The following is a 53,780-nucleotide window of genomic DNA, read 5'->3' on the forward strand; positions in this document are numbered from 1 at the left end:
CCACAATCCATAATTCATAATTCACATTAGATTACTAACATGCTAGAAATTAAATTAGCAACATTAATTACCAACATGTTAGAAATTAAAAACAATGGCTTAAATTAATATACAAAATAAGAGAAAATAAATGAAATGGATGTACACAGACCTTGTTGAAAGCTTGAAAATAAACAACAAATTCGCAAGCAATGAAGGGGGAAGGCGGCGGTGGATGATGGCGCAAAGGAGGAAGGAGAAGGCGGCGGGTGGCGGCGCGAAGGGGGAAGATTACCGGCGGTGACACGTCTGTGAAGGGGGGCAGCGCGAGTGAGGGAGCAACGAGGGCGTGAAGGGAAAAAGGAAAATGGGGCGACGGGCTGAATGGGGGCGGGGGCGACGAGTATGAGCGAGACGACGAGCGTGAAGGGGGACCGACAGGGGAGGGGGAGCAGTGGTGAAGAGGGAAAATGGGGGGTGGGGGGGTTAGGATTTTAATATAGAGAATAAGGGAAAAAATGAAGGAGAAGGGGATATGGTTTTTACCAGATCCCATCTCCTGATGCCACTCGACAGGCCTCCTGACAGTTAGCATAAGGCGTCAGGAGTTCCAAACTCCCGATGCCTATTTTAATCGTTGGAAGTTCCAAAGAAACTCATGACGGTGTTTTACGGTGTTGGGGAACTCATTTTTCTTGTAGTGAGAGACGGTGAAAGAGTCAATGAAAGGGTAATTAGGGAAAAAAGTGGCAATTAAAAATGAGTAATGCTTGATTGCATTTGTCTTAATGCATCATCTTTAATCACAAAAGAAAAATATAAAAAAAATTCTTTTCTTAAAAAAAACATTTATCATATGATAATTTGTGATTGGATTGCACAAGAATGAGCGCAATTTGAGATGCACTAAATTAATTTTTCAATAAAAATTATTAGTATGTGTGAAAGAAAAATATAAATGTATCTCAATGCATTCAAATTTGAGTTGGATAATGTAATGTTTGATTTTGGACCGAATAATATAATCGACATAAAATAAGAAGAGAACATTAAGACCAAGAAAATAAAAGGTTCATTTTGGGATTAGGAGAGAGGACTAGTTTGTGTCAAAGCCCAAATTAATTTATTAGGCTTCAACTTAACAAAATAATCAATGGATACGTCGTGCACATAAAGTTATCTCAACATGTTTTAAATTAGAGGTGGTTAGTAACTTAAAATATTAAAATTTGTGGGTAGGTAGCGAGTTTTCGCATTATTTAAAAAGAGTCGGATAATAATTATCGTAGAGAAGAATAATTTTAGGGGTTTATTTTGATATATGGGCAAAGAAGTATAGGGAGAGTGTAAACTAGTAGTAGAAAATTTGAATTGGGTACATAAAAAAAAGGGATCCGAGATATAGGTGCTTGTTGGAAATCCATGGGAATAGTTGCATTGCATTGCATTGCATGTGCCTCAATTTGAAATTTGGAATTTGAAGTATAAGCCGAGTGTCAGAGTTTTTATGGGTTATATATATGTATTTGTAATTTTGTCCTAACAAGTAAATTATTTAAATGTGTGATGTCACTCCACCCCAACTCCATCCCATCCCATAATTTATTTATTTATTTTTTTATTTCAATTCCATAACAGACAGCTGTACGTTTTAGTGCGACCCAACTTTTATAACTCTTTTAACATACCAAAATAACAACTCTACTCCCTACTTCCCACAACCAACAATCCCAAATTTTATTACAGAATTCATATAAATTAATAACGGAAGAAAATATCTAAACACCATTGTATACACCTCTCTTCAAATTTTATTCAAAAAATATAAAACTCGCTATTGTATAAGTTAAACTTTTAAGTTGTCATTCATAATTCTATTTAAATCATATATTAAAGATTATTGTTATAAACTGTTAAATATGTGTGATTTTTCGAATTAATGTACAGACATTTTCAAAATAAATCTCAAGTGAAATTAGTTTGGTAATGAAAATTTATGAATTTAATTAATTAACGAAAATGGTAAGTCTTCCCACAATACTCGTTAGAGAAATGGTAAAACTGTTGAAAATATTTATAAAAATATATCAAAATTTTAAAACTATCAATGATAAACGCTGATAGACACTTTTCTATATTTAAAAACAGTCGTATTAATTAATATATATGGTATAAATCGACATATTTACAAGTTTTATAATTTAAATTAATATAAATATGAGTATTTTTATCGATACAATTCTATAATTTAGAGATATAAGTTGATATTTTGATATTAAAATAAAAAAATTAGAATAGACCACAAAAGGACAAGATGAGCTTGAAAAATGACTTCAGTGTGGAAAGTGGCTACGGAACATGTACTTAACTCTACTTTCTATTTTATTTTCATTTTAAAGATCCACGCACTTAATTGCTAGGAAAAGTGCTTTATATTATTAAATTATCCTCTTGATTGATATTTATATGTCTAAGTGTATTTATTATGACATGATTAACCGTACTTTTTTGGCTAAATTATGAAAAGATGCCTCTCTAAACATTATCATTCGTTCCAAAAGTACTTAATCAATTTAAGTTGAATTTCGTCCAAAATTCTAAAGATTTTATAATTCAATAAGTACACGTAATTTAAAATCATCATATTTGAGAATAATTTAAAAGTATCTTAGTAAAATTGAAAAGTATTTTGTATCTTTATAAATATCTAGAGTAAATTGAACATTAAATTGATTTTTATTAAGTAAAATACTTATATATAAAGCAATTTTGTTTGAAATATATTTTTGAAGTACTCCAAAACACACATTCTAAACCTATTCTTAGGAGCTCAAATTATGTTTTATTTCTTAAAATTGATAGGTGACTTAGAATTGGAATCTACAATCTTGAATTGCACAACTTCTAATTTAACCATGGCAATATATATAGGTTCATTACCAACAAAGTAGCATTTTTTTTTTTCAAAATTAATAGTAAAAGGAAAAACATGTTTGGACAGTCATTTTAAACTTTTTCTCATGCGTCCTTTAAGAAAAATTGTCTTCTTTAAAAAACAAATATATAGTTGTTACATTTTTTTTTTGAGTCAAAGTTGTTACCTTCTTTAAAGTTAAGAAAATAAAGAGTATTTTAATATGTACAGAATCATCAAACTTTACAAATCATTTGTTGGAGACAAATTAAGTTGGGAGGGAATTGTTGAGTATATTTACCATACAACATTTTGTGGGCAGTACATTTTGGACACAATTTGATTATGGATCTATCAACAAATTTAGGGTGTCTTTAATTTAACTTTTCAAGTGTTTTATTTTTTAAATTAAAAAATTATTTTGAAAAAAGTTGGAATGTTTGGCTACGACTCAAAATAGCATTTGAAAAAAAGAGTTTACGAATAAATGATTTGAGAGAAACACTTGAAATCAACTTTTAGAAAAATCATTTTTGACTGTTTAATGGTTAATCTTCCCTTAATTTATATAATATAAAAAAGTATCAAAATACCCTTACTCACTAATCCTCTACCTAACTTTCATCATGGTTATCGTTGGCTACCCTTTGAAGACCCTCAACTCTTGTCACAACCACTGACAACCACCTCTAATAACCAACTTAAAAAACGACTATGATTAATGGCTAACTCCAGTTGACCAATTTCATTAGGCAATTACATTGGTTATCTCTATTGACTAACACTATTGACCATTTAGATTGATCATATGCTATAAAAAACATGGTCAATGAAACTATTTTAACACTCATCCTTTATAGTGTTTTGACATTAAACATATAGCAAACCAAACAAAATTCTATATAAAATCAATTTTTAGAAACTGTAACCCAACATATGAGCATTTTTATTTTAAATAGTTTTTATAAAAATTATTTAAATGAAATGACTCGTTAAAAAGTACTTTTTTCCTAACGAGTCGAAACAAACTTAATCTTGAATGAACATAATTTAATTGAAAATGAGTACTTGTACACACTAGTTAAGTTAGAAAGATGTTTGAGAAAATTTGCTAGATAGGTGGTCTATCATCCTTTGAAAAATTGAAGATTTGGATAATAATTTAAGAGAAATACTTGTACATAACGAGTGAGTACAAACTTAATAAAAACTTAAAAAAGTATAAAAAGAGCTGAGTGATTGGACGATGAGAGGAGAGTGAGTTATTATTGGAATGCTTTGAATTTGTTTGTTGGCGTTTCAAACAATTAAGTACGGGGGTCAGTGAGTCGGGATCTAAGGGTGACACGTCCTGGTGGGGTTTGGGAGCAATGTCCCTGAAACCTATTCAGAATTCGTATTTAGCATATTTATTTATTTGTAGTTACTTACGATTATGACCCTAGAGTTTAGAGTAGTGCACTATATAAACTCTCTAACCTTAGAGGTGGCGTTTGATGTAATTTTCTGAAAACATTCTCTTTAATAATACCGTTCTCCCTCTGCCTGTGGACGTAGCTAACACACCGTTAGTGAACCACGTATATCTGTGTGTCGATCTTCTCTATCTCTACTATTTAATTGTCGATTTCGTAACAGTTACATTAGCTTAAACTTGATTTGATGGGCCTTATTTAGAACGTTCGGGTGGCCACACTGGGGTTGGAGCAGTATATTTTTGAAGAACATCTCCAATCCAATCAGACTAAAACCAAAAAACCCAACTCCGAAGCCAAAGCCGAAGGCAACATCTGTTTTCCAAAACTTAGTGTTCCGCAATCCGAGTCAGGCCACTATTTTTGTATTATACTCAAACACCCCATTGGGCATGTTTATTGCGTCTTTTCAAGATTCTGATTTTGTGAATACCACTCCAAGCCTTTCATCCAGTATATTCGCTTCTCACCCAAAGCCAATTTTATGGTCAAATACGTTTCCGCCACTTTCATAACTAGTTATTCAATTAATTCCCCTTTTTCTTTTCTCAACCCCCCTCCCCCCATCCGTACTCCTCCTACTAATTAATAAAAATTTTGAAATTGGGGAGCGAATGATGTGGTTGCTCCATGAGAAAGTGGAATCTAGACCTTTTGAGGGCACTTTTTGATGTAAAGCACACCAGAAATGAGTTATTTTATGATGAAAGATTCGGAGGATTGCGTGGTTAAAAAGAAAAAGTGAAAAAGGGGATTTGGAATTAATTGAGAATTTTTGGGTTAATTAGGCTTTTGGTTAGGTTGGAGGGTCAAAGATTCCAAGAGAAACTAACGACATTGATCATGAAGCTAGGTTAGCCAAGGCAGAGGCAGCAGCGCAGGCAGGCTTATGTTGAGTGGACGGAAAGGAGGCTCATTAATTGGATTCCCTACTAAGCATTAGATTCACACACGCACTGCACTGCCGGCCGTCCGTTATTAACATTAACAAACAAATTAATCCTTGCACTGAGCTTGCACCTGGACCCAACAAAATGTGGAAATGCTTTCTTTTTAGCTTAAAGCTGCTGCCTTGACCTAAAATTGTTATCACCTGCCGTCAATTTGTCTAGTGCTTCCACCATGGGTTTCTAAGACCTTACAGACAAATGTCTCTCCTTTCCTTTCCACCTGTTTTGCTTTCGCTCACAGTTTTCACTTAATTCCGAGTTTATTTCTTTTTAATTTGCTTCCAATGCCCTAATCCATCCTTGTCTTTTCTTAGGGGAATACCTATAATCATTTCCCCTTTTCTTTTTTTTTTTAATTACTCGTTGTGTTAACATTAAACTAGTATTATTGCACAACCAAACCCCTTGTGTAGAAGTCTGCATACATAAATTCCTGCCTCTCATATCTAATATGTAATTGAGATCTAAATTTTTTTAGATAATATTCAAATTTCATCTATATTTTTTACCTTTCTTTCTTATAAAAAATTGAGGTCCATAGGTTTTTTTTTTTTAATGTGCCCATAAGATAGTGCCTCATCCAATTCACTGTTACTGAATCGGATCTCAATTTTTTTAGACCGAATGACTTCAGACGCTCTAATACCATCTAGATATAATATGACTTATGATGTTCCATCTCAAAATCAATTACCTCTAATGTTATCTATGGTATCATAGTCCATAAACTCGAATGAGCACCCAATTAAAAAATTAAAATTGGGACCTGATAATGGGAACCCAAAAAGGGCATCTTTTTAAAGCCATCATCTCACATTGGGAAAATCAATGAATCTCATACTCTTTATAAGATAAGTGAACTACTCTTCTTGCTACTGATTAATTTTGAGATTCGTTCATTTTTTTTCTACATATACACCCTTACAATATGATCTTTATATATATATATATATATATCAATTTTAATAAGTGACATTATTTTGATCTTTGTAACTTAGCACAATTTTAGCACACATTCAATATACACAAGCTTATATTAAAAAAAATTATTGAAATTGTACTGAAATTGTGATAGAAAATAAGAGATTAATTAATTGAAGGGACCATAAATGTAACTTTTTAAAATCAACCATAACAGGCCAAACCAATTTATCCCAAGCATCTTATTAATTAGGTTACTTCAGCCGAATTATTCAATAATCTATTTGTAAGAAAATTATTATCAATTCGTTTTTTCTGAAAAATTATTTCTTTGTCTTATAATCTTGATCCAAGTTTGTTTGTTTGTTTTTTTTTTTTTTTTAAAAAAAAGGTAAAAAATTAGGTCATAGCTAAATTACAGAAATAGCAAATAGTACTCAAAACCTTGTTTTAAACAGATTTATCGAGTAAAAATATATATTTTAAACCTAATCTATAATCATGGGACTATAGGGTGTGTGTATATGTGTGTGTATATATATATATATATATATATATATAGAATGTTGCGTTTTTTGGAATTTTGTTAGTTAATTCTTTTGAAAATAATGATTATTGAATACGAGACAATTATATCCAGCTCAAAGAAATATATTTGATTTATTTTTGGAATATGCGTCTAAATTAGAAGCAAGTAAACGTTAAGATTGTTTAGGAAAACCTAATGATTTTATTGGGACAAAATAGATTATCGTTGAAGCTCAGCAATATCTATATCTAGAAAACTAGAAATTACACACATTAGCTTTGTATATATGAGTTGGAAATTAATGTCCATTAATTATCAACCGGTTGGTGACATACAGCTGATCACTTATTAATGTATTATCTCATTGGCTCAAAGTTTAAAAGTTTGAATGTAATTCATTCGTACGTATTGTTAAATTTAAAAACAAAAAAAATTTGTCTATGATAATTTATAAAAAAGAATTTGAAAAAATAATATTTATTTCTCAAACTGGGTGATATATACGGCCTAAATATTTATGTTACCCGATTAGATATTTATGAAGAAGATGAAGGGAAGCCAATTGTGTAAACTATGTTACAAAAAAATATTGATAGATATTGATAGATTTCTATCGGTGTTTAACGATGATAGACTTTAATCAGTTTCTATCAGTGACAGACATTAATAGTTTTATTTAATTTTCTATTTTTGAAAATGATATATATAGATATATGAAAGGAAAAGTATGAGGTAATTGTGAAGTAGTAGGGTAGGGTTGAAACAATTTGCGTTTAGCGTAGGGTGCAAGGAAGATAGAAGATATATAAAAAGGCAATGAAAAGGAATGAAGGAAAAATATAGGGATCCAAAAAAGTGGAAGAATTAAACGTTAATTGATTAAGAAAACCCAAAGACCAACCAACGTAAAAAGTTAGAAATGATTACAAATACAATAATACAAACAGCAAACATAGAGATATGAAAGAGAGGCCCCACCGGACATGGGGATTGGGTTTAAGGCCTCTCTTTGTACATTTTGTGGGTTACGATACGACGTCGGAGGTGGAGGCTACAAACAAAACAAACACAATAATACTACTTACTATACTATATAGTCTATACTAATTACTAATTAGTAGTGAACCAACCATGAACCCAAATTAAAACTAAACTAAACTAAACTAAACTAAACTAAGAACAGCAATTAATTGATTTGACCGGTGACCGGTGCATTTGGCATTCAATTAGTTAGTTATGATGTCTTGATCTTTCTTCTTTTGAATATTGTCGATGACGGCTTCTACCACGACGTCGACCACGTCGACGTTTGGCTGAAGAACCGCGACAGGGTTTAGTTCTGTGCAAACCATGGTTCCAAGTTTGACGGCATCGATTATTTGTTCCGACAATTCGTGAAGCTGCGGCGGCTTTGCTACAGCGGCCGCCTGATCCTTGATTGGGATATTATTATTGCCTTTGTTTGCACCACAATTCTTGAATATTACGTAGAGGATCATCTGAATTATGCCAAACACGAAGCCAACCACGTTTGGTAGCGCAATGTAATAGTCTTTGAGAAGAAGGCCATAAAAGAACCACATGACTGCATTCAGTGTGAGAAAGAATGAGAGCGCAAAAGGCATGTACTCCACGCTCTTCGTCTTTATCACTTTTCCCTGCACGTGCATATCCATTTATTAATTATTCCCTTGATCTATATATAAGATTAATAATAATCAACAGAAGTTCAAGTATATATATATATATATACACACATTACCATGATGAAAAGGGGTGCAGCGAAGACACTGAGATTGAACACCAAGCATATCCACCCAAGAACTTTGAGACGCTTCTCTCCTTTGGCCAACACCATTGTCAAAGCCAGCATCAACCCGAACCCCAACACATTTAACAACAATATCACCTTAGCCGTTTGGAACTGCATGCACCAAACAAAGATCATCAATATTATATCATAATTCCAATAATGAAATTAAATTAAAATGACGATCAGTACTTACCCTTAACTTTGTTGGGGCGTAGAAAATAAAAAGAAGGATGTAAAGAGTCTCAATGACACAGCCAAAGGAGTTGATGGTAATGAGAAAGGTTGCGTTTGTTTTGAGAAGAGCATAGTAAATCCAAAGCATAGCACTAAAAAGCGCAACCACATAAGGTACAGACTGATACCCTTCCGCCGACTTCTTCTTGTATATCTTATAAAATGTTGGCCTGCATTAATAATCCAATTAGTAATCAAAATCATATAATGTAATTAAATTATGGTAGCAAGTTTAGCTTGTGCTTACAGTGGAGCTAGGAACACCATAAACGAGATAATGTTGCCTGCATATACACATAATAAACCCCAAAATTAATACAACATATATACATGATACGCATGCATGCAGAACACACTTAGCATTGCTGCTAAATGGTTTTACGTACAACACAATAATGCATACGAGGATATAATAGGAAGAGTTGGTATATACCTAAAAGGCCAAAGACAAAAGCCAGGGTTTGGGGACTGATGGCCATTGGCTAGCTAGTAGCTTTAGCTAGATCTCTCTCTGTGTTTCAAGTATTGAAGTAGAGTAGAGATGGAATCAAGGGTTGGCAGTGAAAATAAGAGTTGGGGAAGAGAGGGTTTTTATAGTGAGGAAAAGGGAATGGGCCGGGTTGAGTTCACCAAATGCCAAGTGGGTAACACCAACTTCCCCTAACACTTTTACTTAAATTTAATTAAGCCTATATCCCCTACCCCTTTTCCAGTTGTGTATGTGTTCAATACCGGAGTTGGTATTTACCATATTGGCTCTATGATATAATTATATACATTGGGCCTCTCATCTTTTTAATATAGATCCGGCCTACATATACATCTATTTATGTCCTCTTTTAGTTTACCTTAATTAATACCCTATATCATCCTATAATTATGTAAACTCTTGAGCAGCAATAATATGCTTATTTGTCAGTACCAATGGATGGTACATCCACACAAATAAGTCCATCCCCACCCATGTTTTCTTTCTGATGTGTCACCCACCAAATGGTTTTTAAGCCCTCCAACTCATATACACATATACATATACTTGGAATCTAAATTAAAATCAATACCATTATGTAATATATATCCCCCTTTCCCCCAAGTACTACCACCCCCCCCTCCCCCTTCTTATTACACAATACTATGCATTTGAATTGGCTTACAGCTAGCTCTAGCTACGACCCCATAGAAAAGGAAACTCTCCCATCATATTAATATGCCACACAACACACATTGTATCTTTTGTTTCTAAATTAGACACACAACTTGTGGTTATATTTGCATAAATATGAGAAAGGGTGGATTGAGCATGCATCTGCGTTTGACCAATGAAAAACCGGGTACTGTGATTGAGAGAGTTGTTTGGTTTTAATTTGCATTATGGAAAGATAAATTTGTTGATAACATAGAAACGAAAATGGGAAATATTGCTAATAATGTGTATGTGAAGCACTAGGGGGGAGATGAGAGTCCGTTACAAGCAAACCCCTTAATAAATTTTATGAGGAATGAGAGGCCTGTATTGCAGGATCGGAAATTAATTATATGCTACTCCATCGCCTTTTATTCATTTTTTTTCTTTTGATATATATGTGTATATATGTTGTGAATTGTGATTGGGAACACCACTTCAGTCCTACTCCTAGTAATTGGAATCATATTAATTCTTACTGAAGAATAATAAAAATTTGAGTGAGTAGATATTTTATAAGAGAAAGAGAGAGAGAGAGAGAGAGAGATATGGCCACTTGCTCAACTTGGGGGGGTGTTCGCATCTTGGATTGATCCAACAAGATTTACCCAGAGATTCTCTTGGAAGGCCTTTTTGATGTGTAATCGCACTTGATGGTGCTGATCCCCATCACATTTCTAACCTAATCAGACGGTGCAAAACCCACATCCCAACTCTCACCCATCATCATTATCATCATCTTTCCTTAGAATATTCTTATTATTCTACCTCTTGTACTCCTAGTTGACTTCCTAACATATATATATACTACCCCCTCCTATTTTTTTTTTTTTTTACATTCCTCATTATTTTATATTTTTCCATTCTCAAATGCCCCCTCTAATTCCCACATATTTACCTTATTAATTTACAAACAACTACTCAAATTAAATCCCCTCTTCTACACACTTCTCCCAGTCAACTTCCATTATTATTATTATTATTACCTAATTATTTCTCCATTTAAAGGTCAAAATTTGTAATTAACTAAACGTCTGATCAACAGGGTACTTATCAAATTCCTTATGGAAGGTACAATATTTCTGAACCACACAATTTTAACCTTTAGTGATGAATTATATATATCAAACATACATACATACATAATGAAAAAGTGAGGATTACAACAGATTAGGTGCTCAATTACGGCAAAATGAAGTTTGGCAAAATTTTAAATGGGGGTGTGGCAGTACAAATTCCAAAATAGACATTCTTGCCAAATTGTTTTAGTAGTAATGGAGTTTTGGAAGATTCAAGGGGAAATTCTATGGCATTAACTCGAACCAGGGATATAGTACAGCCAGCTACCAGTTTTGATATTCATTGGTTGGAGGAATAATTCTAATTAATGGATCGCTCACTAATTTCTCTTTCCTTCTACTAAAACAACAAAATTGACTTACATGGGTCCTTCCAAATTACTTATAACAAGCCTAGGTTTCGTTTCACTAATTAGTTATTTTTCAATAAAATTCTTTTCGCTTTGTTTGTTATAGTACCCAACTATTTAACTATATATTCTCCTTCTTCTTCCTCGGCCCAAAAGGATATAGTTGGTGGGATGGGAACTATAGCGATGTAAATGAATCATGATTTTTTTTTTTTTTTTTAAATAAAAATATATTTTTGTCCCTTAATTTTGTTTTTTGTTTTAATAATGATTCCTATGTTTTAAAATTTTACACTTAGTTCTTTAATTTTGAATTTCATTTCAATTTAGTCTATATTTCAAAAAGTTACAATTTCACTCTTTAAATTTGGGTTTTATTTCAATTTGGTCCATAGATTTAAAAATTTACACTTTTAACCTAAGTACTCACTTTACTTCTTTACCCTTTAGTGGTTAATGTCTATTAGTCAATTTAAAAGAATTGAAACATTACCACTAAAGAAGGAAAGTAAGTATTAAATGTAAATCTTAAAATCATAGGAACCAAATGGAAACAAAACTCAAATCTCATTGGTAAAATTGTAACATATGAAAATCCTAGGGACTAAATTGAAAGAAATCCAAATTAAGAACTAAAAATGTATCATTTTGAAATCTAGAGATCAAATAAAAACTAAACCTAAAATCTAGGAACAAAATCACAATAGTTAACCTAGAAAACAAACTTATTTTATCATTAAAAATAAACAAAAATCATTGGCTAGCTCACAATAATGTAATGGATTTTAATTATTTGAAAGAGATGGGTAAATAATATGGTAAGTATCTGACCTTACAAGATGACCTAATAGGTTATTTTAAAAGAAGTTGAGTTGTTTGGCATGGTGGTTAACCATAAGGGCTAAAGAGATCAACTGAATAATCAATCAATAAGCACCATATGGTGGGCCAATGCATAGGGGGTTGGTCATGGAGGTCTAGATAGTACTTGAAGATCGTCAACCATGCATGTCATGTGCCCCATGAAAGCTGGCCTTTGGAGTTGGCTACGACGGACAATATATGCTTTAAGTACTTAAACACAACTTTGTAGCTAATTTAATTTAGCGATTCATAATGATGTTAAGCTAAATTATCAATGGTCAAATTAACTATATGAGAGATCAATTAGTTAAGTGATCGTTACGAAATCATTTTTCTATATACATGGTCAAGTGGGTTCGAGATATTTAAGGTAGGTTGAAAACACTTTGAATTATCTACCTTCTAGCTTTCTCTCTAAGTTAATAGTGACTTGATTGTGGGAGTATTGGTGGCTAAACATCACACTAGTGCAGGATTTTGGTGTTTTGAGGGTGATCGTTCTATTCTTCAAATTTATTAAAAATTCATATCGTTGGTACCAAATTTTGGTATGACACCTAAGGCTCCATCGAGCTCAAAATAAACATTAAAATGATGATTTCTTATAAAAATTATTTTGGAGAGGGAAGGATTGTGTCCGTTTATGATTAAGGGAGAACTACGCAATTGATTACATGCATCGTCTCTTTTCGCCGAAGTTGTTATTAATTAGCCACCATGCAATGAAAATATTAACTCGTGAAAGAGATTTCATGTATCTTACTTTATTATTATCTATACACATAAATACGAAAGATTGCATCACGTACAAGATTAGTGGAACCTTAATTAAATCAAATATGATGATAATCCAATCATTAATATCACAGAATATTTAGTCTTCCTAATTAAGATACTTTGCAGCTATAGTAAATCAGCTAAGGATCACAAAGGACAAGACCGATGGGATCTTCAAGTTTAACTAATTTTTCTCCCTACCTACCTCAGTCCAATATGAAATTTTCAGCAAAATTTACCCAACTTAATCCATTTTCACTTACATGTATGTTTAATACCATCAAATTGCATTTTAAATCTACATATTTTTGTTTAATCAAAACAAATCTCTCAAAGATTCATTTAAATGAATTTTATCAAGTCCCATACAAATTTACGTTCGTCACAACACAATATGATAAAAAAAAAAATCGTGATTTTTTTAAAAAGAAAATTACACGTGTCATCTTGAAACCTTGTCAATATTTATATGGAGGGTCAGAGTCAATTTGTATATAGCTTACTAATTTTATGGAACAACTTGTATGTGATCTTACAATAATTAGATGCCAAAAAATTCATAATATATTAAATTTTAGGTAGGTAGAATGAATACCATTGATTGAACTCGTTTTCTCTAGTTTATTATTATTATTATTATTAATGGATATGAGTAGAAAATAAATTCGTTTGTTTAGTTTAGGATGCGGCTCAATATAAAATAATTTAATGCGATGGGAGGGCTGTGCAAAACAAAAAGAAGAGGAATTTTAATTAAGAATAGTAAGATATGGAAAAAGAATAGAAAGACAAGGGTTTAAGAAAGGGAAACTACTAAATGATTAAAGCATAGGAAACACACAAAGTTAGGTTTAGGTACATTTATATATATATAAATATATAAATTGTACATGGATATGGAACCTCTCTCCCGACGAACGAGTTTAGAAATACGTAAAAATTAAAGTTACTAACTAATAACAAGAAGAAGAAGACAACGACGACACTATATTATAATAATACAGATGGAGCACGGTTGAGAGGGAGGAGATTCTGTATGTTGCATGAAACAACATTCAAGCCTCACATTTGACCATGGGTGGGGCTTGGTTATTGTCCATGCAATATTTGTCATTGTTGCATATTAGTGTTGTTGGGGATAGCGATGCATGTCCACCGTTGGATTGAGGAACAACTTGATCTTGATTTTGCTGGTCCCCACTGTCGGGAGTAGTCGTCATCGTTGTCGTCGTCGTCATTACAATTTGAGTTTCGATATCGGCTTTGTGTTGTGGGAGCTTCTGCTCATCAGAAGCCACCGGCTTGGCGTTTCTGTAGATGGCGTAAAGAATCATCTGAGCCATCCCGAATGTGAATCCCAACGTGTTTGGAAGCTGTAAGTAATAATAATATAATTATTCATGAAATGATGATGATTAAACTAACTAGTAGCTAATTGATCAATTTAATTACCGCAACGTATAAATCCTTGAGGAACAAGCCATAGCAGAGCCACATGACGGCGCTGAGTGTGAGGAAAAAAGAGAGAGAAAAAGGCATGTACTCCACGCTCCTGGTACGGATAACCCTCCTCTACAATTTATAATTTAATTAAGTAACAAGAAGGAGTTAAATTAATTAAATGGGTTCGTAAATTAAATAATATACCATGATGCTGAGAGGGGCTGCAAAAACGCTGACGGAGAGACCTCCACAAATGAACCCAATCACGCGGGCTCTGTAAGCCCGCTTCACTAAAAATTGGGTCACTAACAGAATCGAACAAAACCCAAATACATCCAACAGCAGAACAAACCTCACGGTGAATATCTGCGTTTAATTAATTAATAACATTAATATATTATCAATTATATGGCATACTACATATAACTATCGAATTCGAGGAAACAAACCCGAGCCTTCTTGGGAGCATAGGCAATGTATAAAGCGATGTAAACGGTCTCGATGAAACAGCCCACTGAGTTAATAGTCATAAGAAAGAACTCGTCCGCATTCAGCGTGGAATAGTATATCAATAACAGAGCACTGAACAACGCAACCACGTACGGAATTGATTGAAATCCTTCCGTTGATTTCTTTCTACACACCCTTATAAATGTAGGCCTGCATTCAACCAATAATAATATTAATTATCTGACAAAAATAGTTCCTTCTTAAATCCTATATTCCTATAGCTATATAAATATGTTTACTTACACTGGGGCCAGAAATACGATGAACGAGAAAATGTTACCTACAAAGTTTCAACACAAATATACATCATTAGTTATATGTATATTTATCAGCTAATTAAATTGGAAGGCAGAAATGGGAATATGTGTACATACCTAGAAGACCAAACGCAAAAATCCAAGGGTTGTGATTCACAAAACTAAGAGCCATTATGTTAGTAATTTGAGGGAGCAAGATGATTGATAGAGGTCGAGGCAGAGGAGTTGAGTTATCTCTGTATGCAACCTCAAATCTCTTGCTGAAGATTAATATGAGGAGGAGGCTTATTTATAGTGTGGGTGAACTCATATTTCATGTCATGTGTGTTATTATGTGCTTTTGCATGAACAATATTATCAATAATTCAAACCATGATTACTTTATTGTATTTTAAAAGTGCCAAAACTCCACCTTTTCGATACTACATTTTTATGATATCCTTCACCTTAAAGCCTTCCTACCCAAAATCCACTTCACCTCGCCCCCCTCTCCCAACTTTTTATGTATACTTACATGATAATACATATGTATATATTTGTTTAGTTTGTCTTTTTTAATTATTCATTTTACGAAAGGAGCTCTTGAAAGGCCCAAAAGCCGGCCCAACTCGACCCCAAAATGTTACATGTGCCGTACAAATGGGGCCTTCAACTTTCACGCATATGCAGCCGTGAACAAATTTTAAAGATTAAAACGTACATGAAATGAAATCCACCAAGTTTTAGATATAATATTATTATTCAATGGAAAAAAGGGGGAGGTTTAATTGTTTTTTCATTGCAGTTATTGCGTTCTATCTTTGAAGCTTTTGGAACTCACGCGTGTGCTACAGAGAATTCAAAGTCTCCTCTGTGCAAGGTGTCACCATGTAAACTGATGAAAACTATATGCATCCAACCCCCACGAACATAAGAATATCAATAATGTCTCAAAAATGTTTCTTTACTTTCATTATTTAATAACTTTCATTAAAGGAAGAAAGCAAGAGATATTAATTATAAGTTCAGGAGGTTTTGATTGGTCTTGGTTAGCAGGTAAAGAGGGGCTTATTAGTTGGGTATGCCAGGTGTTCAGTTTGGGGACGATTACACCTTAAAAGATAAGATTTACAATTTGTTTTGTTTTGAGATTCGAACTTATAAACATTTATGCCAATATAATAATCACCACTAATCACTTAATGTTTATAATATGAATTACATCCAAAGATATTCATCAGGTGATTTCGTATGCAACTTTAGTGTGGGGTTTTCTTTTTTGTAGTAGTCCAAATACAGGTAGCTATTAGTATATGTGTGTGTGTGTTTTTTTTTTCTCATCCAGTAATGGAATTATTATTATGTTGAACGTCTACACAATAATACCCAACATATTCGCACAAGAACACAACTTGACTTGTTCCTTATTTTCTGTTATGATTCATTTTGATTTGATTTATTCGTATTACATCTAAAAGGTGAGATTCCACTCATAAGGTTTTCCCAAAAGAAATTAACCATAATAGACAGTATATATGACTTCCTACTTATACTTTGTATTAATAATTAATTGTTGGTTTATAAACACAAAAATGGCTATATTCTGTTTTCCGTGTGTGACTAGATAAGAGCCCAACATTTAGAATGGTAGACAGAAGAGACTCCAAATGGCGGATATGCTCTTGCAAGCAACTCCATACGCAATTCCTTTAAACTCTGAACATCTAAATGCTAATATCTCTTTATTACTTTATATTCATCACAGCTCTTTTCCAACTCCTTCCCCTTTTAGTTTGTATTATTAAAAACTCGTCGTGGGTTGGTCTGCTTCTACTAATCAAATTTCAGTCTGTCATTATCAGATTAATTGGAAGCTGATATAGTGGGAATTAGGGTAAATTGTAAACAAAGTGGAAAAACCAATGAAAGATAACTTTTACGGCAAAGAATATAATATAACGTTTTATCCTTTAATTTTGTTTTAGAAAATATTAATCAAACTACACAACGTAATGTTCTTAAATACAACAATAACTATGCTATTATGTTGAGATACCTTGAACAATTAAAAAAGAAGAAAAGAAAAAACCCATAATAAATTAGAAAAATATGCTCAAACAAATTCACAGCTCCTTAGTTTTATTGGTCTTAAACTATAGCCGCCTTTAAAGAGATAAAGATGGCTGAAAGTAGAGGATATTGCTTTTTTAGGTTGGAAGCAATGTCTAGGTGTTAAAATGATTCATATTGTGCAACTATGACATGTCATCTTATTAAGATGAAAAACTATTCCATGTTAGCCACTTACATGGAATGCCTACCGTTTAGCTTCATCCACACATAAGAGGCAGTGCTCCACGTTGAGCGACTTCCTCTTGCGATGTCAGAGAAGCATTCAGCAGGCTGCGGGAACGAAAGCACATTCCAATTTATAAACTCAACACATATATTGATATAACAAAAACTAAGACAGAAACCCCGTTTCAGTTTATTACTCTTCTCATCAAGATGTGTAAAATAATCTGATATAGGGAATGCATCAACTTCAAAAAAATGAACAATATTTCCAGAAATTCAGAACCTTTTTCCTATCGGTTTGAATTGAACAATAGATCCAAGAAAATACAGTCTTGTAACAAGAAAGCACGCCTCACATGTTGGATCCATTAACTGTTTTGGAATCGTTTCATAATGATGATGCTCATATCCATATAGCGTTGTGCACAGTTTGATAGACAGTTGGATTCACTAGAGCTGAACTTACTCCCTGGTGTACCAGTGATGCACTTGTCCCAACAGACACTGGTAAGCTTAGCCACCATCTCAGCAACCATAGCTCTTTGCTTCTCTTCCTGTTAACAAAATGACCAAATAATTTACCAATAGAATTAAATTTTGTCACACTGCGACAAATATAAGTCACACAACAAGGCATCCAGCCATCAAACTCGAGGGAGAAGAGGGGTCAAATCCAGATATGAAAAAAGTTGGAGGGTGTGTGGTTGAAGAGTAGGCAACACACAATTCAGTAGTCAACTAATTGCCACCTATGGTTGGTTGACAAATAAAACCGAACATCTTACATTAACTAAATCATACTTTAAAATGACATATAGCTGTAACCCCCAAGTTCAGACAAACTCCGATCTTTATAAGTGATATGAACCCATGGAATTCCAAAGAAGTACTATTACTTGCATGGCTGATAAACTCATCGAATATGTTTATCCGGAATAAATGTTTCTTTCTGTTTTCAAGAAAAAGAAATAGAAAAAACACAGAGCATTTATTGTTTCCAAATTTGTTTTTATATATAGATATTCCACACAGCAGTACAATCAAGAGGCATCTCTGAAGTCTTCGGACCAAATTTACACCTTCAAGGCTCGTCTAGGAGCAAAGTAAGAGAAGTTACTCCTCCAACCTACTGTTCAAATTCTTTGGTATAAAAATGCAACTAAATATATTTCTCCTATACTCATGTTGCAGAAAGATGGAGAACACATTTAATTCATTTCAGATTTACAGAGAAACTCAAATCTGTAGACATAATATGCACATTTCAACTTCAAGAATGTTAGCTCTGGTGAGTGATGAGTTGTGATGACATCAAAGCATTTCTTAAGACTTGTTTTTAGACTGGATCAATATAAACCTCTGTTTTACAAGGACTCTGCTCATTGCTTCTACAAAATAGTCTCTTGCAAACATATGAATACCTATTAGACATTGAGTTGACAAGAAATAAACATGACTGATATCAATTTCACCATCCTCGGATATTCTACGAACTAAGCAGGAGATGCATAAAGGCGATAAAAAGCAACCCAATAGCATATTCGTGGGAAGGAAAACTAGAAGTATGGATTTTTTTTTTTTTTTTTTAAGTTCAAATACAAGAAATGATTCAACATTTCCTTTTTAAGTTCGATCGCACGCGAATCAGAGCCTAGAAGTGGTAATTAAAAACCACGAAAATGAACTCACATTGATAAAATTCATCAGCTCCGGGGAGTTAAGGGACGAGGAATCCATGCAAACTCAGGAAGGTTGATGAGTGGCTAAAGCCCGTGAATCTGCCTGACCGTGAGTAGTGATCTGCAAAACCTGACAAACACTTAACGGATGAAGTTCCGTGAAGAGAGGGTGAAGAGATCAGAGAGGGGCAACAATGAAGAAACCTTCGAGAGGAACAGGGAGACAATGAGTCAAAAAAAGAAAGAAAAGAGGAAAACTCGAAATTCAGTGGGACGGATAAACCCTAACCCTAATTACGTGACATCAGAAGGTTTGGAAAGGGATGTGACGATGGGCTTCTTAAACATAGGCGCGTGAGTTATCATTTAATGGGCCGGTTTAAAATAACTTGGATGAAGCCCATTATTCTTCAAAGGCTGAAAAGGGGGCAGATTGGATTTGGGCTGGGCCGGGCCCATACTTTAAAGGCTGGAAGCAAGAAAAAAGGGACATGGGCTAGGTTTGTTTTGCGCTCTGCGGTTTCAACTTACAACTTACAACCTCACCAAGCGTGGCAATATGGGAAGACAATAAATCCTAGCTGCCCACGGTGAACTTCTGTCCATTTGCCCATACCGTCGGGCCATCACGAACGTCAGCCGTCAGCCGCCAGCCGCCGTCATCAGTGAGATATCACGCCATTCTCCACCTTTCCTGCCTTTGATTCCGGGGAGTTAAGAGACTAGAAATTCATCTGTTTGTTGTTTCTTTTGTTCAGAGATTCCATGGTAGCTCGGTTTCATTCTTTGGTTGAGTAGCTGGAGGTATGTAGATTCTTGCATTGTTTTTTTTTTAGCTTAAATTTTGATTTTGAGAATATTTGTGTCATATGATTTGAATGTTGTTTATGTCAATGAATTTTTTCTTTGTGACTTATTCTTTGATTAAAGTGTGATTAAATTATGATTTTAAGTTTATTGTGCGTTCAAAGTGTGATTTGTTGTTTATTTAAGTGATTAAATTTTACTTGGAGCTTATTGCATGATTTGACGTTTGTAATTAAACTAGAATTTGACTGTATTTTTCTTAGCTTATGGAAGATTTTAACTTCGTTATCGAGTCTTAAGTTAAAAATTTTCTTTGTTTATTATGTGTTCAAAATGTAACTTCAATTGTGATTTAGAGCCTACTATGTGTTTGAAGTTTGATTTCGAGGTTACTTTGTGTGTTTTAAGTGCAAATTGGAAGTCAGTATGTGATTAAAGTTCCTTTTAGATGATTTTTGTGATTAAATTATGATATTTGTGCTAATGAGCCTGTTGAACATTAAAATCTGATTAAAATATTGCTTTTTAGACTTTGATCTTGTTCTCTTAGTTGGAGTTTATTATTCTCTTAGTTGGAGTGTGTGATTACTCATATGTTTATTGATGATTCTAGTGTTTATCGAATGTTGGAAGTTAGTTATATATATTAGGAGTATATTTTTGTTTAAGTTAATGGTATTAAATAAATTCATGATAAGTTGCCATTTGATATTTTCTTATAGGATAAGATATGAATTAAAGTTCGATAAAATTTGAAAATAGAATATACTGATTGAATAAGATCATTTATTAGTTTGACAAAGAAACATGCTGATATATATTTTTAAAATTTTTATTATTATTTTTCTTGATGAGAAACATATGAATAATTTCATTGATGGGATGAAATTACAAAAAGGCACATAAGCCGTGAAAGAGATTACATAATACTGTGCCATTGTGTAGCAAGAGAAGTAAGATTGTAATCACAAAAATGTTGAGTGAATTTACACCAAGCGAATGATATATACAATAGATGATCAAAGAAGTGGGTGAAATCATATTCCTTATCTTCAAAAGTACGATGATTTCACTCGCTCCATATGAGCCAAAAGAAGGCTTTGATGATGAAGCACCAGAATATCTCTTTTTTGTTTTTGAATGGGTGGCCAATAAGGAGCATGCTCAGAAGAGTGAAAGGATCGCTTGGAAAGATCATGTGGTAGTTGAAGCATGTGAGAATCTTTTTCCAAAAGGCTCGGGCATATTCACAGAAAACGAGACGGTGCATAATAGTCTCCCCACTATTATGGTATAAGACGCACCAACTAGGAGTCGAAATCAGCCAAGGGGCCTGTTTAATAAGAACATCTGCGATATCGATGCCTCTATGACTTTCTTCCCAAAGGAAGAATTGAACTTTCTTAGGAATGGGGCCTTTCCAAATATGCTTGTAGGGCAACATTATTGTCGCTATCACTTCGAGCGAGATGAAGGATCATCGATTTCAATGTAAATTTACCAGATTTTTTCAATTTCCATCTCCGTGTGTCATTATCCGCGGGGTTGCCGGGGGCAAGCAGAATGGAGGACATCGTAGTCCATTCATCTTTTTGACCTCATTAAGATGCCTTCTTAGATCAAGATCCCATGCTTGATAGGTTGAGTTCCAACATTGACAACAGATGCCTCTTGTTCCTAGATAAAGCATATAACCTAGGAAAAGTGGTCTTTAGAGGGATAGATCCAAACCAATTGTCGTTCCAGAATGATGTTTTCTCACCATTTCCAATCACCTTCTCAATGTTATCACGAATCAAATCAGCCATTATTTCCATGGGCCTTTGAAAAGATTGATGGATCTACTATGGGATGGAGAGGTGAGCCATATTTAGCATCAATAAGGTGCCTCCACAAAGCATCTGTCTCGATTTGGTATCTCCAAATCCATTTTGCCAATAGGCCTTTGTTTCTTTATTTCTAGTCAGTTAAGCCAAGGCCTCCCTTGGTAATTGGAAGCTGAACTTGTTGCCAATTGATAGAGTTTATACCTCTTTTGTCATTGTGCCCATTCCAAAGGAATTTTCTATGAAGTTTCTCAATCCTATCACTTTCTGTGGATGAAATCTTAAAAAGAGATAGGAAGCATGTTGATAAAAAAGGGATTGCATGTTGCCCGTGCAATAATTGTCATAATGTCATAGTGAAACGACGTTGAAAATGATCTTTTCACGTATATAATGGTTGCCAGTTGCCACCTACAATAGATGGATATTATCATGGAGAAACTCCAAATTTGTCTTTTTTGAGAAACCTACGGAAATTGATAAAACACAAAAGGAACTAGTGCTTGAATTGTCGAATGATTTGACCAATGGGGGAGGCACTGAACATCGTGGTGACAAGAATTTCATCGGGGTTGAAACAAGTGATAGACTGATAGTATTTGAGGTTGAAGCAATAAGTTTAAATCAATATTTGATGAGGTTAATGAAAAATTATATCTTGAATGTATGACAAATTCTACTTTACACTTTTTTGGTGAAATTAATGCACATCAATAGACTTAATCATTGGAGCCTGTCATTTGATATGTCATTGGAAGTACTCAAAGAAGCTTTACTTGATGGTACCAAAATTCCAAAATCATATTATGATCAAAAAAGGCATCACAGGACTTAAGTTTAGGTTATAAGTGCATACATGTTTGTGAGAATGATTTTATGCTATTTTGGAAAGAAAATGAGCAAGAAGAAATTTGTCCACTTGCAATTAAACTTTTTACAAAACAGGTAACAAGAAAGGGAAAAAGGTTCCACAAAGAACCCTATATTTTTGTTGCCGCTCCTGCTAAGAAGCCATCATCGTCGTTTCACCACTTTCTTCATCATCGTCATCACACCACTTTGCCTAGACTCATTGTTTTTTCCCCTTCATTTCCCTTGCCTTCTGTTTTCTTCAATGCAGACCTATATCTTTATTGCTACCGTTCAGGTATGTTCAACATCATCATCAAACCATTTGGTCCACTTCTTTTCCCTCCCCTCCCTCTTTTGCAACCATTGACATTGTTGGTTGTCCACATTTTAAACTTTTTCGTCTCCAAATCACCTTGTTTCAAGTCCACTGTTGTCATTACATAGATGACACCTGGTTGGCTTGTGGTTCCCGTCATCACTGCACTTGGTTTGTTGGTCCACCACTTCTCCTTGTCTTCCCTTTTTTTTTTTATAGAAATGACTTTCATTGAGAAAAAATGAAAGAATACATGGGCATACAAAAGTGAACAAAACAATGAATTTCATATGATGATGTTAGAATATTGATGACCATTGTTTATTTTTTATCACGTGCCATATGTTTGCAAATATTTCATTATAGTACGTTGATTTTGGTAATGAGCATCCATGTTCTAACCTAGAAATTATCTAAATGCAGATATGAGAGGTCTACAGATTTCTTTGAATCATACCCAGAATATTCGGCTCCAGAAAGCCCGAGAAACGCTCGAATCTCTCTCTTCAAAGGCCAATTCTGATGCTTCGGTTATAGTTGCTGATACTATTCCTCTCAATTACGAGGATGGTGTCCTCAAGTATATTATTCCTCACCATCCTTATATAATAGAAGCTCGGATTGTTTGCTTGCTAGGGGATTATATGCATTAAGATATAATTGAAATTTGTATACAGGGGACATGGGACCCTTGACTTGAATGGAGAAGTAGTTGCCACTATTTGTGGAGTGGTTGAGCGAGTCAATAAGCTTATCTATGTACGTGCCTTACGTGCCAGGTTGTCCATGTAACTTTGTAATTTGGTTTATCTGGACGATAGTTTAATGATTCCCTTTCTGTAATTTATTGTTATTATCTCTTTTCTGATGTAATAATAATTGTCTGTACTGGTTACTAGATATAAACCGGAGGTTGGTGATATCGTGGTGGGACGTGTTACAGAGGTAAAACCAAATGCTTTTTGTTAGTTCTTTTGGGTTTTTAGAAAATGTAACATAGAAACATTGGTGAGTAAAATAAACAAGAAAAATTTATTTGGGAGTCATGCTTTTGATGTTGTAAATAGGAAAATGTGTTACAAAGCCTCACCCACCTCGTCTTTTTTTCTTATTGTTTGATGCGATCTTATTCAGGTTGCTCCAAAACGTTGGAGATTGGATATAAATTATAGTCAATATGCTGTTTTGATGCTTTCTTCGATGAACTTGCCCGATGGTATTCAGGTATTGGAGAATTCCCTTTTGTTATGGAAATTATGGTCCATACTGTTGCACTAGAGGGTAAATTAGTTATGTCCAAGGTTATTAAAACCGTACGATACACGATTCATATCGTACGATTCGAAACGAAACTAAGGAAAAACGATTCAACTCGTGGATTTGAATTGAAAATGAGATGTATCGTACGATTCAAGATCTTGAATAGCACGGATCATCATGAATTGCAACATTGTGATTCAAGAATCAATAAATCAAAAACTTAAAAGAATGAAAAAACCATGGTAACACTATGTTAGGTGTTGCTGGCTGTTAGTGAACAGGTCGACAACAATGCAAAAGAATATCCCTTGTTAGCTAGAGGAGGAGAAGAACGAAAAGGAAGTGGGCTGTCAGAAAGGATGTATTTAAATGCTTGAATTATAGGTCTGTTCTGTATTCTTCTTGACATTAGGAGTCTTTCAGAAAGGAAGTGGGGAAGATGGAGAGGGTTTTTTTCTTTTTTTCTTTTTCTTTTTCTTTTTAAAAGAAGTTGAAGAGGGTTGAAGAAGAAAGAGATTAAAAAAAGAAAAATAATAAGAAAATTGAGAAGACTCTCATTGGGAATGAATAAACATTTAAAATACCAATTAAACAAGGTCTCATTCTCTAAACACATGTTCGTGATAAGGTGACTATTCTGTTTTTTTTTATTTAATGTTGGCCAGCTGTTTTTTTTTCTCCTTAAGAAGTATAAATAACTTCATTAATTTGGACCCTTTAAAAGTTATCCTATAATAAGGAAGGCAATCGGCTATCAAGCACAATATTTTGAAGTTTTTTAATATTGAACTATTTATTTTTCTATTTTTTGCTTTATTATTTATATTTATATTTTAATATAATGTATCAAATTGAAACTTACGATACACGATACGTTCTAATACACAATTCACTATAATATCATTTCGATTCACGTTTCGTTTCACTATTTAACAACCTTGGTTATGTCTTCTGTTGAACTTTATAGAAAATTTTACTGCAAAATTGCTGCAACTGATCTTCCTCCTCCTCTTTTTCTTCCTTTTTTCCTTCCAAAGAGTGGTTGCATTTGTTGTAACTCTGGGTTAATTGTATTATTTTTATTTCTAGAGGAGGCGAACTGCAGTTGATGAACTCAACATGCGGAGCATTTTTGAAGAAAATGATGTTATTTGTGTAAGTTTTATAGCTTTTACTTTCACTTATCTCCATCAGAATAAGTATATGGTTTCTCAAGTGCCATACATATAATATAAGGTTTTCTCCTATACTTTTTTACATTTTTGAAGAATTAAACTTTTGATGTTTTTTCTTGGGGGAAGGGGCAGACGGAGTAGGGGGTTGACAATTCTTAGTTAGCCTGAAGATTTGCTTGACAAAATATTTCTTATTAATCTCTGTACGGTGGTTACAGCCTAAATTTAAAGAGAGGGGGAAATGAATAAGGCAATGTATCAACAGCAACAATGAGAGTGTGTTTCTTATCCAATAAACAATGAGGGTAAGGAAACAAATAAAAAAGAAAGGAAATTACAGTGAAGGAAATATCTTTAGAGTAAAAGGAAAGAAAGTTTCCTATTTTCAAGCTAGCCTGTGAGAATAGATGAAGTGTATCCAAGCTAGCCTGAGCACTAATTAATAGATATAAAAGAAAAAAATTTGCTCTTACATAGGATGTGGTTGGTGGGTACCACGGAGTTAGAACCGAAATCTTAAGTTTTTCCCACTTGACCATTAAGCCAAAGAAGGGTGGTTATGGACTTGTAAAAAGTATAGTGCATAGGCTCCGGCATGTTAGATAGATAGATGCATCTTTGGCACCTTGCCTGGTTCTGGCCAGGTGTCTTAGGCTTAGCTTTAGTGCCTTTTTCTTTCGTGCTTTGTTGCTCTTCACCAAGGTCCCAAAATTTTCGTGACATTCTAATGCTGCTGTAGGTGCCTTAACTCAAGTGTCTGTTTGTGCATCTTGAAGTGCCATTTTGAAAGATTTTTCTTCTACTTTTCTCTCCTTTTACTTTATGCAAGTGATGCAATATATATCCATTATTGCTTCTTTTCTCACCTCCCTGAGAATCATGTCAAGCCTTGTGCCTTCGCAAAGGCTTGAAGAGATGTACTTTGGCACTTCAGTTAACCATGCACCATAATTGATAACAACCACTCTGATCAGTAATTGATCATGCATAAGTTTCCATTTATGGAAAAATAACATCACCCAATGTTGTTGAGGCGACCTTGGGTGCATGCCTAAGGCAAGAGGCGAGGTGCCTAGGGGCCCATGCACCTCATATGTAGTTGGGGCGAGTGAGTTGAATAAGGTGCTTGCCCAGTGGCGCCTTTGTGCACCTTGCACCTTGGCCAAGGCACGCCTGAGTTATATTTGGAATTTTTGTAGTTTTTAATTTTTCACATTTAAACCAATACAATGTTATAACCTAAAGCCCACGTAAACAAGCCGACCATAACCATTCAACCTAATATTATACAGCCGTCTGTGATCATGCAAAAATAACAAAAAAGGAAAACATGTTAGTGACTCTTCCAATTCTCCTCATTTACGTTAGCTATTTTCTGCAAAGTTTGAAATTATCCTTTTCATCGTAAGCTTTTGAGGGACTTCCAAAAAAAAGGAAAAGCTTTTCTTCAGTTCTTCAACTTCTTAATCTTGGCTGCACTTCAAAGGAGTAAAATATTCACAAAAAAGGTTAGTATTTTTTTCCCCTTTCATTCTTCTTCTTTCCGGCAGATTCTGATTTTAGTGGATACATCTAAAAAATAAAAATCAGTTCTTTTCCCCCTTTCATTATTCTTCTTTTCGGCGAATTGTTTTCTAAAAAGGTTAGTTTTTTATTATTTTTTTAGTATAAAGATTTTCGGCAGATTCTGAGTGGATTTTTTTTTTTTTTTTAAAAAAAAAACAATTTTTTGATTTGTGGTTTTCCTGCAGATTGTTCAACTTGTTTTTTGAAAAAGGTTAGGTTTTTGTTTTTGCGGCAGATACTTCAATATTTTTCCAAGAAAGGTTAGTTCTTTTGGGTTTATTTTCATTTGTTTTTAAAATTTTTTTGGTGTATTTTTATTTTTTAAAAAAGTTGATAACTTGAAAAACCGATTGAGTTTTTTTTGGTAAGCTAAGTTTTAAAATTATAGTTTGTAGTATTGTAGACAGTAGCACTAGGTGATTTTTAAGGTGTCGTTTCTATTATTTTATAGTAGGATGGGAGAGCAAAACCGCAAACATCCTAGTTGGCAATATGTGATATTAGAAAATGAAAAGGATACAAACATGTGCAAATGTATGTTTTGTGGAAACATCAAGGGTGGCATTTGTCGGGCAACACAACATTTAGTTGGTGGAAATCGAAATGTTAAAGTGCGCTTAAAATGTCCACCTAATGTAAGTGAGGAAATGAAGGAGTATCAAACGAAGACAAAAGCAAAGAGGGAGGAAAGTAATGCCCTCTTGACTATGGTGCTTATGATTTGAATGTTATTAATGGAGGATGAGATGGAAGTTGGTGGATCAAGTACTGGAGCATCTAAAAAACGAGCAATTCAATCGCAATCGCAAGCAAAGCCCCCATGAGCTAAGGGAGCAATGGATAAATTTGTGTAACCAAATCCAACGAAGGTCGTCAATGATCAGAATAGATTAAAGAAGATGAAGCAATCAACCATCGTCGGAAAATACAGCAAAGAAGGGAGAAATGCTACCGTTCAATTTATCATGCGTTCGATTTATCAAACATGTATTCCTTCAAATACAATTCGGTTGAAAAGTTTTCAAACAATGGTTGAAGCCATATGACACTTTGGGCCTTGGTTGATACCTCCTTATCATGAGGCAAGAGTAACATGTTTGAGAAAGGAAGTAGAACACAAAAAATTTAATGAGTAACCATGAAGCTGAATGAAAAAGAAATGGTTGCTCTTTGATGTATGATGAATGGATTGATAGGCGATAGGACCATGATAAACTCTTTAGTACATTTTGCTGCTGGGACATTGTTTTTGGAATCAATTGATGCATCTTCCTATATCAAAATTGGAGAAAAAAGTATTTGAACTATTAGATGGCATGGTGGAGAAGATAGGAGAAGAGAATGTTATCCAAGTTGTGATTGATGATGCCCCAAAGTGGCCACATTTATATTGGATACCATGCGCTGCCCACTATTTAGATTTGATATTAAAGGAGGATATTGGGAAGATTGATCAGATCAAAAGATGTCTTAAAAGGGTTATAACACTTAGTGGTTTTATTTATAATCCCTTGTACGTACTTAACATGATGAGAGAGTTCACCCATCAACATGAATTGGTAAGACTAGCGGTTACACGTTTTGCAACATCATTTTTGACCCTAGCAAGTACCCATAAGAATAAGGCTCATTTGAGAAAGATTTTATTTCTGAGAAATGGATTATTTCCAAATGGGCAAAAGATCCAAAGGGAAAGAGAGCAGTCGACACCGTTTTGATGTCATCCTTTTGGAATTTAATGGTCGATACTTTAAAGACATCTAGACCCTTAGTTCGAGTACTTAGTCGATGGCGATAAACTTGCAATGAGATATATTTATGAGGCTATAGATATGGCAAAAGAGGCCATTAAGAGTGGGTTTAATGATAATGAGATGAAGTACAAGGTAATCTGGGAGATTATTGATAGAATATGGGATTGTTGTCTTCACCGACCTTTACATGCTGTTGGATATTATTTGAATCCATCACTTTTCTGTGACCACGATGATAGAATTACTCAAGATGTTGAAGTCATGTGTGGTCTTTTTAAAGTTGTGCAAAGATTGATACCATATACTAGTTATCAAAATCAAAGCATAGTGGAGTTAGAATTATATTCTGAAGCTAAAGGCATGTTGAGATTGATTTAGCAATCAACACGAGGAAAGTTAAGACGCCAGGTAAGGACATTTCCTACTACATTTATAGTGTATATAAGTATATTTAGTATTAAAGTTCTAAATCATGTCAAAATGTGTGAACATCATGGTAGGCTTCTTTAAAATTTTGCAAAAGTTAGCCATGAGAGTTCTTAATCTAACTTGTAACGCTTCTGGGTGTGAGCGCAATTGGAGTGTTTTTGAACGCGTAAGTGATTATTTTATGTTCTACATTATTAATTTAAGATTTAAAATATATTTGTAACTCTATATTGGTTAATAATTTGTAGATTCATACGAAAAAAGAGAAATAGATTGGAGCAGAAGTGCTTAAATGATTTGGTTTATATAAAGTATAATCAAGCACTTAAAGAACGCTTTGATCTAAGGGACCGACTTGATTCAATCTCCTTAGATTATATCGACAAGAGTAATGAATAGTTGGTCGGAACATCGGATGAAGAAAATAATGAAGCTAAAGTTGACAATAAGCTAGTTTTTGATGGTGAGGACCTCACATGGAGAGATGTGGCTCGTGCTAGTGGTGTTAGAGAACCCATCACATACAGTAGATCGAAAGGAAAGTCAACTACCTCTGCCACAACTTTTAGAATTCAAAAGCAAAGATCAACTATACAAGTGGTTAGTGATGAAGATAACGACGACGATGAGGAGGAATTAGACTGTAAGGCCCTTTGTATAGAAATAGTAGGACTATTAGGAGAATATTGGTATTGGTATTAGTAAGGGGAATAAGAGTAATTAGATAGGAAGAGTTAGTGAATGTGGTTATAAATAGGAGTGGGAGTGGTAGGAGGGTGTGAAGAATTTAGTGGGATTTCCTAGTTTTGGGAATATTGGGAGAGGATTTCCAGCCCTCTTGAAAGTGCTGGTTTGACATTGTTCTACTGGGTAATTTTGCTCGTTTTGCTTGCAACATTATAGTATAATGCAATATATTTTACTATAATTGTATAATTGAATTGTTATCGAGTTTATTCTATATTCTTGAGTATTGTTCTTGTTAGGAAGGATCCTAACAAATTGGTATCAGAGCCGTTCATCCGGGAACATCAATTTCAAAAATGATTCATGATCGGTTGATTGAAGCATTAGTAGACATACAGAGAGAAATGAAGGTAATACAATAGAGGATCAAGGAGTCTCAACAAAAGATAGAGAAAGAGAAAGAGAAAGAGAAAGAAAAGAGAGAAGATCAACAATCATCGTAGCAGAGAAGGAAAAATTTATTCGAAAATTATCCGATCGAGTTCGAAATGTGGCTGGAAGACGAAGATCTTACCAGAGGGCACCACCAGAAAAGAGTAAAGTCGATCGATCAACCAAGAAGGAAGAAAAAGGGACTCATCAGCAAAGTTCGGCATAGCAAAGCAAAAAAAGAGGGAGGAACAAAGACGCAGAGAACGAGTAAATTGCAGTGTTGATGTGATAAGGAAGCGAACACGAAAGCGCAGAGAAGATATAGAAGGGATCAAAATGAGTTACCGTTGGAAAGGGAAGGATCGGAAAGGTAGATTTGTATCGGGGTTGAGTTCAGCGGTAGTAATCAGAGAGGCTGAGTTTGCATCTGGCATGTCGAAGGTTGGTTGTCCAAGGGGAGGTCGTCGGCCCTGGTGGAAGAAACAATGGTTCATTAGCTGCAAGTTCCAAAAGGAACAAAGAGAAAAGGATGGGGGAGACCGTTGTCGACATCATTGGCAAGGGCGGGCAGAGGCGAATCGTCAAAGAAAATGCCACCTCAAGAGACATGTAGAGATGGTAGAGGAATTGGCGGCCGACGGTCAAAGAGAAGGAAACTAAAGGAAGATGGATATCAATTAGAGTCCCTCGCCGGTAGCAAGCGAAGGCGCGAATGGAGATGAAAAAAATGTTGTGGTCAACCGTTGCAAAGGAAGAATGGTCGCAATTGAGAAGAAAGGAAATAGATCACAGCGGCGGATGGGAGGATAACCAATGGGGTAAAAAAAGTACACCGGCATCCACGTGGTCGGAAAATCGAGGTAGAAGAGGGAAGAAGTCGCAGCGGAGGAATGACAATGAAGTGGTCACTGGTAGCCAGAAGAAGAAATCAGTGAGTGGAAGTATAATCATGAGAATGGATTGGGAAAAACAGAGAGAGAACTTATCGAAGGGCAATAAGTTAGAGGCGAAGGAATGAGAGTAAGAGAAAAATAACGACGGAAAAATATGGAGACAAGCGGAAAGAGAAACGAGGAACAACAACGTAGTCGGAGATGAAGACTCGGGCAAAGAAACAGTTATGGTTTAGAGAAGTAGATGACGATAGGCCGCAGCGGAGGAAGAAGATGTTGGCGGTTGATTGGCTGAGATGGCAAAGTGGTCGACGGGCGAAGCGGCGACGACAGAAGGACTCATTAACGATTGTGCAAGCTGAAGACAATGAGAGGACGGTGAGATCGGAGGTACTAAACATGGAAGACGAGGTTGAGCTATTGTGGTCGGAGAAGGAAATTAAAGGAAGGTGGAGATTGATTGGAGGCCCTCGCTGGTGGCAAGTGAAGGCGCAAACAGAGATGAAGCTACGAACGGAGTTGGAGCATAGGGTAGGAAACACATGCCATCTTTGTGAAAAATCGTGGGAAGGAAATTTGCCTCATACGTGCGCGGTAAGAGGAAAGAAAATTCTGGAAGCAAGGTGGTTACATTTGGGTTGGGCCTTGTTAGGTTCTCCGGTAATGGGGCAATATTAAATAGCTTGGGTGAGGCTCATTCTCCTATAAAAGAAGGAAATATCAGAGATTTAAAAGATGGGTTTTTGGCCCGGTTATTATTTGATCCAAGACCCGACCCGACATGGAATTACAACACCCATGGGATTAACTTGACCCTAGCGGCACTATGTAATGGGTGTTGCTCGGTGCCGATCCTCTTTCTTGGGATAAATATTAAGTTTTGTGTTAAAAAAGAAATGCAGAGGAAGATGGTGGGCCAGGCATTAGCAAATAACTTATGTCAAATTATAGAAGCGGGAGTCGAGTTTCTGTGCGGCGGAGAAGAACGGCCAAACAATTGGAGCATTGGCATCGGACGGTAGATTCCAGAAGAAGGAAGAATGGCGTTGAAGACGAAAAAAGTTGGGGATGGTAGTATACGGCAGCGAGGGTGGAGGTTGTCAGGGATGAAGAAAAAGAAGAGGGTGAAGTTGCTGAAATGTGCAGAGGAAGGTTGTCGGCGATGGAGGGAGATGAAGGCTTGGGACTGCTGCAGTTTTGTGGTGGGAAAATTAATCCTGTCAGGTGATGAGATCAGGTGTTAAAAGAAGTTGCAGCATTATCCATGTGTCTGGTTCATGGGCTGAAGTACAAGGAGAAGCCCATTATCCTTCCAAGGCTGAAAAAAAGGTGTAGGTTAATATGCTAGTGAGAGAAGCCCAATATTTTCTGCAAGCCAGCAAGGGCTTTTGGGCCGATTTCGTTTTATGCAACCAATTTTTTTATCAAGCAATGGGTCAGCAGTTGGAGAAAAAGGCAGCATTAATTTTGGTTGGGATGATGGGCTGGGAATGGGGAAAGAAGCCCAATTCTTGCTTTGCTCTAGAAGTAATTTAGGGCAGATTTTTTTTGCTACTAAAGTGGAACAATTTTCTTCTAAATATGGGGCTCAACACATGTCAAAAGCTGAGGAAGAGGGGAGCTTCTTTTCTTGGGCTTCTCTATGGGCTAAAGAAAGATGATCCTGGCTATGGGCTGAAGTTAAAGGGAACTAATTGGATCCAATAGCTTTCCAAAGCTGAAGAGAAGAATTCCTCTATCAAGATTGAAGAGCACACGACTGGGGTTATGGTTTTTGGAAAAAAAAGAAAAAAAAAGTTGCCCAATTTTGTGATTGTGTTTTGTAATCACACCTTGAGGACAAGGTGTCTTCGAAGGGTGGAGTATTGTAAGGCCCCTTGTATAGAAATAGTAGGTCTATTAGGAGAATATTGGTATTGGTACTAGTAAGGGGTATAAGAGTAATTAGATAGGAAGTTAGTTAGTGAATATGGCTATAAATAGAAGGAGTGGGAGTGGTAGGAGGGTGTGAAGAATTTAGTGGGATTTCCTAGTTTTGGGAATATTGGGAGAGGATTTCCAGCCCTCTTGAAAGTGCTGGTTTGACATTGTTCTACTGGGTAATTTTCCTTGTTTTGCTTGCAACATTATAGTGTAATGCAATATATTTTACTATAATTCTATAATTGAATTGTTATTGAGTTTATTCTATATTCTTGAGTATTGCTCTTGTTAGGAAGGATCCTAACATAGACATTGAGGACAATGACCAAGGAGGAGCAATGAACGAAACCTAGATTTAGATGGGGAGGATGGTGATGAATTTGACATTCAATCATGTTCAAAGCTTTTATTTCGTAGAGTTCCATTCATTTTTATTGATTAGATTACTATTATTAATCGTTGAGGCTTTGACATTTGTATTTAATTTTATGTTCTACTTCTACATATGTTATTTATTAATTTATTTATTCATTGCGCATCGCTTCGTTCGGGTGTTGTCTTTTTTTGTCGCTTCTTGCCTTAAGACGATCAAGGAACATGTCGCCTTGAGGTGCGCCTTGCGCTTTGAAAACACTGACATCACCCCACCTTTTCTCAGGCAGAAGTACGTGGTTTTCAGCATGATGGGCTACACCTTCAAGCCAGAAGCCAGAAGTATGGGAAGGTAAAAAGTCTCTTTCTTAAGCTCCTGTTGATGTTTAAACAAAATAGGTTTTAAAATCAAAATTTTGTACGACTCCCACATCTTCACTGGTTTCTTAGGGCAGAGATCCCATAGAAAGTTTCTTGATAGCATGTGAATACTGATTTATAGACGAATCCTCTGGGGCAAATTTTAGTGGTTAAAACGAATTGCTGAAATGATGATAAAGTTGTTGCACATGAATAAGGGAGAAACCCAGGAAGGGATGTCATTAAGGTGAAAAGACTGACTGGTGGAAATATTCAGTGATTATATAGAGGAGCTAGCAGACGGGTGGGAAGCAAAAATGTAAAAGATAGTAATAGAAAAGTGATGGTAGAGAATGCAAAAGCACTGGTCCTCTGCTAAGGTGTGAATGGCTACAACAAACAGAACGATAGAAATTATGTCTAATTGTTACGTTTTACTTTTTTGCTCAGTATGATTAGTTCAAAATCTTCGAGGGTATCTAATATTTGATATGATATCTTTGATGCAATGGTTATTTATTGGTTATTTTGTTCTAATAACTTTTCTGGCATCATATCATCTTGTTTCTTTATGACTTGTGAATAAGATTTGTGCGTTTGTATCCAGCTTGAACGTGGTCAGCTTTTAACAGTTTCACCATATCTAGTAAAGAGACGCAAACAACACTTCCATCATTTGGAGCAGTATGGTATTGACTTAATACTTGGATGCAATGGATTTATCTGGATCGGGGAACATGTTGATTCTACAGAGGACATGATGATAGAAGATCAAGTTAGTAAAGCTGAACAGGAAAGAGTATATACTCCATTAAATACACGACAGAATATATGCAGAACTGCAAATGCGATTCGAGTATTGTCTAGCTTGGGCTTTATAATGACAGTAGAAGTCATTATGGAGACAGTTAGTCTAAGTATTTCTCAGAATGTTGATGTGCATGAAATGCTTGGTTCGGAGTTCTTTGTCCTCACTGCAGAAAAAGAGGTTGAACGGCGTAGGCATACTTCGAGTAAGAAGAGGGGGTGATTTGGTTGTCTTTCAAAATTGTGTGTAATTTGAATCACTCCTAATGAAAGTTTTGCTACGAACCGTTTGAATTTACTGTTAGAATATTTTGTACAATTTTAGGTTACCTCCACTTGGCCTGTTAGTGTTAACAGCAGTATAGAATGCAATATTTGCTTAATTATTCTGTAGTACGTGGTTTCATAACTTTTGTAAAATGTAATAAAGCCGATAATGGTATCTTGTGATCGTGAGGGGCCATAACACCCACCTAACAACAATCAAATGAAAGAATAAACCCTAAACCCTAGACAAAATCAGGTATGCATCAAATTCTCCCACACTAAAGATCTTCCAATTTCCTAACAATTGTCCCCAACAAATTCTAGCAGCTCCTCTGTCATATCATATCCACTCTACCATTTCATTAATGATTCACAGCATTATTGGCTTAGATAAGTCTTTGGATTCTTTGTTGCTTCCTCCTTAATCTTTTAGAAGTGGAAATGCTTCGTCGGTTAGAAATGAAAAAAAAAAAAAAAAAAAGCTCATTTCGGTCTCGTTAGATTTTGTATTGGCCATTGATGTACAGTATTCGATTTTTTTTTTTTTTTTTTTTTTGGCGAGGGCCTTCTAAGCAGCACTCATGACCTCCATCGTTGTTTGGTATGAAGCAGTCGTCCTAGAATCCATGATGAGGAAGATTGTCATCCAAAAACTCACAGAATGAAGAAAAAGGGTCTCAAGTTATTTAGATATAATAATCACACAACTAGTAAACCTATTTTAATTAATTAAAAAAAATATGATCTTTAGTTTCCAAACCATTCAAAATAGTATCTCCCAAGTAGCAATTGTTTTCAAATTCAGCAAAAAGCAGCAGTTTCACATACATATTCCATGAAAAACAATGCAGCACAAGGTACATGAGGTAAAAGTGGCAAATACACCCTCATTGTTGAGTGAGTTCCTCTTATTCAGTTTATAGACATTTTCAAGTGAAATGTAAACTTAGAGGGGCTGTTTGAGGCGTTAAGTTGAGATATGATGTTTGACGTCCATATGTCTATATTTGGGGTGCAAAGTTATTTGGTCTGAGTTCACATATACATGTTTTGGGTGCAATTTTTTTAACTCTAAATAATCTGGTTTTATGATTACTATGGATTCTACCCATCTTTGTTTGAATAAAATATGAATGACATTTTTTTTTATTTGTAAGATTTTCTTTCTTTCCTTCTTTCTTTCTTTTTTGACTAATGAACAAAAATTTATCCACTATATTTCTTACATAAATATGGTTAAATAAAATAGGAAACCAAAGAAAAATCAAAACTTTTGATTTTTATTTTTTCTCCATAAATTTCATCATCCTCTTCTTCTTATTGCTCTATATTTTTACTCTATCGTAAATTTTTTTAACGGAATCTCTCCCATCATTTTAGGCACCCATGGAATGTCACCACATATCTTTAATAATTTCACTTTCATTTTCTCCAAATTTGGAGGATCATCACAAAACAAATCTGCATTTTTCTCTAGTTCTTGCTGGAAATTGTTTTAGAAAAAAAAATCTTCATTTTATTTATTTATTTATTTTGCTGTGTATTACATACTTTTTAACTACATACATACTTTTCCAAATATTATTAACATATATTTGATATACGAATATAATCAAATAACAATATATTTTAAAAACTTCTACGTCTTATAAATATTGCGACAAAAAATTACTATTTATATAATCAACATCACTAGAACATACAACAGTCATCAATCTTATAATAGTCGAAAGTGGTTGTTGAAGTTGATTGTCAAAGATGATTTTTGCTGGAGTTTGTAGTCGAAGATGGTTGTTGGAGCTTGAAGTTGGTCGCATGAAGGTAGTATTAATGTTGGTCGCTGTAGTTTGTCTTCAGAGGTAGTTTTTAGAGCATGAAGTTTGCCATTAGAGGTGGTTTTTGAAGCTCGGAGTTAGTTGTCAAAATTGGTCACGCAAAGGTGGTTGTCAAAGTTGATCATTAAAAATGATTTTCGTCGAAGTTTGTAGTCGAAGGTGGTTGCCAAAGTTTGGAGTTGGTCGTTAGAGTTGCTTGCTCGAAGGTGGTCATCGAAGTTTTTTGTTAGAGCCTATGAAAGTGGTTATCAAAGTTTGAAATTGGTTGTCGAAGTTGGTCACGTAAAAGGTGGTCATCGGATTTGGGTCACCGGAGTTATCATTGGAGGTGGTTACCGAAGCTGGAATTGGTCATTGGAGTTTTTATCGGAGGTGATTGTCGGAACTCGTAGTTGATTCCTAGAGTGTGGCAGCAATAGTCGTCAATAGTGTCGATGGGTGGAGTGATTTAAAACATTGGAAGAATGAAGAGTTAGTAAAATATGAGAACTCAACTCCACCAATATTTAAAGTTGGTGGGCCAAACATTGAGTTGATATATTATATCAACTCGACTCATGTTGGTGAGACAAATACCCTAGAGATTTTATTTAAAAATGTGCCTTATGATTTTAACCATCAGTACCAATTTTTGTATTTGATTTATGTGGTGAATCCAGTGTGGAAAGGGACTTGATAAAAGTGGGGAGGCAAGCAATGACAATGTGCTGTTTAAGAAAGAAAGTATTTGCGGAAGTGTAATACTTGGATATACCAATATTTATGCTTTTCCTTCCTATCACTCGTACCAAAAAAATAATTAAATATTTTAAAAAATAAAGGAAAATAATTTGGCACATGTCATATTATAATAAAATTTGTGTGATGCAAAAAAAAAAAAAAAAATGAGTGCTTACTTAAGGACCTTTAATATTAATATTGTTGTTTTCAAAACTTATTAGAGAAATATTGTTGTTTTGAAACTTATTAGAGAAATATTGTTGTCTTGGGAGTTCAAGGCTAGAGGTCGAACGTTGAGAACTCGACTAATGTGGAGGTCGAACGTTGAGAACTCGACGAACAAAGAAAAACTTGGAAACAATACATAAGCCGAAACTTCAACCCTCGACAAAGGAAATCTCGCGAATCTCGCTTAGGTTGTCGAAGGTTGAAGTTTCAATACACATCCACACTCGAGATTGCAGGTTTATTACTTTTCTTTTTCCCTCATAGAGGAAATAAAGTAATGAGATGGTATACTATATGTATCTGTGTACTCGAGCTGCTTTTAATAACCTATACATTTTATTATCATTTCGAATTAAACGGAGGCTTGTGGGATTGACGTGAGGGGGTGGGGATGGCTATATTTCTGGGAGCGAACTCAAGGTGAATATGAAGCGCATGGATACAAGTTATGTCTTGGAATAAAAGACAATTCCGAATTAGCTTTGTCTACGAACAAAATTTTGTATATTAGGTTGTCGAAGGTTACACACATGTTGAAACTTCAATGCGATTAAGGAGATAAGCGGGCTGAAGCAGATTAAGGAGAGAGCGAGATTTAAAGCGAGATAGTAGGAGAGAGCGAGATGTTGAACGAGATTTTAAGAGAGAGTGAGATTCAAAGCGAGAATGTTGGAGAGAGCGAGATTTAGTTTATATTGACTAATCTGACTAACATTGAACATGGTAAAATGAAATGGTTGAATAATTGAAAAATGAGATTATTCAGGAGTACACATTGAATGCTAAGATTACGCATTGAGTTTCTGGTAGTAGATCCATAATCAAAAAAAATGTTTGTGATTGTTCCAAAAGAAATGAAAGCTAGTAATCATTAATGAAAAAATAACAACAATAACAGAGAGAGTGAGATATTGAGAGAGAGCGAGAGTGAGAGAGCGAGATCTTAGGAGAGAGCGAGATTAGGAGAGAGCGATAGTGAGAGAACGAGATATTGAGAGAGAGCGAGAGTGAGAGAGTGAGATCTTAGGAGAGAGCGAGAGTCTTCACTTTATTTGAACTTTCCATAGAAATATATATAAAAAAAAAAAAGAGAAAAAAAAGCTAATAATCATACTATAATTGAATAATCATTAGACTACAATTGAATATATTAGATTATTATTCTATAATTGAATAATCATTAGATAATAAATTGAATATATTAGATTATTATACTATAATTGAATAATCATTAGACAACAAATTGAATATATTAGACTATTATACTATAATTGAATAATCATTAGACAACAAATTGAATATATTAGATTATTATACTATAATTGAATATTCATTAGACAATAAATTGAATATATTAGATTATTATACTATAAATTGAATATATTAGATTATTATAATGTAAAACTTTATTGATTACAAAAAAAAATTGAATATACAGTAGATTATTATAAAAAAAAATTGAATATACAATAAATTATAATAAAAAAAATTAAATATACAATAAAATGAATATATAATTAAAAAAATTATTTATTATTCAATCCCTAACTATCTGGAGCCCGTCTTAGTAATGAAGGATACTTCCTTTGATTATGTCCTAACTGGTTACAAAATCCACATCGTTGTCGAGTGGCTGGTTCTGTCCAATCTATCTCGTTGTGATAACTGAACTTTTCGGTCTACCAGGTCTTCTCAACAGCGATGGATTAAGATAGGCATATTAGGGTGCATGATCCAGTAATCTTCATGCGGTATAGGTTGAAATTGAGGAAAGTAACATTCAACATACGTTGACAATTTGTAGTAGTCCTCAATAAAATCTTCGTAGTTCATGTTAAAATGTGAGCAAACAGCCATAAAATGCGAGCATGGAATGCCGAATGCTTGCCACTTGTTACATGAACAGTACCACTCGATATGATGGCTTGTTCGAGATCACTAAGTCATATTGTTCATTTGATGTTCTTGCCACTGTTAGTTAACCTCCATGATGCGGGGCAGTATTCGTGGGGTGGAGCATGCTTGGCATGGTTGTATAGACAACTATGCAAAGCAACAAGACCTGAGGTTCGAGAGATAGCTGAGCCTCTCATACTTTTGCAACTATAGACTTGGGAGCGATTTCCAACAATGGCTCAACAACTACATCATGTTAATGACGCTCAATTAGTTAAACGAACCTATAGTTCTCGGTATGTTGTTTTAATTCAATTTAATTTTTATATCACTAATCTAGTTAATTTAAATTATCAATTTAAAAATTTAGGTGGAGAGACAAATTTTGTGTGACTAGGACAGCCACACATGTAGTCAACTAGTATAGATACATGTTTGATCTGCTTCAACCTGAACAGGAACCTAATTGATTATTTTATTCACATTTTTATTGTATTTGTTTTTAATATTCTATAATATAATATTTTGCGTCTCAGGTTATTTGGGAGTCGTACAAAATTATTGTGCATACTTTGCCTAATTTTTGTACGAATGATCAAAACATATGGCAGATGATGAGTCCTCTCATATGTTTTCACATTGGTGAGTGGCATCTTCCTAACAGGGTGATGAGACAATTCGATTTTCAGCAGGATGTCCCATCGCCTTGTAATACTGAACCCCTACTGCATGATATTGACCTAAGGATTGGAGATTGGTCCGAAAAAGTTGCACATTTGGTAGTTCAATGGCACTATGGTGCAAGGTTTGTTGTAGTGGGGGTTTCTCTTGAACAGTTTGACACAGATGTCACTCCAGAATATATTCATTGGTATAATAATATCACAAGGTGCTACGTCACTTGTCCGGGAGCAGCTGTGGGTCATCTGGTAAATGAATGAATATTATCTAATTTTTTTAATTTAAATTTATTTTAAATGTTGTCTAATTGTTTTATAATTCATAGAGATCGAACAATAGTAGACTCCGTGAGGTTGCGAATGATCCGAACCAGGTTCTTGCTATATGTAGTGACAACCAAAGCTATATGAGGGAAATTCATTATATGTATGATATACCTATTGTTCCTCCACCAGCTCCTAGACGTAGAGAACCTTTCGGGAAGAGGATGAGTTTGATGAGGTTACACATAATGTGGAAGATTTGCCCCCTATGACGTGACGTAGAGTCAAACTGATTATGTTAGTTCGATGATGATGATGCTAGTATTTGGTTCAGGACATTATGACTCAGAGGCTGGTTCTTCGTCTTCATACTTGCATGGACATGGTCGGAGTCGTGGAGAGCATAATGAATATTTATATTATGAAGCGCCTGCAGAGGTACCAGAGCAACATCAAGAGAACTCGAGCAACCTCAAGTTCGAAGTCGACGACGACAATGACAACTAGCTCGAAATCGACGACGTCTTGTGGGACACATTGATTTGTGTAATTATTTTTATATAAATGAGATATTTAATTTACATTCTTTTTATTTTTATGAGTTATTATTTTTTTTTAATTTATTCTTGTTAGAGTTTAAATAAAATAATAAAATATTTTTAGAAATTGTTTTTATAAGATGAAAAATTAAAAAAAAAAAAGGGATTAGAAAGAAGAAGGTGGAATGTGTAATAATTAAAAAAGAAAAAAAAAAGGAAAATTTTTACGATATTCTTGCTCTCTATCAAAATCTCACTATTTCGCTCTCGCTCTCGCTCAAAATTTTGCTCTCACTCTCGAATTTGATTGGGAAGTTCAGTGGCAAAAAAGAGACTCATTAGCTTGTTATTTAGTCAGACTTGCTGAGATGACAGAATCCGTAAAAATTATTCAACAAGCTTTGGAAGGAATTCCAGGGGGATCTTATGGAAATTTAGAAATACGATCTTTTGATAGAGGAAGGTCTCCGGAATGATAATTAAACCGACTCAATAATAATGTTAGGAAAGGTAAGGTCGAGGGTTCAAAGTTCGACGTACAAATAAAAGGAAGGTCGATGGTTCAAAGGTCGAATTTTCAACCCTTGACTTATTTTTAAAAAAAAAACAACAATATTTTTACAAATAGCTTGAAAACAACAATATTTTCCTAAATAGTTTCTAAAAGAACAATATCCTTTTAATTTTTCCACTTACCTAAAGTATTTTATTTTATTTTTATAGAATGGGACATAGTGTAGAGATATTTGCACAATGTTGGCCCTATTGAGAGGAGAGAGAGAGGTGGTAGTTGTAGTGTTGTAGCTTGGAAGACTAAAAAGTAGTCTTCTGCTACTACTACTTAGTACTACTGTACACGTAGATAGTAATTGGTAAAGAAAAAGGCGACATCTTCATCACGAAGAAAAGCAGAATTGGAAAATTGACTTTTATAGGAAACTTTCAATGAAGTATTTTATTTTTTGGCTCCTTTTTTTTAAAAAAAAAAAAAATAAAAAAAAATCTGCTTTTGTCCCTGGAAAATTTAAAATAGATAAGGGAAGAAAAGAAACAAGAACTTTGAAGGTGTATCCTCTCTTTCTGACCCGACTTTTGGGATTGAAAATGCATAATTCATAAAACAAAGTTTGTGAAAGAAGAGTATGCCGCTGTTTTGATTTGCCAAAGTCGCACTTAGGAAGAGCTTTATGTGTCATCTTTCCACTCAACAAAATTAACTTCCCCCTTCCTTAATTACAACACCCAATCGCACTCACATGCAAATCTGCAAAATCCTTAACCAAACCCAATGTGCGAAGAAAACTTAACTACTCCAAATTGAAGCTTCCATAGCATCTCACAGAACAGACCTGAGAAAAATTCACAGATTAATTGATTTAGTTTGTGTTAAAATAAAAATAAAAATAAAAAGATATAGATAATGGGTGGAAATTATTAAAGTAAAAGAATGGCGTCCCATCGGCCACCATTTTGGTCATTAAAAATGGAAGGGAGAAAGAAAAGTTTGGTTAGAGCGGCTTTTATCTGTTCATTCACAAATCCCAATCCCAATCCCATTGTTGCGTAGCAGGATGTGTTATATATATATATATATATATATGAAGAAGTAAGAAGTAAGAAGTAAGGAAAGAGAGGATTAGATTAGGAAAGGAACGATGAGGGGATTGCCTCCTGGTTTTCGGTTTGAGCCAACGGAAGAAGAGCTCGTGTTTGAGTATCTAAAATGCAAGGTGTTCTCCTCTGCTTTGCCTGCTTCTATCATTCCAGACATTAATGGTGTTTGGAATTTGGATCCTTGGGATATTCCTGCAGGTAAATTTATTCTTTTAATTAATTATGCTTTGGATCGTTTGGTATGTGTTATATGATTTAATATAGTAAGGTATTTCTGGAAATGTTTTTGTAGGCGGCGGCGGCGTTGGTGGTGGTGATAGGGAGGAAGAGAAATACTTGTTCAGCAAGAAGGCGGCGGCGGAAGATGAACAGGAATATGTCGATAATAACAACAACAATATGGGAATAGTTGGATGGAGTCGGAGTGGTTACTGGAAGGCGAGAGGGTGGGAGAAGGAAATATTAAGCAGTGATATTGGAGTTCGATTGGTGGGAATGAAGAAGACTCTTGATTTTTACAGCAACACCAAGAAGACGGGGTGGGTTATGCATCAATATCGTCTCCAACTCCGACCACATTCATCACATTATTCCGCTGCTGCTACCAATTTGGTGAATAACAACTGGGTTCTTTGCCGCATCTTCTGCAACAAATTATTCAATCACCATCACCTTACTCACCGCCCCCTCCATTACTCTATTTCTTCCACAAACCATCAGCATCAGGATCTGGACCACCGCCACTGCACCATCACCGCCCTCTCCGACGACGATGATTCCCTCTCCTCCACCGCCTCATCCTCTTCCACTTCCGCCGCCTTCACCGACTTCACCTCCCCAACCACTACAACTTCAAATCCTTTTCCCCCCTTCTAATTAATTCACTATTATTCTCATATTTCTCCTTCTTTATTCCCTTCAATTCCAAACTTCTTTCAAATCTTATTATTGCTACAAACAACTACTTCATCACTCTGTCTTATATTATTCTGCTCAATTACATGCATCTACTAATTTAATCATTCTTTTTAACACAATTAAACCCGTCGAAATTTTGATCCCTCGTCTCTACCATTCTTGTACTAAAAAAATTACTTGATAACGGTATTTCTTTTAAACTAAAAATGTATATGTTTAATTTCGAAAATATATTTCTTTTACCTTCTATGGACTTTCATTTAAAACATCATCAATAATAATAACTAATGAAACTTAAAAGAGAAATGAAATGTGTCATTTTTAGAAGTATCCAATCAGAATCATAGCACCCAAATGATGAAGCTAACAACCTTACTTAATTATCTATTAGCATGCATCTCCATTGTTAAGAATCACACCTTGAAAAAAATTAAGAGGATTCACACTCTTTATAAGATAGATGAGTTACTCCTTTCATTGCTAATCGGTTTTGAGATGGAGCCTCATACTCATTTAACTTTCCAATAGAGACTTAGAATGTTATATTCACATAAGTTGGCTAAATCAACTTGTTTACTCAATTGATCATCATCTCCCCATTTTTTCCTAAAAAACCATCCAATTCAAATTTTGTTTAGGATTGAGTGAAGTTTGTGAGACTCCAAGATTATCTATTCATGAGTTGGTTAGATTCATCTTAAGAAAGAACTCAGTTGTAGTTTAATGATTTTTTTTCTTTTAATTTTTATTTTGACATCTTATATATAGTGACTCTAGAGACCTAAGTCATATAAAAGATCAAGGTGGGGTGCATATCTGTGAAGATTTTTTTTTTTTTTTTTTTTTTTTTGAAATGAATGAGTGAAAGTTACTTTTTTTTTTTATTGGTTAAAATTAGTGAATAAATTTGATAAAAATTTGGTTTAAAAAAACAAATATTTAAGTTTGCCTCTAACTGCTAATCGGCTATTTTATTCATTTTACCATTGTTTCTTCTTCTTCTTCTTCTTTTTTTTTTCAAGAAAAATATACCCTCATGTTATATTTTAATAAAATGAAAACGTAAGTTATTTTGAAATTTCATTAGAATATGTATTTTCATTTGTCAAATGGAAGATGTTCTAGTTAATTCAACAAATGTTTATAAAGCATTGAAGAAACTTGATACGAACAATAATTATTATGACCCTCTTTTATAATCATTTCGTTTTTTGTTTTTGAAATTTTTACTTATTTTTGTACTCTTTTTTTTTTTTTGATAAAATTTTCACCTTCCTTAAAACACATTTGAATTCTTAAAAAAAAAAAACAATTTTTTTAAAAGTTACAGTTTTTTAGTTTTTAAAATTTTGCATTGAGTTTTTAAAACATGTTTAAAGGTAGGGTAATACAACAATAAAGCTATAGATAGAAACAATATTGATTATAAACTTAATTTTTAATAACAAAAAATAAAATGGTTATTCAACATGGTATGAGGAGAGAATTATAAATGTTAACATACTTAAAAAAGGAAAATTGGAAAAGATAGGATTTATTTTTTTTTTTGGGTAAAGATTTTTGAGATGCTTTTTCAAAATAATGAGTTTTGGGACAAATAAGTATATGAAAAGTCCAAATTACGCTGTAGTTTAAAATAAAAAACCTAAAAGTGAATGTGTAGTGATTCCTTTTCCCACTCCCTTGTGCGCAATTCTCCCGAGTGAATGAGGATTGTGACGAATGGCAAATGGCGAGCATGGAGCTTCAGACAATGGCACACCCAATGGAGGTGGACACTTCGACGACAACGACAGCGGCGACTGAGCTTCAGATGACCACAGCCTCAATACTTTATCTATCCTTTCGCATTTTACTTTTATTTTCTTAAGATAGACGTTGATAGACTTCTATCCGTTATAGAAACTAATACAAGTCTATCACTGGTAGAAGCTGATAAAAATTTATCAGTATCTATCAAACTGATAGAAGTCTATAATTGATAGAGGCTGATAGAAATCTATCAGTATCTATCAATATTTTTTCTTGCTATTTCTATAAATAGATTGACATTTTTTTTACCTGTGAAAATTTCTCTAAAATAAACATTTTTTTTTCTTTTTATTCAAAAGGTATGAAAATTTGAAAGGATGGCTCGTCACTCGATATATAGATGTTAAATGAAAAGCACTAAAAAACACTATAACAACAAAAATATTAACAATAGGTAAACAAGTAAAGGCACATAGAAGTTGATAACACAGTTCGGCGATAATATGCCTATGTCTAGAGGGTAGTGTGCCCAGAAAGAATAATCCACTAATATTAAAGAGTCAAACAATTAAAATGTAATACTTATCTGCAATATATAACTGTTATAGTGATTCACGTAGAGCTCAACTCACTGATCACCTAAACTCCCTCTTTATGTGAGACTCCCTCTCAAATGTGCTTAGGCTCCCCCTAAGTTTAATAATATTAATGTTGAACACTTTGGCTTCCGACCATGTGTGAGACTCCTCTTAACTTTGTTATCTTTCGTTCAAGTCGGTGAACTCCCTTCATTGATGACTCTTAGGATCCCCTTAAGATGGAAAATTTCTTCTTTACAACTGAGTCTTAGGCTCTCCCTAAGACTGAGAATCCCTTCTCAACAGCAACGACTTAGGCTCCCCCTAAGATCGTGATTAACTTCAGCATGTTGCACTTCAACGGATGTAGAACTTGAATAGCGGAATAGTGAGCAACGAGCAAGAACACAATGTAGAACAATTCGACCATCAAACAAAAATCGTCTTGCTCAAGAAAACAAAATACAGCTAACCTAAATGGACAACGTAATTCTCTTTAAATAATCAAATCCAAGAAAATAAAAAAAAAAAAAAATCCTAATTTGGAATGGGAAGGTCATGAAGGGATTGGAATTTCCCATAGCAGAAGCAATTGAATGCATCGGTCATTAAATTCATTTTATAGAACATATAAAATATAGAGTAACGAAAACCATTGATAAACATTATTAATTCAAGCATGCTACTATTGTGAAAATGGAGAAGAAGGATTAAGCAATCATATACTCGTTGAAGACCAATTCTTCACGTTCCTCTCCAAATCTCGTTGTTTTCTCCCGATCTCATGAACAATGCAACTGGACACCACCATGGGGTCTTTTTCGTTATTCTCAGGGACGAGAATCGTGCAGAGGTGTGGGCTTGCACTCAATTTTGGAGGGAAGGAGACGATTGAGAGAAAAATTATGTGCCCAAAAACTCTTCTGCAAAAACATAGAGAGTAGAAAGAAACCACAAGAGAGAACATTTTATCTCTCTGCCCTTTTTTTTTTGTTACATGAGAGAATGAGAGATTAAAGGATGAGAGAGTTATAGTTCCCTCCCCTTTATTTAACTAAATATGAAAGAATTAAATTCAAATTCAAATTTTGAATTTAATATATATATTAACTACTTTAATATATATATTTATAGTATATGTTATATCACCTATAGTTAATATTATATCACATATAATATAAACTATAGTTTATTATTCTCTCAAATAACCTAAGTTATTAATATGAATAATATTCATATTAATTTTAACCTATAATATATGAATCACATTCATATAAATAATAATTGAATCATATTCAAATTATAACACATTTCAATAAAATATATAAATTTAATATGAATCACATTCAAATTAATTTTGACATATAACTCCTATATGAATCATACTCATATAATTAATATTTAAATCGTATTCATATAATTAATATTTGAATCATATTCAAATATTTATTTCTCTTATAAAACTATATAAATTTAATATGAATCATATTCACATTATAACATATAGTTTTTATATTAATCATATTCATATAATTAATATTTGAATCATATTCAAATATTTATTTCTCTCATAAGATTATATAATGTATCAACATATATTATATTATATAATGTATCAATATATATTATTTAACTATATCTTATACAATTAATTTTCTTTAATTAATTTAAACAATTAAAATTAAATCAAAATTAATTTGATTCCCACCCGTCCTCATTAATCTAACGAGGGGATCTTATGGACCTATAGATTAAAACTCTAATGATACGAGACTAATTGATTAAACTCTTTTAATCAAATTAATCAACATTCGTTAATTGCGGTCACTCTACTAAAGATCGACAGCTAAACTCTTTACACTATAGATATATTTCTATGTCCATTGGATATAACCAATCAACATTGTGTTGACCTTTCACAAATTGCTCATAAGTACAGCTAGGTCAAATAACCGTTTTACCCCTATAATTACATCTAACTCCTTAAGTATCACTGATCTCTCTAATGAACAATTAGCCATCATCCAAATATGACCAAACCCCTCTCAAGCTAGGAGATGGTGAGGCGTCTCATTGTTAAAGTCCTGGAATCAACCTTTAAGGGAGCATTTTATCTTCCTACCCTAAATATAGGGAAGGAGTGAATTCCTTCTTGCGTTGCTGTGTTCCCAGCTCTCCAATCAGACAAATCCCCAAAATGGTAGGCTTATTAAGTCGACGAATCTGGCCACTCTCACCGATACAACTCAAAAGGTCGTCCTCAAAGACAGGATTTCACAACTCACTTAGGATTAAGGTCAAGTCACATATGGTTATCCTGGTTAAATGTAAGTCCTTTCTAGCAACAACGTTATAAATAGAGGCTTAACATTTCGTGGTTCAGTCTTTATACAAACTCTTTTATATAAGATACTCCCGCTCACATGTTTCCACAAGAATGATCAGGATCAGGTCATTCGTAGTATATTACAACAATTGTAACAACTACAAAGCGGATTGTATCAGTAGTTTACCAATATAAGGCACCCAATTTTATCCATATACTACATACCATTTAGGTTATCACGTAAACACGATCTACCTGTATGTCTCTACATACATGTTTAAGTTACATCAGATAACCTTGAATCTTAGGTTAATGGATTATTGCACATGTAATATAAAATTAATCAACCATTGATTCAACTAACATAAAACTACGAGGCTTTAGAGCACACACCCAAACAATCTCTCACTTGCACTAAAGCAGGAAAAATATGAGCCGATGCGACATGTATCATAGGGCATACACTATACCCTACATGCTTTTCCACTTCCCATAGCACACTAGAGACATGTCTCGTAGTCCTAAACAGTCTAGGATATCGTCTCACATTTTGGCTAGAGAATCCTTTTATATAATACAAAACGTTATGTCAATAAGAACCACCTATTCACCAACGAATGTACCTAAAGGAACCTGTGAAGGCTCTGAGCAGAAACGTGGATCGTTTTAATTTTTTGATTTTTACAGAACACAAAACTAAGATAACCTTTCTTCACGAAAAAACCCCTTCTTCGGATCTGTCACGAATAGACACATTCCCTTCAACCAATCTAACCACCACTAAAATATTTTCCTTTGTATTCTCTGTAGGGATACAAATATTTAAGGAGTTGAGTGAGCTCTTAGTTTTGGAAGAGGGAATGAAATTGAGAGGAGGAGAAGAAGAATCTTGGGAAATTACAGAGAGTTCTCTTTTTCTTCAATCTTCTATGAAGAAGATGAAGATGTCAAAACTCAAACCAACTCCTCACGATCATATAAAAATATAACACATAACCTATAGTTTATATTGTATCAAATACAATATAACCTATAGTTTTGATTTCTCTCAACAATGTATGATATTTAATATAAATCTCATATATATTAAATTTAATTATATGAATCCAATTTACATAATTAATATTTGAATCATATTCAACTATTTATTTCTCTAAAATAAACTTTATATTGTAGTGTATCAAATATATTATATTAATTATATCATATATAATTAAATTAAATTAATTATATCACATATAATTAATTCTCTTAACTAATTTGAACCATTTAAATTAATCCAAAATTGATAGTCATGAATCTCTTTTGAGCTACAGAGGGAACCTCATAGATGTAAGAGTTAAACAACATGCAGCGGAAGTATCAATGATCCATAAGTATTCTAATTCACTAATTTTGACAAAAACTAAAGCATGCACTTCATAAAAAATGGGTTTTCAGAACATACCTTTGATGAACTCTCCAAGAAAATGTCTGTTCAGCTGTTGTCTTCACTTGATATCAACGTGAACCACCTCAAAGCCTTCCCACTTTAGGTAGAGTTATGGGACTCAAGAACAACTTGAAGATGTGAAGAAACAAGGAAATCTCACAACAACAAATTAAAGAAGACAGTTTCTTCTTCATCGTAATTTTTCTCTCAAAATTATGTATTCCCCTTTCCAATCTTCTTTATATATTTAGATGAACATGCAAAGTGATGGAGTGCATGCTTGCAGCTCATGCTTGGAGAATCAAAGTAGAGAAGATAATAGTTTTTATGTGAGCCTAAAGATGATGGTAATAGAGAAAATCCATTTTCCATTTTGTGCAACCATGCAAATTGTTTATCCATTTTCTTTTTAAAACATAAAATGAATTTTAAATCCTTTTAATTCAAAAATTGGTTTTCTTAGATTAATTTTATAAATTAATTTAATATCAAATATTAAATTAATTTTTGCACAATAATCATCTTTATATATTTAAATCATATTTAAATATTTATTCTCTTGTTCCGTTAATTTGAACGTTTCAAATTAATTTCTCAAGCTACCTTAAAGCTTACCCATTTACGAGCTAGTAAGGGGACCTCGCAGACCTATAGATCATGGGTTCCAACGATCCGAGATTAATCGACCAAACTCATTAGACCGATCTAACCCCCATTCGTTAACTAATGGGTGATTCCACTAAAGCTCATAGTTGAATTCTCTTCATTGTAGACATATTATGTCCACTCGATATAACCATGATTAGTAAGTTAACCCTTCACAAGTTGTTCGTAATAACGGCTGGGTCGAATTTCTGTTTTACCCCCGAAATTACCTTTTGTTCCTTAAGTTCTACTAATCCCCTAATGAACAATTGATTTGAGATCCAATCAACAAATCGAATCCCTCTCAGGCCAATGAGAGGGTGAGGCCTCTTGTTCAAAACCCAGAATCAGCACTTGAAGGGAATAACTTCTCTAGTAACCCTAATCAAGTAGGAGTGAATTCTCTCTTGCACCCTATGTTCCTAACTATTCATCCGGTCTTATCCCCAAAATGGTAAGCTTATTGAGCAGAGGAAATTAGTCTACTCTCACTGTTTGCAGATCAAAGGATAATCTCGAACAAATAGGAGTTCATAGTTAGCTCAGGATTAAGGTAAGTTACCTATGTCATCGCTTTGAAATAGTCAGTCTTAAATAGTAAATAGTGTTATAAAGTAAGAGTGACAGATTTCGTGGTACGATCTTGTACAAAACTCATTTGCACAGGACACCCCCACTTCTCATGTCTCAATGTGCAGAATTAGGATCACTTCGTATATAGCACTTTACAACACTTTGTAACAACTACAGAGTAGGCCGCATCCAATAGTGTTACCAGAATAAGGTACCCAACCTTATTCATATACTATAGATCATTTTGACTATTTACTCGAACCCGATCCACTTGTATGTCTCCACATAAAGTTTAAGTACTCATATAATAGTTAAGGGACTTAGGTTTATTGGATTTCTAAAAAAAAAAATAATATATTCAATCAACAACTTAGTTGAATTCTCAGAATAAGTTCTAATATTTACAAAACCACGAGTTTTAGGACATAAAACCCAACAATGGACCTGTAGCTTGAAGCTCCAATGGTACTTGAATAATTAATTAAACTCTTTTAATTAAATTATTTAACATCCATTAACTGTCGGGCATTCCACTAATGACCAACAGCTACACTCTTCACACTACAGATATCTTTTTGTGTCCACTGGATACAGTCAGTCAACAATGCGATGACCCTTCATAAATTGCTTGTAAGTACAACTGGGCCAAAATTACTATTTTGCCCCTATAGTTTCATTTAACTTCTTAAGTACTAGTGAACAATATATCATAGTCCAATTATGACCAAACCTCTCTTGGGCCAAGAGAGTGTATGACGCCACATTGTTCAAGTCCCGAAATTAGCCCTTAAGGGAGTAATTTATCTACTTACCCCGACGTTAGGGAAGGAATGAACTTCGTCTTGTGTATTTGTGTTCCCAACATCCTAATCAGACGAATCCCCAAAATTATAGGCTTGTTGAGTTGGCGGTCTGGCCATTCTCACTCATACAAATCAAAGGACCATCTTCATAGGCAAGAGTTCACAACTCACTCAAAATTTAGGTCATGTCATCTATGGTCATCTTAGTAAAATGTAAGTCTCTATTATGAACGACGTTATATAATGAGACTAGTCATTTCGTGGTCTAGTCTTATACAAACTCCTTTGTATAGAATACCCCCGCTCACATGTCTCCACATAAATGATTAGGATCAGATCATCTGTAGCACTTTATAACAATTATAACATTTACAAAGTGGGTCGTATTCGTAGTGTCACTAGGATAAGGTAACCAACCTTATCCATCTACTTCAGATCATTTAAGTTATCACTTAAACATTATCCACCTGTATGTCTCTACATACATGTTTAAGCTACAAATGATAATCTTGGATGTTAACTTATTGTTTTGTAGATTAATGCTACTAAATGTCGATTAAAACATCTCATATTTTATCAAATAAATAAATTGTTTGTACATTACAATTATAAATTACAAGACTCTACGAGATTTAGGGCATCAACCTCAACAATCTCCCACTTGACCTAAAGCTAGTGGGGTGCACAATATAAAAGTCACACTATTATACAAGTACACAAAGCAATAAACTAGGGCATAACACATGCCTAGTACAAAATCTCCTACTTGTCCTAGACTAGATGTGGCTTGTCCCGTAGACCCATACTCTGCAGATGACCGTCAAACAACTTAGTCATGTGGGCCTTTGTAAATCGATCGCAATGTTGTGCTTTGAAGCAATCTGTGTGACGATCACGTCCCTTCAATGCACAATTTCTCATATGAGATGATACTTTCGTTCTATATGCTTCCCGCGCTTGTGACTCCGAGGCTCTCGAAAATTAGCCATAGCACCACTATTATCACAATAAAGGGTGATAGGCTTTGACATGTCTAGAACCACTTCCAGATCAATTAAGAATTTATTGAGTCACACAGCTTCCTCAGCAGCTTTACAAGCCGCCACGTACTCAGCCTTCATAGTGGAGTCAGCAATGTGCCCCTGTTTGGTGCTCTTCTATTAAGAGTAAACACTGATCCTGATGTAGATTTTTTAGAAGCCTTATTAGTTTGGAAATCAAAGTTTGTGTATCCTATAAGGATTAGATCCTTAGAACCATACACGGGCATGTAATCCCTCGTTCTCCGTATATACTTGAGGATGTTCTTGACGACGGTCCAATGATCAAATCTTGGATTAGACTAATATTTACTGACTATCACCACCGCATAGCAGATGTCAGGTCTAGTACATAACATCACATACATCAAGCTGCCAACAACCGATGCATAGAAGATTCATCTCATTTCCTTAATCTCTTGAGGTGTCCTAGGACACTGTTCCTTAGACAATATAACTCCATGTCTGAAAGGGATTAAACCCCTTTTGGAGTTCTACATCGAAAACTTGATAACCATCTTGTCAATGTATGATGCATGAGATAGGGCTAGTGTTTTGTTCTTTCGATGCCCAGAACAAACTACGTATCTCTCAAATCTTTCATTTGGAATTGGGTCGCAAGCCAATTCTTAATTTCAGTCAATAGGCCTACATCATTCCCAATGAGTAGGATATCGTCTACATACAACACTAGAAAAGCTACTGAACGGTTGATGATTCTCTTGTAAACACAAGGCTTACCAACATTCTGATCAAAGCCATAAGATTTGATCATAATATCATATCTTATATTCCAAGATCGAGAAGCTTGCTTCAATCCATAGATGGACCGATAAGCTTGCAAACCTTTTTCTCTTGACCTTGGGTTATGAATCCTTCAGACTACTCCATATAAATGGTCTCCTTATGATTACGATTCAGAAAAGTAGTCTTAAGTCTATTTGCCAAATCTCATGGTCATAATATGAGGCAATGAA

The 53,780-nt window shown here is 34.4% G+C and overlaps 5 protein-coding genes across 7 annotated transcripts; 2 read left to right on the top strand and 3 right to left on the bottom strand.

Annotated features, from left to right (window-relative positions):
• Nucleotides 1-7,858: 7,858 nt before the first annotated feature.
• Nucleotides 7,859-9,403, bottom strand: LOC120071579 (bidirectional sugar transporter SWEET10-like). The gene is made up of 5 exons (XM_039023916.2): nt 9,249-9,403; nt 9,063-9,099; nt 8,775-8,985; nt 8,531-8,692; nt 7,859-8,426 (listed from the first exon to the last, which is right to left on the bottom strand). The coding sequence occupies exons 1-5, from the start codon at nt 9,292-9,294 to the stop codon at nt 7,995-7,997; spliced, it is 888 nt and encodes a 295-aa protein (XP_038879844.1). The 5' UTR covers nt 9,295-9,403; the 3' UTR covers nt 7,859-7,994.
• Nucleotides 9,404-13,913: 4,510 nt separating this feature from the next.
• Nucleotides 13,914-15,562, bottom strand: LOC120070593 (bidirectional sugar transporter SWEET12-like). The gene is made up of 6 exons (XM_039022401.2): nt 15,396-15,562; nt 15,265-15,301; nt 14,961-15,171; nt 14,716-14,877; nt 14,521-14,640; nt 13,914-14,441 (listed from the first exon to the last, which is right to left on the bottom strand). Exons 1-6 carry the CDS (start codon nt 15,448-15,450, stop codon nt 14,124-14,126), a joined length of 903 nt encoding a protein of 300 aa, XP_038878329.2. The 5' UTR covers nt 15,451-15,562; the 3' UTR covers nt 13,914-14,123.
• Nucleotides 15,563-17,502: 1,940 nt separating this feature from the next.
• TIM8 (translocase inner membrane subunit 8) lies at nt 17,503-19,437 on the bottom strand. Of its 2 annotated transcripts, XR_005479993.2 has the most exons (3): nt 19,245-19,437; nt 17,839-18,109; nt 17,503-17,660 (listed from the first exon to the last, which is right to left on the bottom strand). XR_005479993.2 is itself a non-coding variant. In XM_039022402.2 (2 exons), the coding sequence occupies exons 1-2, from the start codon at nt 19,290-19,292 to the stop codon at nt 17,924-17,926; spliced, it is 234 nt and encodes a 77-aa protein (XP_038878330.1). In that variant the 5' UTR covers nt 19,293-19,437; the 3' UTR covers nt 17,686-17,923. The 2 variants fall into 2 exon arrangements, 1 of the variants encoding a protein (XP_038878330.1); XM_039022402.2 differs by lacking the exon at nt 17,503-17,660 and having other exon boundaries at nt 17,686-18,109.
• Nucleotides 19,438-19,727: 290 nt separating this feature from the next.
• LOC120071294 (exosome complex component RRP4 homolog) lies at nt 19,728-35,086 on the top strand. 2 transcript variants are annotated; one of them, XM_039023486.2, is made up of 9 exons: nt 19,728-19,899; nt 19,993-20,038; nt 23,459-23,615; nt 23,713-23,814; nt 23,935-23,980; nt 24,170-24,259; nt 25,385-25,450; nt 33,813-33,878; nt 34,494-35,086. In XM_039023486.2, exons 3-9 carry the CDS (start codon nt 23,461-23,463, stop codon nt 34,914-34,916), a joined length of 948 nt encoding a protein of 315 aa, XP_038879414.1. In that variant the 5' UTR covers nt 19,728-19,899; nt 19,993-20,038; nt 23,459-23,460; the 3' UTR covers nt 34,917-35,086. The 2 variants fall into 2 exon arrangements, with proteins under 2 accessions (XP_038879414.1, XP_090166838.1); XM_090310712.1 differs by having other exon boundaries at nt 19,744-20,038.
• Nucleotides 35,087-42,431: 7,345 nt separating this feature from the next.
• On the top strand, nt 42,432-43,758 carry LOC120071614 (NAC domain-containing protein 83-like). The gene is made up of 2 exons (XM_039023962.2): nt 42,432-42,934; nt 43,029-43,758. Exons 1-2 carry the CDS (start codon nt 42,778-42,780, stop codon nt 43,610-43,612), a joined length of 741 nt encoding a protein of 246 aa, XP_038879890.1. The 5' UTR covers nt 42,432-42,777; the 3' UTR covers nt 43,613-43,758.
• Nucleotides 43,759-53,780: the final 10,022 nt, after the last annotated feature.

The sequence above is a fragment of the Benincasa hispida genome, chromosome 2, assembly GCF_027475165.1.
Source record: "Benincasa hispida cultivar pf3 chromosome 2, pf3_genome.v1.1, whole genome shotgun sequence".
In the NCBI taxonomy this organism is placed as follows: Eukaryota; Viridiplantae; Streptophyta; class Magnoliopsida; order Cucurbitales; family Cucurbitaceae; genus Benincasa; species Benincasa hispida.

Bases quoted from the DNA above. Each gene is read 5' to 3' on its own strand.
- LOC120071579 (XM_039023916.2), bottom strand. From the start codon at position 9,294: ATGGCCATCAGTCCCCAAACCCTGGCTTTTGTCTTTGGCCTTTTAG. The intron at 9,100-9,248 runs GTATATACCAAC...GTGTATATGCAG, and splicing joins TTTTGTCTTTGGCCTTTTAG to GCAACATTATCTCGTTTATG. The intron at 8,986-9,062 runs GTAAGCACAAGC...TTATTAATGCAG, and splicing joins ATGGTGTTCCTAGCTCCACT to GCCAACATTTTATAAGATAT.
- LOC120071614 (XM_039023962.2), top strand. From the start codon at position 42,778: ATGAGGGGATTGCCTCCTGGTTTTCGGTTTGAGCCAACGGAAGAAGAG. The intron at 42,935-43,028 runs GTAAATTTATTC...ATGTTTTTGTAG, and splicing joins TCCTTGGGATATTCCTGCAG to GCGGCGGCGGCGTTGGTGGT.
- TIM8 (XM_039022402.2), bottom strand. From the start codon at position 19,292: ATGGATTCCTCGTCCCTTAACTCCCCGGAGCTGATGAATTTTATCAAT. The intron at 18,110-19,244 runs GTGAGTTCATTT...TTTTGTTAACAG, and splicing joins AGCTGATGAATTTTATCAAT to GAAGAGAAGCAAAGAGCTAT.
- LOC120071294 (XM_039023486.2), top strand. From the start codon at position 23,461: ATGAGAGGTCTACAGATTTCTTTGAATCATACCCAGAATATTCGGCTC. The intron at 23,981-24,169 runs GTAAAACCAAAT...GATCTTATTCAG, and splicing joins TGGTGGGACGTGTTACAGAG to GTTGCTCCAAAACGTTGGAG. The intron at 33,879-34,493 runs GTAAAAAGTCTC...GTTTGTATCCAG, and splicing joins GAAGCCAGAAGTATGGGAAG to CTTGAACGTGGTCAGCTTTT.
- LOC120070593 (XM_039022401.2), bottom strand. From the start codon at position 15,450: ATGGCTCTTAGTTTTGTGAATCACAACCCTTGGATTTTTGCGTTTGGT. The intron at 15,172-15,264 runs GTAAGTAAACAT...GGTTGAATGCAG, and splicing joins ATCGTATTTCTGGCCCCAGT to GCCTACATTTATAAGGGTGT. The intron at 14,442-14,520 runs GTAATTAAATTG...TATTACTTACAG, and splicing joins TCAAGGATTTATACGTTGCG to CTTCCAAACACGTTGGGATT.